General features: G+C 41.6%; 2 protein-coding genes across 2 annotated transcripts; both read right to left on the bottom strand.

The window, feature by feature from the left end:
* Positions 1 to 27532: 27532 nt before the first annotated feature.
* Positions 27533 to 29523, bottom strand: LOC122042177 (protein NRT1/ PTR FAMILY 2.11-like). The gene is made up of 4 exons (XM_042602167.1): positions 29442 to 29523; positions 29148 to 29365; positions 28510 to 29057; positions 27533 to 28430 (listed from the first exon to the last, which is right to left on the bottom strand). Exons 1-4 carry the CDS (start codon positions 29521 to 29523, stop codon positions 27533 to 27535), a joined length of 1746 nt encoding a protein of 581 aa, XP_042458101.1.
* Positions 29524 to 47599: 18076 nt separating this feature from the next.
* LOC122042170 lies at positions 47600 to 47977 on the bottom strand. Its single transcript, XM_042602153.1, has one exon. It carries the CDS (start codon positions 47975 to 47977, stop codon positions 47600 to 47602), a length of 378 nt encoding a protein of 125 aa, XP_042458087.1.
* Between the last annotated feature and the right edge of the window lie 24112 nt (positions 47978 to 72089).

Raw genomic sequence — 72089 nt, 5'->3', positions numbered from 1 at the left:
CCTTTCCAGTTAGAGCCATGGGAGCTGTGGCCCTGCTGTTTTTGAGTGCCTGAGCCTCCTTGACCTTTAGCTTCTGAGAGGACTTGCTTCTGCTGCTTGATGCTATTCTGGTAATGCTCAGTGATTAGAGCACTGCTCACTAATTCTTCCGTGGTTTGTGGCCTATGAACGCCACCAGCCACGTTCATTGCTATTTCCGGCCTCAGCATCTTGAGCATCAACCGGATTCGTTCCCTTTCTATGCTGACTAATTCAGGGCATAGACGAGCCAACCTGTTGAATTTCTTCACGGCTTCCTCAACTGATAGGTTGCCCTGACGAAACTCAGTGAACTCGTTGTAGTGGCGGTTTGTGACCCGCATGTGAAAGAATTCTTCAAAGAACTCCTTCTCGAAGTCTGCCCATGTCATCTGATTTACTGGGCGCTTCGCTCTGATTCTCTCCCACCACATACTGGCGTCCCCTGTCAAGCAGAAGGAGGCACACTTCACTTTTTCCTGTTCTGGCCAGTCCAAAAGCTCAATCGTCCTCTCCAGTGTTTTGAACCATGCTTGAGCATCCCATGGTTCGCTAGTGCCTGAGAAATTCTCGGGCTTGACTCTCTGCCACTGGATCAGATAGGCTTCCCTCTTTGCCTCTGCTACTGGGGCTGCTGGTGCTGTAGGCTGGACTGGTGGAACCTCTATAAATGCTGGGGTTGCTAGGTCAGGTTCAGGGGTGACTGTGGGAGTATTCTGCTGATTAGCCCTAAGAGTGGCTATCTCCTGCTGCTGTTCAGCTAACTGCTGCTATAACTGAGCCACCAATGCTGTCAGGTCTGGAGGAGGCACTGAACTGCCTGCCTCATGCTGGGGCTCAGTAGCTGGTGCCCTTCTAGCTGGGCGTCCTCGTGCCATTTCTAAAGACATAGAGGACATACATAACTAACACAATCATAATGAAGTAACTACTGTTATCATGTTAAATACTATCATACACAAGCATGCTTTAGTTATATGTAAACATGAAAACAAGAAACATAAATACAGTGAGAGATGTTCTTACTTGGAAGCTGCAGGTACAATGCTGATGTGTGTGTAGGAAGTATGGAACACTGCTCTGATACCACTCTGTAACGACCCGCCTCCTACTAACTAGGCTGTGAGGCTGATCGCTACATTATGCTGTGCTAAATTACTATTGCGGAAATCTGGATTAATTAAAATTTTGCTAAACTGATTACTGTAGAATCTGAACTTAATATTCTAAGTGTACCTAGGAGTTGTACACATGATTACTGTACCTAGGATGTCCTGCTAACTGTAATTAGGCATTTCAATCGATCCATGAATCGATTGGGCTGTCGGATCGATCCAGCTTGATACTGGCACGGAGAGAAACCCTGGATCGGTCGGCTGACCGATCCACAAGCCATCTCGCTTCTGTATGCGGCTGGATCGGTCCACCGACCGATCCAGGAGTGCACTGATCGGTCGGTAGACCGATCCAGTGGCTCACTGATCGGTCGGCTGACCGATCAGTGAGTTGCTGCACCTTCTGTTCGCATTTGGATCGGTCGGCTGACCGATCCATAAACTCTCTGTTCGCGACTGGATCGGTCAGCTGACCGATCCAGTGGCACAACCCAACTCTGATCGATCTGTAGATCGATCTGGGTTTCTGATTTCGCACTGAAACTCTGATTTCAGCACTAGTTCGTGCCAAAATCTCATATAAGAGTTCTAAAATCAATTGAAATAAGTTCTAACATCTATTAACTAGCATTCCAACATAATTACTAACAACTTAAACAAATCTTCCATGGTTTAAACATTCTAAGGTCTAAAAGTGCATAAAGGTACTCGAGAAAAGAAACTAAGTTCTTAATTTGCTAAACTCCCTAAGGATCTTCATTCCAGGTTCCTGCCACACACACCATCACTGCATTGACCTTCAGCTTCCTCTGTTAGTCCATTTTCCTTTACCTTTATCTGCAGTATAAGGAAAAAGTATCTGTAAGCTTTAAGCTTAGTAAGAAACCATCTACCTCATAAAAACATGCAACGATGCAATCATGTTTTTAAAGAATGCTATTTAAAAACATGCACTGGATTTGTTAAAGCATGGCATAAACACTGAAACATGGTATGCATAATAAAATCTAAGCATGGAGCTATCTCATGGTATCAACTAGGAGAACTAAACTGAAACTGAAACTAAAACTGAGCTAATACTGAGCTTAAACTATATTCACATAACTAGGTTACGAATTTTGAAAGCTATTATCATAATAAGTGAAAATAGTAATCATGCTGCTGTTTGTGCCCGGCAACTGTACTTGTTGTGCGCGCATCCCTAGCTAGACCCGGGTTTGCAAGTCCCGCATTTAGTAGGGTTTACTAGGTTATCTGAACCTAGGGACCGACTATGGGAGCCCAGCCCAATGGATATCTAATCCTGTACAGTGCCACTAAAAATAAAATACTGAATATAGCTACTAATTGTTTATTTTACTGTTTCTAGGTTATCTGAACCTAGAGCTAGGTTATCTAAACCTAGAGGTGACTGTGGGAGCCCACCCATTGGACCGTAGTCCCATGTAAGCTGGAACTAGACAAATATACTGATTTAAATGCTACTAATGCATTTAACTGAGCTGTTAAAAATATCTGAGGTAGTATTTAGCTACAATAATCATTTTGTCGAACACTTGGTGTGCTCCAACTCTCCCCTCTAATAGGGAGACCACCTCTAGGCACCCGACAATGTCTAGAGCCTCCAACTGAAGGAGAACAACGTGTCTGGCCCATCTAGAGGTGCTCAACTAGATCCCTAATCTGCGAGGAGGGTTTAAACACACCTTGAGTGCCGAAAAATCTGCAAATAGCTAAACTAGAGGCATGCAATCAAACGAAAGCTACTTATACTGCAGGTGAGGGGTTTCTTACCTCCTGTTAGGATTTTCTTACGATTCTAATCGCTGGATTTCCGGAGGAGACGATCCTTTCGACGATCTTCTCGCGTCTATGCGTTCCTCTCGCGGAGGGGAGCGTCCTCGTGTCAAAGTCGTCGCCGGAAAGTGCCCTTGGAGCCCTAGGAGAGGAACCCTAGGCCCTCTTGTGGTTGGCTCCGAGAGAAGGAGGAGGAGAGGGAGTCGGCGTGGCTAGGGTGAGGGTGAGGAAAAATCACGCTAAGGGAAAATAACTCTTCACCCATTAATTCCCTATTTATATTAAGTGGGTATTTCGGCCCAACTTAAACTTAAATATAAATGTTTCCCCTTCCTTTCAGCACGGCCCTGCTGGGTTCACTTGGTTACTAGTATTATCCGTAAACCATAGGTCTCGGGTTCAATTCCCGCTTAGGCCGTTTTCGTTTTCTATTTGTTTTTGCTACCTCCGCTACTCTAAAAATTCCGTAAAAATATCCTAAAATTCCAGAAAAATCATAGAATATTTCTAAAATAGTTTTGAGAATTTTCGGGCGTTACAATAATTTATAAGGAACCAATAACATGATCTTCTGTATGGCACCACACACCATGTTATCTATAATATAAATTAAATGGACAACTGCATTGACATATATATAAAAATGCAAACATTTGACCAAAGTGATTCTCATTTAAAAATATTTCAAAACAGATGTTCATACAAAATCTAGGCTTATAGTATACATCCCAATAATCTCCTACTTATACTAAAAGACTATGCTGCCATAAATGTTGTCATACATCTGATTCCTATCCCCTCAACATGCTTATCAAAAGCTTTCGCTGGAAGGGCCTTAGTGAAAGGATCTGCCAGGTTATCTACTGATGTAATCTTGGCGACAACAACTTCTCCTCGTTTTACGATGTCTTGTATCAGGTGGTACTTGCGCTCAATGTGTTCACTTACCTTATGGGCTCGTGGTTCCTTTGAGTTTCCTACTACACCACTGTTATCACAATAAATTGTGATAACTTTGGACAAACCAGGAATCACATCTAAGTCCATCAAGAAGTTTCTGAGCCATACAACTTCTTTGGCTGCCTCAGAAGCTGCCACATACTCAGCTTCCATGGTGGAGTCTGAAACACATTTCTGCTTAGCACTCCTCCATGTTATGACTCCACCTCCCAAAGTAAACACATACCCTGAGGTTGATTTACTACTGTCCTTATCTGATTAGAAGTTCGAATCCATGTAACCCACAGGGAGCAAATTATCTGTCTGGTAAACCAACATATAATCTCTAGTCCTTTTCAAGCACTTTAATATATACTTTACGATAATCCAATGTCCCGGTCCTAAGTTACTTTGATATTTGCTAACCATGCCCACGGTAAAATAGATATCTGATCTCGTACATAGCATCGCATACATTAGGCTTCCTACAGCCGAAGCATAAGGAACTGCCTTCATCTCCTTTATCTCCTTTGGTGTCTTAGGACACAACTCTTTAGATAAAGTTACTCCATGCCGAAAAGGTAGAAAACCTTTCTTGGAGTTTTGCATGCTAAAACGAGCTAGGATAGTATTGATGTATGAAGCTCGGGATAAGCACAACATCCTATTCTTGCGATCTCTTATTACTTTGATCCCAAGAATATGTCCACATTCTCCTAAGTCCTTCATATCAAATTGTTTGGACATCCATACCCTTACGTCTGACAACACTTTGACATTGTTGTCAATGAGCAAAATGTCATCTACGTATAGTACAAGAAATACCACCACGTTTCTGTCACTTTTCTTGTATACACAAGACTCATCCGGACACTGAATAAATCTATAAGATTGGATCACTTCATCAAATCGGATGTTCCAAGATCTCGAAGCTTGCTTCAGTCCATAAATGGACCGATTGAGCTTACATACAAGATGCTCTTTGCTCTTCGCAATGAATCCCTCTAGTTGCTTCATATAGATATTTTCTTCAAGACTTTCATTAAGGAAAGCTGTCTTGATATTCATTTGCCAAACCTCATAATCCATATGAGCAACAATAGATAAAAGAATCCAGATAGACTTAAGCATGACTACCGACGAAAAAGTTTCCTCATAATCGATTCCCTCTTTCTGAATATACCCCTTCGCAACAAGCCTCGCTTTAAAGGTTTCCACCTTCCCATCTGTTTCTCTTTTCCTTTTGTAGACCCATTTATATCCAATGACTTTTACACTATTTAGTGGTTCTACAAGCTCCCAGATTTGATTAGAATGCATAGATTCTATTTCAGAGTTCATTGCACTTTGCCAAGATGTTGCATCTTTATCTTGAAGTACTTCATCATATGTCCAGGGATCAGCTTCATGTTCACCATGGATCAAGTCCGAAGACTCTCCCAAAAACATGAATCTATTAGGTTGCCTAACAACCCTCCCACTACGACGAGACACTACATGTAATTATGCATTATTTGTGACACGTGTTACAGTTACTTGTGGTATCTCATCTTGTACCATTGGTACTAAAGTAGAAGTGTCCTCTCTTATTTCCTCAAGAACAATTTTACTTATGGGCTTGTGGTTCATTACATAGTCCTCTTCTAAAATCGGGCATTGGTGCTAATAATGACTTTCTGATCTTTAGGACTATAAAACAAACCACCTTTCGTTCCTCTAGGATATCCCACAAACAAGTGAACTTCTGTACGTGATTCCAACTTACCAGCGCCTCCCTTCAGCACATGTGCTGGACTAAAGAATGCTCGCTTGTACAGCTAGTCTCCGATCAGGGTATACATATGAACTCTTTTCCTGATAAACCTGGCCTCTTCCGGATCCGCAAGCAGGACACCCTGCTGAAGATAAATGATCATCGGGGCTCTCCAATCGATTAACTCCTCTATATTGTTCTGCAGGTCTATCTGAGCTATTAGGTAGGTCTGGGCTATCGACTTGTCCAGCACCCAAGTGGTCAAAGAGCTAACCATTTTAGCTAATTCATCAGGTCTTTGATTATCTACTTGGGGAATCTTAGTCGCCATGACCTCTTTGAAATCCTCTTTCATCCTCTCATATGCCTCCCGATATACCTACAGCTTGTCATTGTTAACTTCAAAGTTGCCTGCTACTTGCTGAGCTACAAGCTGAGAGTCTAAATAAACAACTACTTGAGCAGCTCCGACATGCCAAGCTGCTTGCAGTCCTACCAATAATGCTTCGTACTCCGCCTCATTATTCGTGGCTCTGAAACTTAACCTGACAGCCAGCTGAAGGACGTCTTCCTGAGGGGATATCAAGAGGATCCCAACTTCGCTTCCTTGCTGAGTAGATGATCCGTCTACATAGATCTTCCAAGTTTCTACAGAGTCAGGTTGATGAACCTCTGCCAGGAAATCTGCTAAAGCCTGTGCTTTAATCGCTATTCGGGGTGGTACTGTATATCATATTCTCCTAACTCAGTGGTCCATTTGATGAGGCAACCTGCTACTTCCACATTAGTGGGAGTCTCGCCCATGGTACTGTTAGTTGGGACTGTGATAGAGTGTTTTAGGAAATAGGGTCTTAAATGGCAAGCCATGAGTACCAATTCGTAGACTAATTTTTTCAGGGTCGTGTATCGGGACTTGATTCCTTTTAATAAGTGGTTGAAGAAATACACGGACCACTATACATCATCCTGCTCTTTCACCAGTGCCGCCCCCACGTCCTCAGGGGTGGCTGACAGATAAATCCACAGCGGCTCTCCGGTAATAGGTTTGAATAGTGAGGGTAAGGTCTCTAGGTGCTTTTTTAACTCCTCGAAGGCCTGGCTGCATTCTTCGTCCCATTGAAACTTGGTTGTTCTCCTGAGTACTTTGAAGAAGGGTAGGGCTTTTATCTGTAGACCAAGATATGAACTGGGATAGTGCAGTTATTCAATCCATCAACTTCTGAGCTTCTTTTAGATTCTGAGGCGCCTTCATATCTCAAAGTGCCCGGACCTTCTCCGGATTAGCTTCAATTCCTCGTTCAGTGATGAGGTACCCTAAGAACTTTCCCCCTCGAGCTCCAAACAAGTATTTCAAGGGATTTAATTTTAATCCATACTACTGCAGTGTGTCGCAGTTTTCTTCTATGTCAGTGATCAAATTTACAGCCAAAGTGGATTTGATGAGAATGTGATCCACATAGACTTCCACATTTCGCCCTATTTACTCCTAGAAGATCTTGTCCATCATCATTTGGTAGGTAGCTCCGACATTGCTCAGTCCAAAAGGCAAGATGGTATAACAGAAGATACCATTTGTCGTGATGAAGCTAACCTTCTCCTAATCTTCCTGCACCAAAGGGATCTGGTGGTATCCCTGGTAAGCATCGAGCATGCAAATTCTTTCGCATCCTGAGGTCGAGTCCACCATCTGGTCGATCCTGGGTAGCGGGTAGCAGTCTTTAGGGTTGGCGCGATTGAGATCTCGAAAGTCGATGCAGACTCTCCACTTATTGTTGGGTTTAGCTGCTAGGACCACATTAGAGAGCTAGGACGGGAATTGTACCTCTCTAATGTGACCTGCTCTCCTGAGATGATCCGCCTCAGCTCGAATGATCTTATTTTACTCGACCGAGAAGTTCCTCTTCTTCTGTTTGACCGGTCGAGAATTAGGCAGAAGGTGTAATGTGTGCTCAGCCACCTCGGGCTTAACCCCAGGTAGCTCTTCGGGGGACCAAGCGAAGACGTCCCTATTGCGAGTCAAGCATTGGACCAGGTCCATCTTGACTTCGATAGGAAAGTCACTTGATATGCAGGTAAGGCTTTCCGGATGATCAGGATAAAGCTGGGCCTCCTCCCAAGGGATGAGCTCCTCTGCTATAGGCAAAGGCTCCTCTTAAATGACGTGGATCCTTGCAAGCCTCCACCTTCACCATGTCAATGTAACACCTGCAAGAGACCAATTGCTCACCTCTAACTTCCCTGACCTAGTCTCCCACAGGGAATTTTATCTTCTGATGAAAAGTGGAGGCTGCCGCCAAGAACTCGTGCAATGTCGGTCTCCCTAAGATGACATTGTATGAGGATGGCGAATCCACCACTATGAAGGTGCTCCTCCGCGTTCTCACCAAGGGCTCGCTACCCAAAGATATGACTAGCTTGATCTGGCCCATGGGTCATACTTCATTGTCGTAAAACCATACAATGAAGTAGCCATGGGCTGGAGTTCACTAACGTCGATTTGCATGCCCTCGAATGCACTCTTGAACAACATGTTGATAGAGCTTTCGGTGTCAACGAAAACTCTAGCCACGCGACTGTTGGCGATGACAACCTTGATTATTAGGGCATCATCATGAGGAAGCTCTAACCCTTACAGGTCTTGTGGCCCAAAGCTAATGATGGGCCCTGCAGCTTTCTCCCGACTGCATCTTACAATGTGTATCTCTAAGTGCTGCTCGTGAGACTTCTGAGCCCTAGCGGAGTCTCCATCTGTAGGCTCTTTGGAGATCATGTTGATCTTGCAGATGGTCGCGTTTCCCCTGTTCTCCTCTTCCCGGGCTTCCCCTGACATCTGGTTGTGGCTAGGGTGTTGATTTCCTTGTCCCGTATTATTGGGCAGGGGCCTGCTAGACTGACCCATCTCGGGCTGTTGGCTGGCCAGTATCCTCTACTGAATCCTGGGCGTGATCTCGGGTGGAGGGCAGGCCTAACTCAGCTACGCGCCGAGAGTCTCGGGCAAACTGGAAGCAATCACTCGTGGCATGGGTGTGAGACCTATGGAAAGTGCAGTAACACGACCCCCATGGTCCGAGCCTTGGGGCTTGAACAACTGCCACGCGTTGGGCCAGCCTGGGATCCTGACAGGGAGGGAAGGGCAGTTAGGCATCCCGGGTGTGTGGAAGAGGTTGAGCTGGTGGTTGGGGCGACCTCTTCTTTGGCTTGTTGGTGGGAGTAGGCGCCTTGTCTACTTTTCGCCGAGCCGCCTGAGCCTCCTCCACATTGATATAGCTAGCGCCTTCTCGAGCATCTCATCAAAGTTCTTCATGGGGTCTCGGATGAGATCTCGAAAGAACTCCCCCTCTACTAATCTATGAGAGAAGACACTTATCAGTATTTCAGAGGTAGCAGATGGGATGTCCTAGGCCACCTGGTTGAAGTGCTTGATATAACTTCGCAAGGGCTCGGTTGACCCTTGCTTAAGAGCGAAGAGACAGTGGTCTATCTTCTGGTACTTCCTGCTGCTGGCGAAGTGGTGTAGGAAGACAGCCTTGCAATCATGAAAATAGATGATGGACCCGTTCAACAATCCATCAAACCATTTCTGTGCTGAGCCAGATAGAGTATTCAAGAACACTCGACATTTAATAGCATTGTTGTATTGATGCAACAACGCAGCGTTCCAGAACTTGAGGAGATGATCCTTCGGATCTTTACTACCTTCGTATTCTCCAATGGCCAGGGGCTTGTACCCCTTCGGTAGCTTCTCCTCTAGTACCCTTAGAGAGAAGGGCACTTGCTCATCGGGTTCCCCTCGGGGCTCCTCTTTGAAGACTATAGCTTTCCCCTTCTTTGAGTCCCTGGGGAGTTTTCCGCCATAGAGGCCTGCGATTGCTCTTTCTTATTATAGCAGTCCGAGCCGTTATGATAGTAGTCCAGGACGGGTTCCCAATAGAAGGTCGGGGGGAACTCCTCTAGCTGCTTCCTCTTAGATACTTGATCAGAAACATGAGTTGGGTCCTTAGAGACGGCAGACATTTTGTATGGGTGCGAAGCACTGGTCTGTTTTTCGGAAGCCGCTTGCATCTTGGTCTCCTTGAATAGTTCATACTCCCCTACTATCATGGTCACGTTGATTCATCTAGTGTCCTCCATCTTCACGCTCCAGAACAGGTGAAGAAATTTCCCACAGACGACACCAAATTGATCCTGTCTAGAATCTGAGTCAGATAAAGGTCAGATGAGCTGTTGCTAGCGTTGACGGAGGGGCGACTGAGACACCTTTCACGTATGCGCTTCCAAAAATGGACTCCCGCGTGGTGCCTATTAGAGTGTATACTAAAAGTGTACCTTTTTGTATAAACATTTAAGAATCACATTGGTCAAATGTCTACATTTATGCTAAGTGTAGTTGTCCATTTAATTTATATTGTAGATAACATGGTGTGAGGAGACACACAGAAGTTCATGTTATCAGTTCCTTATAAATTATAAACAGTTGCTCACAACCAAGATGGAATGAGACAAACCATTGGAGTGTTGTAGTGTAATTAGGTATTAGTTTATCTTAATTAATAAATTACACTAGTACACTATGAGTGTATTGAGCAGGACCATTTGAGGTAGTTTTTTTTATACTGACTATATAAAAAAATAATATTTCTGTTATTATGGAAGTATGTACTCTTAATAATGATATAATAACAAGCACATATACTTAATATTTATTTCTTTAATTTATCAAAGGGTACGATTTAGCTTGTTAAATCAATAGGTCTGATAAGTTGGGAAATGATATTATTTATATGGTGTGTTGTTGATTATAGAATGAAACTGTGTCCTAGTAATCTAGGTTGATGATGTCCTCTTGAGGAGCTCATAAGGATTGTCATGTAAACCCTGCAGGTGGACTTCGTCCGACATAACAATAAGGTTGAGTGGTACTACTCTTGGAGCTAGATATTAATTATGTGAGTGTTAGTAACTCATTTAATTAATGGGCATTCGATATCTTAAACACAGGGAGACTAACATACTCATGATAAGAAGGAGCCTATATTGTAATATGAGATTGGTGCAGTAGTTCAATAATAACTCTTTAGTGGTATGAGTTATTATTGATGAACTTGAGTTGGGTGTTCGAAGCGAACACGGGAAGCTCAAGTTCATCGGGAGACCAAAACCAATTCCTTCTCTCGGTCCCTGTCGTAGCCTCTTATTTATAAAGTCTTATACCCACCTAAACCTAACTTCTTACCCACCTTAAGGTGGTTGGCCAAGCCTAGCTTGGAGCCCAAGCTAGGGCCAGCCAAACTAAGGCTAGATGGGTTCAAGTGGTGGCCGACCCTAGCTTGGAACCCAAGCTTAGGTGGTCGACCACAATAAATTAAAAGGGGATTTTAATTTTTTAAATCTTTCCTTATGTGGAAGCCTTAGTTTTAAAAGAGAGTTTAAAATTTTAAATCTTTCATTTTATAGCTTTCTACAAAAAATTTAAAGAAAGATTTGATATCTTTCTTTATTTGTAGTTGAAAATGATGATTTTAATTTTGGAGAAAACTTTCCTTTTTTTGTAACCATCCACATGTTTTAAAAGAGAGATTTTAATTTATAAAAGTTTCCTTTTATAGCCAACCATAAAGGGAATTAAAAAAGAGGAATTTTTATTTTAAAAATTTTCGGAAACAAATAAGGAAGTTTTAATTTTGTGTTTAAAATTTTCCTTGTTTGGAGCTCAATGAGGTGGCCGCCCATAGAAAGAATAAAAGGAAATTTTAATTAAAATTTTCTTTTAATTCATCGGCAAGGAAAATAAGGAAGTTTTAATTATGTTTAAAACTTTCCTTATTTGTCATGACCAAGGATTATAAAAGAGAGGGAGGGGTTGCCCCATGAAACAACACATCTATTATTCCTCTCCTCTCTTTTCCTTAGTGGTGGCCGACCATCTTCTCTTGCTCATCCTCTTCTCTTCTTCCTTGGAGGCCGGTGACATCACATCTGTTGGAGCTTTTGGTGGCCGAATCTTGCTTGAGGAAGAAGGAGAGAAAGGAGGCTTTGTTTCCTAGTATCCCTTGGAGCTTGGTGGTGGTGGCCGAAACTTGGAAGGAAGAAGAAGGTTTGGGTGGATTCTCATCTCAGTAGATCGTCGCCCACACGACGTCCGAGATAAGAAGAGGAATACAATAGAAGATCAAGAGATTTATAAGTTACAAGAGGTATAACTAGCTATAAGTTTCCGCATCATAACTAGTGTATTCTTTTGTATAGATCTTGTAAAACCAAAAACAAGAGGTTATCGATTTTAATTATCATTTTGTTATCAATTTTCATTTCGATTTCATGTTTCGATAATGTGTTTCTATTGAGGTCTCTGTTGTTAAACCTTGTTTATTGTGAGAAGTTTAAATATCCGATTTCTTTGAAAGGTTTTGTCTAGGCAGTGGTGGATGATCTCATACCCAAGGAGGCCTAGTGCCTCACCACGTTTGACCTGGAAGCCAATCCTTGAAATAGATATTTGATCAACTTCTGTAATATGGTTTAACATAGGAAGATCACATCGGTTGAACTAGAAGTAAGAATGTTAAGTTTTGTTCCCAATTCAAGTTTAACTTCTAAAGGGAAATTTGGATTAATAATGTTAAGCATCATTTGCAATCCAAATTTAACTTTAGTAGAACACATGGGTAGCTAGAATAGTTCTATGCTTGTACAAATTTTTGTACAGGGGAACTAGGACGATATTCCGAGTAGCAACCAACAATTGGTATAAGAGCTATGTTTTAACCTCTGTGTGTTTGGTTTTAGTTTAATTATGCATATGTCATACATATTTTAGGCAGGATAATAGTAGGATGTGCAAATAGATTAACTCTGTGGTTGCAGGCTCAAACTATTATGACCTATTGTGATTGTGTGTGATTGTACCCTCGGACATGTCGAGGGCATTTTATGTGTGTACATGATTGTACTTATTAAATACAGCAGGAGCTGTATTAGTTTTAGGATTTTACATTTTTGTTCGATCTAGACTTTATGTATATTTCTTTGAGGAATATAGGATCGATATATGTAAAATTCTATTTTGTCGTGGATCGTATCCTTGCAAGGCATGGTGGTATTTGAGGATCAGAGGCGCAGCGGAAAAGGAAGATTGATGGACGTGACGACACAAGTCCAAGGGATGGCGGCTAGTTTTGACGACTATTAGGGCTGGCAGCACACGGAGGACAGTGATGGAAGAGGCCATAATAGTTGAAAAATTATTTTTCCATATTTATCGCTTTTTATTTACTGTAATGTGTGTGTGGGCATGTGATGTGAGCTTGCATGATAAAATCCTCATCTTAAAAAAACTAAGTGGGAGAGGGATTAGTAAATAAATTCCACGGTCTCCATTAATAGTTTGTACGTGATGCAAACAAACTTGCGTGTTAGCTCTGAGTGCCTCCCTCCATAATGGATGAGTTTGTTTGCAGATCACTAGATCAAACTTCCTAAATGGATGATGATCCGGCGGTTAGAATCGGGGACCCCCATTTTGAGGGGTCAACGCCACGTGGGAGTCAAAAGGCTAGGTGGTCAACCGGAGAAGGGCGGACCGGTCGGCCGACCGGAGAAGGATGGGCTTACCTGTCGGCCGGCCGATCGATGAATAGCCGATAGCGAAAGGCGCCCTGACAGGGGTGGGGGCTCCGGCGCTCGATTGAACAATTACGAAGGGCCGAGTGGAAGTCATGCTCGGCCGAAGACATAAGGTAACATATTGCTAGCAGTCCCTACATAACACTTTACCGAAGATCACCCCAAAATATCGATGCAGACGGAAGGCCGGACGTAATGTCGGTGCCGTCCGGCCTGGCGTAAGATGAGGGCCGGCCGGACGGACGCCCCGTCCAGCCGGCCGGCCGGACGCCCGGCATGGGGAAGGGAGAGAAAGACAAGGAATATCTTTTGACAGCTGTCAAGTCCTATGACTAGGCCATACTCCAAGTCTGGCTACGAGGTGTTCTGCTGTCCCATCGAAGACGTGCCTGGACTGTAGCAGTATGGTGTCAGGTAAGCTTTCTGACAAACACATACCGAGGTATGGGCTAAGGACGCGTGTTTGCCTCGGTAGGTGTGCGTGAGCTCTTGCACCGCTCTATATAAGGAGCCTTATACTTCGCCGGAGGTACGCGATATACAACTTTGAGAGCCACTTCTTCATTATTCGCTTGCCTGACTTGAGCGTCGGAGGGTCGCCGCCGGGAACCCCTTCCCGGCCCGACTTCTGTGCAGGTTCGCCGGAGGATCGTACGATCGGTCGGAGATCCACGTCAGCGACTCGGGGAGCGCCGCGTGCCCAGCGTCCGTTGATTCAGCTTTCAGACAGGATCAATTTGGCGCCGTCTGTGGGAACGCACCTGCATCCGATCGGAAACAATGGACGAAGCTGGACGACCGCACACCGTGATGCTCTCCCAGGAGGGGCCCGATGCTCTAATCGAGGCAAGAGTAGCTAAGCTCGTGGAGCAACAGAAACAAAAGGCGCAAGTCGAGCGTTCCGAGCAATAAGCGACGCCAACGTCAAGAGGTCGAGCGGCGTCAGAGTTCCGACCGGAGAGTATCTCAACATGGGGCCAAGATAAAGATCCGGTCGGCATTCAAGGGGAAAGAGGATGGCTGAGTGAACCACCTCCAGCCGTACCGAGCTGGGTGAAAGGTTCGTCGATGTAATTCATTTTATGTATGTCTTGGTCGCCTGTGTCCTTTTAATGCAGGAGGCAAAGAGATAAAACACATTTTGGAATTATTGGCCGAACGGCCGACTACACGAAGACCACGTGCCGCTCGGACCGTGTTGAAATTAGCCTTGAAGGCCGTCGAGCTCCGACGTTAAATATCGAGAGATGAGCCGGCGTCTATAAACCCGTCGAGCAGAAGACCGTCGAGCTCCGACGTTAAATATCGAGAGACGAGCCGGCGTCTATAAACCCGCCGAGCAGAAGACCGTCGAGCTCCGACGTTAAATATCGAGAGACGAGCCGACGTCTATAAACCCGCCGAGCGGAAGACCGTCGAGCTCCGACGCTAAATATCGAGAGACGAGCCGACGTCTATAAACCCGCCGAGCGGAAGACCGTCGAGCTCCGACGCTAAATATCGAGAGACGAGCCGGCGTCTATAAACCCGCCGAGCGGAAGACCGTCGAGCTCCGACGCTAAATATCGAGAGACGAGCCGGCGTCTATAAACCCGCCGAGCGGAAGACCGTCGAGCTCCGACGTTAAATATCGAGAGACGAGCCGGCGTCTATAAACCCGCCGAGCGGAAGGTCATCAGCCGCGGACGCTAAAATTCGACGTTAAAATCCTCCAGACGGATAACTTTCTGCAAGGTCCTGCTCGGTTGTAAAGGCCGACCTTTGTTCGGGCTTGCCGATGAGACAAGAATAAGGAAAACGTGGGGCCGAGCGGCTCCCTTATAAAATATACTTGGCGCAAGAAAATTAGGACCGAGGCAAAAGTTGAAGATTTGATGCTGGTCGAACAAATAAATAACAAAAGAAGAGGATTCGTTTGCGCAGAACAGAGAATCGACAAAATTTATAATATTCGCCCCGAACGACAGGCATACAAAAGATTGCATACTTGGAGAAATTACATAAACCCCTCATTCACTATCATCAAAGTTAAAGAGAGAGTCGGGGATGGAGCCCATCATAGCCGCCAAATCTTCAGGGGGGACGGACAGCTCGGCGGGTATGTGGCCTTTGGTCTTCAGATATTCCACTGCCACTTTGATCGCCTCCTCAAAAGTTAAGGATAGCTTGTCGCTAAACCTTTCGCCAAATTCATCCGAACGGACGAATGCTTTGCACACCTCCGCCGATCGGCCATGTTCCCCGTCCTGATATTCTTTAAAAGTAGCCTTAAAAGCATCGAAGGCAGCTTGAAGATCTTTCAAAGCCCCTTCCGCTCTAGCCTGGTCAGCCGAACGACCCTCCTGTTCGGTGGATAATGAGGTTTCCAATTCTTTAACCCGCTGCTCTAACCCCCGGTTCTCTACCTTCATCATATCCATGTCTTCGATGGCTTTAAGTTTCCGGGTGGTCGCGGTTTTTATTTCCTTGTCCCGCTGTTTGACCAAGGCTTCGAGGCGGGCCACTTCGCTCGTCAAGCCAGAAGACTTACCCCGTTCGGCTTCCAGCAACTTTTTGGCCTTCTCCAGAGCGGTCGTCGATTGTATGCTTTCTCCCGCGGATTTGAGCTTTTTCAGCTCGTCCTCCAGCTCGGCAAGTCGATTGCTGATGGCAATCTGCTCCACCCAGTTCTGCGAACGGATATGAACAAGTTAGAAACTCGATCCAAAATAACCAACAAAGCAAAAGAACATACCCCGGTCGCCTGTTGTAAATTGCTGTCGTCGAGCTGACCAGGAGTCATCATGGCAATTCGGAGTCGAGCATCCTCCCAGGCTTTGGCAAGAGGACCCGTAAGGGTAATCTGCTGCTCGGGGACCACTGGCCGATCAGCATCGGCCATGTATTCCTCCGACGGAAGACGCAGGATAGTCTTTATCAATCTCGGGCCGCTCGGATCACCCTGCGACGCAACGACCTTACCGGACGGCTCACCGGTGGAGGAAGAAGGACGGTCGCCCAAGCGCCTGAGACGCCGCATGGTTCGGGGAGGACTGGATGGCGGCATTTCAGAGGTAGCCCTTGGAGAGCCGCGCGGTGTGGGGGTACTCTCTATAGAGACCGTCCTGGATAGCACTGGAGCTTCTTCGCCCCGCTCTGGCTGCGGTTCATCAGATGGAGTTGGTTCCTCAGATGGAGTTGGTTGAGATGCGGGCTCGGGCCGTCTGCGCTTCCGAGTGGCCAGGGGAACGTCGTCGGCCGAACGACCCTCTACCCTGACTTGAGTAGAAGGCTCTACATTGCCTGCAGCCTCATCGAGAGAGGCAGAAGCGTCTAAGGCTTCGGAGGCACCCTGAGGCCCCTCATCTTCTCCCTCGGTCGGATCAGCTGAGGCCAAGTTCCGTTCGGCGACCTCCTTATTCTTGGCCGCATCTATCTCAGCGGCTCTCAGTTTCAGCCGCTCGGTAGCCTTGGCGCGCCACATGACTTCGGCTGCAGAAACAAAGAATAAATCAGTTAGAACAAAAGAAATGGGAAGATAAGAGAACTTACTCATGCTGCAAGGCAGATCGGCGGGGATAGAAGACAAGCTGAACAGATGCAGTACTCCCGGAAGGAGCAGCTTGTCGATGTGATATCGCTGGCCGACTAGCCGGCCGGCTGCATGAAGGTAGGCCGGATCGCCCCTGAATTTGCCGAGCTTCGGTTGCGCTGGCATTGCCGTTTTCCATTTGATGCGAAAAGCCGGTGGCTCGGGGAAACGCACGTAGAAAAAATGCTCCTTCCAATGTTTGTTGGAGCTCGACATGTTATCAAAAAGGACGAAACCTATCCTAGATTGGAAAAAAAAAGTTCCTCACTCGGCTTGCTTGGGGTAGTAGAAGTAATGGAACAATTTGGGGTCCAACGGGATGTTGTTCAGTTTAAACAGAACTACCACCCCGCTCAGCAGCCTGATGGAATTCGGAACTAACTGGCCGAGCGGGATGCGGAAGTAGTTGCAAACTTGCAGGAAAAACTTATGGGGTGGAAAGCGTAGCCCGACCATGAATTGGTCTCGGAAGAAAAGAACGGTGCCGGGCGGCGGTTCATGAGGCCGATCGGTGGGGGTGGCTAATACTATGTGGTGGTCGGAAGGGATGTCATAAGTCCGAGCGAGGCGCAGCGCGTCCTCCTCGTCAAACCGGCTCTCCATGGTCGTGTACCAAAGACCAGGAGTGCCGGCGGTCGGCTGTGAAGCGCTAGTCATGGTCGAAAGACAAAAGAATGCAGGACCAAAAGGAAAAGTTCGAACAAGGAATGAAGGGAAACCGATTGAATGAAACAATTAACAGAAAGAAGGAAATGTAGGGAGCGAGGAAAAGAGTCTTACGAGCAAAAGGGATGATCGACTGGGGCCTGGGGGTGGCCGAAGAGTAGAGGGGCAAGGTCGCCGGAGAAGAAAAAGAGCAGAGGGGCGCTGGAGGTGGATGAAGCAACAATGCGGCGAGAAAGGAGTCGCGGGCTTTATATCGCCGCCCGCGAGCAGCCTCCACCGTCCGATCCAGGTCGTGAAGAACGAGGCCATCATCCAGCTGTTCATTTCAAACGGCGGCTGTCCCATCGGAAGTAACATCACCGCCATACGCTGACAAAAGCATGACTGCCACGTGTCAGCAGGATACAGCTCGCATTTAATGAGCGCCCCTTACCGTGCGCAGCGCACGTGATGGGCAGTAGGGGAGAGGATTCGACATGGATTCCAAGGGCATACTAGGCAAGGGCAAGACACCGCCAAATGGATGAGCATCCCTAAGCCTGGCCGAGCGGATTAATGTAGCGGTCGTTACTCAGTCAGATCGGCAGTTCAGTCAATCGGACTTTGCCTCCTTCGACTAGACTTGAGGGGGAGGCAAGTGATCCGGCGGTTAAAATCGGGAACCCCTATTTTGAGGGGTCAACGCCACGTGGGAGTCAAAAGGCTAGGTGGTCAACCGGAGAAGGGCGGACCGGTCGGCCGACCGGAGAAGGATGGGCTTACCTGCCGGTCGGCTGATCGATGAATAGCCGATAGCGAAAGGCGCCCTGACAGGGGTCGGGGCTCCGGCGCTCGATTGAACAGTTACGAAGGGCCGAGCGGAAGTCATGCTCGGCCGAAGACATAAGGTAACATATTGCTAGCAGTCCCTACATAACACTTTATCGAAGATCTCCCCAAAATACCGATGCAGACGGAAGGCCGGACGTAATGTCGGTGCCGTCCGGCCTGGCGTAAGATGAGGGCTGGCCAGCCGGACGCCCCGTCCAGCCGGCCGGCCGGACGCCCCGGCATGGGGAAGGGAGAGAAAGACAAGGAATATCTTTTGACAGCTGTCAAGTCCTATGACTAGGCCATACTCCAAGTCTGGCTACGAGGTGTTCTGCTGTCCCATCGAAGACGTGCCTGGACTGTAGCAGTATGGTGTCAGGTAAGCTTTCTGACAAACACATACCGAGGTATGGGCTAAGGACGCGTGTTTGCCTCGGTAGGTGTGCGTGAGCTCTTGCACCGCTCTATATAAGGAGCCTTATGCTTCGCCGGAGGTACGCGATATACAACTTTGAGAGCCACTTCTTCATTATTCGCTTGCCTGACTTGAGCGTCGGAGGGTCGCCGCTGGGAACCCCTTCCCGGTCCGACTTCTGTGCAGGTTCACCGGAGGACCGTACGATCGGTCGGAGATCCACGTCAGCGACTCGGGGAGCGCCGCGTGCCCAGCGTCCGTTGATTCAGCTTTCGGACAGGATCAGATGATTATAGGAAATTATTTAGGAGTGTGTGATCTTCTCCAACTGAAGGGGCACAATCCTATTTAATAGACTATATATCAAGTAATGGTATACACTTAGGCGCATTTAATAGTATCCTCCCTAACGAAGTCACTGCTATTATTTGTGTGACCAAAGGAATACTAACTATTAATTTATCATAAATCTAAGTAAAACCCCCTCTTAGAAATGTCTGAATTTGTATACGTCCACACTAACGTGGCATACAAAATTCACCTCTCAATTTTATTTGTCATAAAGTTAGGTTGACAAAATAAAATGGGTAAAACCTCCTCTTACAAACAATTGAATTTGTATACGTCCACACTAACGTAACATACAAAATTCATGGTGTTTGAGGTAATTTAAGGTTAACAAGATAATTAATGGGTAAGACCCTCCTCTTACAAATGTCTGAATTTGTATACGTCCACACTAATGTGACATACAAAATTCATGGTGTTTGAGGTGTTGGTGAATTTAAATGATATTGTTTTGAGGAATCAATACTATTTTAAATTCTAAAGTTTTGACCAAATATTTGATCGAAGACAAACCAACTATTAATTTTATTTGTCATAAAGATAGGTTGACAAGATAATAAAATTAATGGATAAAATCTCCTCTTATAAATGTTTGAATTTGTACACGTTCACACTAACGTAGCATACAAAATTCACGGGGATTTTGAGGTGTTAGTCTTGACCAAATAATTTTATGATTCTTAGGATTTAAAATGTTTTTCAATCCCCTAGCTAATATACTATAGAATAGACTTAGTAGTCTCAATTATAATGATTGGAAACAAAACTTGGACACTAAGGTGGACTGCCCTCTTAGAACTGAGAACAATCAAGGTGTATTTTATTCATTAGTTGTTGAAACATGTGTAGTGGTGTTATCTACCGGTACCTGATGTGTAGATACAGGAGCCACTGATCATGTCTGCAATTCATTGCAGAGGTTCCAGGAAACCCAACAACTATACGAAGGGGAAATCACCGTCCACATGGGCACTGCTTCAAAAGGAGCAGCTGTTGTAGTGGGAGATGTTTATCATCTGATAGGAATAAAACATGGATTTTGAGAAATTGTCTTTACGTACCAAGTTTTAGAAAGAACTTGATTTCAGTTTCTAAAGTATTTAAGGAACTTGATATTCTATCTCTTTTGATAACAAAGTTGTTATCAAGAAAAATAGGAAAGTTATCTGTTCTGATACGTTGGTTGACAATTTATATAAATCCAATAACTCCCACAATGCAACAAATGGAAATTAATAACACATCTTCTAACTTTAATAAGAGAAAGCAATCTTCGGAAATGAACCAATCATATCTTTGACATCTAAGGTTAGGTCATATTAACTTGAGTAGGATTCAAAGGATAATAGCCGATGAACTTTTGGGTTCATTGGTGGTGGAAAACTTTCCAACCTGCGAGTCTTACTTGGAAGGAAAAATGATCAAGAGGCCTTTTAAGTCAAAGGGGTATAGAGCCAAAGATGTGTTGGAATTGGTTCATTCTGATTTGTGTGGACCTATGACTATCCAAGCAAGAGGTGGTTTAGAATATTTCGTCTCTTTTATAGATGACTATTCAAGATACGGGTACATTTACTTGATGCGCCACAAGTCTAAGTGCTTTGATAAGTTCAAAGAGTACAAGACTGATGTGGAGAAGCATCAAGGTAAAAGTATCAAGATACTACAGTGAGATCGTAATGGCGAGTACCTCTTAGGAGAGTTTATGAGTCACTTATCAGAAGTCGGGATTCAATCCCAATTGATTGCACCTGGTACACCCCAACAGAATGATGTGGTAGAATGAAGGTATAAGACTCTTATAAAAATGATTAGATCGATGATGAGTTATTTAGAATTACCAAATTCATTTTGGGGATATACTCTGGAAACGGCAATGAACATTGTACCTTCTAAAGTTAGAACCCTCTACTTCCATAGAATTACAGAATGGGTGTAAGCCTAGTCTGAAGCATATTCGGATTTGGGGTAGTCCAACACATGTATGTGCTGAAGGGAGACACTGATAAGTTGGACAGGAGTTCACTTGTTTGTGGGTTATCCTGGAGAAACGAAAGGAGGTTTATAGTCCTAAAAATCAGAAGGTCATTGTTGACACTAATGCCCGATTTTTAGAAGAGGACTATGTTATGAACCATAAGCCCATGAGTAAAATTATTCTTAAGGAAATTAGAGAAGACACGTTTAAACTAGTACCAATTGTACAAGATGAGATACCACAAGAAACTGCAACACCTGTCACAAATGATGCACAATTGTAGACAGTGTCTCGTCGTAGTGGGAGGGTTGTTAGGCAACCTGAAAGATTCATATTTTGGAAGTCTTTGGACTTGATCCCTGGTGAACATAAACCTAATCCCCGGACATATGATGAAGTGCTTCAAGATAAAGATACAACATCTTGGCAAAGAGCAATGAATACAGAAATAGAATCTATGTATTCTAATAAAGTCTGGGAGCTTGTAGAACCACCAAATGGTGTAAAAGTCATTGGGTGTAAATAGGTCTACAATAGAAAAAGAAGGACAAACGGGAAGATGAAAACTTTCAAAGCAAGGCTTGTTGAAAAAGGGTATCAATTATGAGGAAACCTTTTCACCGGTAGTCATGCTTAAGTCTATCCAGATTCTTTTATCTTTTGCTGCTCATATGGATTATGAGATTTGGCAAGTGGATGTCAAGACAGCTTTCCTTAATGGAAGTCTTGAAGAAAGCATCCATATGAAGCAACCAGAGGGGTTCATTGCAAAGGGCAAAGAGCATCTTGTATGTAAGCTCAATCGATCTATGGACTGAGGCAAGCTTCAAGGTCTTGGAACATCCGGTTTAATGAAGTAATCCAGTCGTATGGATTTATCCAATGTCCATATGAGCCTTGTGTATACAAGAAGTGTGATGGAAACATAGTGGTATTTCTTGTACTATACGTAGATGACATTTTGTTAGTTGGAAACAATATCAAAGTGTTGTCAGAAGTAAGGGTATGGTTGTCTAAGAAATTCAATATGAAGGACTTGGGAGAATGCGCACATATTCTCGGGATCAAAGCAATAAGGGATGACAAGAAAAGAATGTTGTGCTTATCCCAAGCTTCATATATCGATACAATTCTAGCTCGTTTTAGCATGCAAGACTCCAACAAAGGTTTTCTACCTTTTAGGCATGGAGTATCTTTATCTAAAGAGATGTCTCCGAAGACATCAAAAGAGATAGAAGAAATGAAGGTAGTTCCTTATGCTTCAGCTGTAGGAAGCCTAATGTATGCTATGTTATGCACGAGACCAGATATTTGTTTTACCATGGGCATGGTTAGCAAATATCAAAGTAATTCATGACAGGGATATTAGACTGCCGTAAAGCATATAAGGACTAGAGATTATATGCTGGTTTACCAAGAAATGATTTGCTCCCTGTGGGTTACACGGATTCTGACTTCTAATCAAATAGGGACAATAGTAAGTCGACCTCTGAGTTTTGTGTTTACTTTAGGAGATGAAGCCATAACAATGGAGAAGTGTTAAACATAGATGCTTTTTCGAACTCTACCGTGGAAGCTGAAGTATGTGGCAGCCTCTGAGGCAGCCATAGAAGTTGAATGACTCAGTAACTTCATGATGGACTTAGATGTGATTCCTAGTTTGCCCAAAATTATTATAGTTTATTGTGATAATAAGTGGTGCAGTAGCAAACTCGAAGCAACCACGAGCCCATAAGGCAAGTAAACACATAGAGCACAAGTACCACCCAATACGAGACATCGTATAACGAGGAGAAGTATTAGTTGTTGTCGCCTAGATTGCATCAGCAGATAACCTGGATCCTTTCACTAAGGCCCTTAAGGCAAGAGCTTTTAATGGCCATGATGAAGGGTTGTGAATCAGATGTATGGCAGGGTATATGGTAGCATAGTCTTTTAGTATAAGTGGCAGATTGTTAAAGTGTATACTAAAAGTCTAGCTTTTTGTATAAACATTTAAGAATCACATTGGTCAAATGTCTACATTTATGCTAAGTGTAGTTGTCCATTTAATTTATATTGTAGATAACATGGTGTGAGAAGACACACAGAAGTTCATGTTATTAGTTCCTTATAAATTATAAATAGTTGCTCACAACCAAGATGGAATGGGACAAACCATTAGAGTGGTTGTAGTGTAATTAGGTATTAGTTTATCTTAACTAATAAATTACACTAGTACACTATGAGTGTATTGAGCAGGATCATTTGAGGTAGTTTCTTTTTATACTGACTATATAAAAGAATAATATCTCTGTTATTATGGAAGTGTGCACTCTTAATCATGATATAATAACAAACACATATACTTAATATTTATTTCTTTAATTTATCAAAGGGTGCGATTTAGCTCGTTAAATCAATAGACCCGATAAGTTGGGAAATAATATTATTTATATGGTGTGTTGTTGATTATAGAATGAAACTGTGTCCTAGCAATCTATGTTGATGATGTCCTCTTGAGGAGCTCATAAGGATTGTCATGTAAACCCTGCAGGTGGACTTAGTCCAATATGACAATAAGGTTGAGTGACACTACTCTTGGAGCTAGATATTAATTATGTGAGTGTCAGTAACTCATTTAATTAATAGACATTTGATATCTTAAACATAAGGAGACTAACACACTCATGATAAGAAGGAGTCTATATTGTAATATGAGATTGGTGCAGTAGTTCAATAATAACTTTTTAGTGGTATGAGTTATTATTGATGAACTCGAGTTGGGTGTTCGGGGCGAACACGGGAAGCTCAAGTTCATTGGGAGACCAAAACCAATTCCTCCTCTTGGTCCCTGTCGTAGCCTCTTATTTTTAAAGTCTTATACCCACCTAAACCCAACTTCTTACCCACCTTAAGGTGCCCGGCCAAGCCTAGCTTGGAGCCCAAGCTAGGGCCGGCCAAACCAAGGCTAGATGGGTTCAAGTGGTGGTCGACCCTAGCTTGGAACCCAAGCTTAGGTGGCCGACCACAATAAATTAAAAGGGGATTTTAATTTTTAAAATCTTTCCTTATGTGAAAGTCATGGTTTTAAAAGAGAGTTTAAAAATTTAAGTCTTTCATTTTATTGCTTTCTACAAAAAATTAAAAGAAAGATTTGATATCTTTCTTTATTTGTAGTTGAAAAGGAAGATTTTAATTTTGGAGAAAAATTTCCTTTTTTGTAACCATCCACATGTTTTAAAAGAGAGATTTTAATTTATAAAAGTTTCCTTTTATAACCAACCATGAAGGGAATTAAAAAAGAGGAATTTTTATTTTAAAAATTTTCGGAAACAAATAAGGAAGTTTTAATTTTGTATTTAAAACTTTCCTTGTTTGGAGTTCAATGAGGTGGCCGGCCATAGAAAGAATAAAAGGAAATTTTAATTAAATTTTCCTTTTAATTCATTGATAAGGAAAATAAGGAAGTTTTAATTATGTCTAAAACTTTCCTTATTTGCCATGACCAAGGATTATAAAAGAGAGGAAGGGGTTGCCCCATGAAACGACACATCTATTATTCCTCTCATCTTTTTTCCTTGGTAGTGGTCAGCCCTCTTCTCTTGCTTATCCTCTTCTCTTCTTCCTTGGAGGCCAGCGGCATCACATCTCTTGGAACTTTTAGTGGTTGGATCTTGCTTGAGGAAGAAGGAGAGAAAGGAGGCTTTGTTTCCTAGCATCCCTTGGAGCTTGGTGGTGGTGGCCGAAACTTGGAAGGAAGAAGAAGGCTTGGGTGGATTCTCATCTTGGTAGATCGTCGCCCACACAACATCCGAGATAAGAAGAGGAATACGACAGAAGATCAAGAGGTCTATAAGTTACAAGAGGTATAACTAGCTATAAGTTTCCGCATCATAACTAGTGCATTCTTTTGTATAGATCTTGTAAAACCAAACACAAGAGGTTATCGATTTTAATTATCATTTTTATTATCAATTTTTGTTTCGATTTCATGTTTCAATAATGTGTTTCTATTGAGGTCTCTGTTGTTAAACCTTGTTTATTGTGAGAAGTTTAAATATCTGATTTCTTTGAAAGGCTTTATCTAGGCAGTGGTGGATGATCCCATACCCAAGGAGGCCTAGTGCCTCACCACGTTTGACCTGGAAGCCGATACTTGAAATAGATATTTGATCAACTTTTGTAATATGGTTTAACTTAGGAAGATCACATCGGTTGAACTTGAAGTAAGAATGTTAAGTTTCATTCCCAATTCAAGTTTAACTTATAAAGGAAAATTTGGATTAATAATGTTAAGCATCGTTTGCAATCCAAATTTAATTTTAGTAGAACACATGGGTAGCTAGGATAGTTCTATGCTTGTACAAATTTTTGTATAGGGGAACTAGGACGGTATTTCGAGTAGCAACCAACAGTGCCGACGGACGACGACGACTAAGCCAACGGTATCTGAGCTTTGCACACTCAGACAAGCCAACGGGTATTAGAGGTTAGAAAGCAGGGAAAAAGTCCCCGGATCAGACCCTCCGATGCTTTAGTCAGGTACTTTTTCCCTACAAGAACAGTGTACGAAGGAGAAAGAAAGTAGAAGACAAGTGTGAATGTGCGAGAGAGCGTAACTGCACAAGGGAGAGGATCTCCCTTTTTATATGTCAGTGCGTACTTTTGGAAGCTGACCAATGTCAGAGAATGTTGGGTGTTAGGTCTTGTCGAGTGATGGAAGACACGTGACATCCTCCGATAGGCTGAAGGAAGCTTTCATTTGTAGATGACCGCAAACCATTGAAATATTCTCTGACACGTAATAGTTATTCTCTGATAGGCAATTATGATTCCCTGACCCTGTTGTCATGTATCACATTCTGTCCCAATCAGGTATGAATTGGGCAGCTCAGGATGATCAGTCGGGTATACCATCAGACTTATACCATCATGATGACCGAGAATTATATTGCTGACGTCGTCACACGATCCTACCTCTTCTTTTCATACCTGTTGACTGCCCCATTCTCTTGACTTCTGATTACCACGTCCCCTTGACTTTTGACTGCCACGTTCTCTTGACTTCTAACTATCACGTCCCCTTGACTTCTGACTGTCACGTCCCCTTGATTTCTGATTGCCCAACCTTATCGGACCCCACCATTATACACCGTATCATATATTATTAGCATTGGAGAGCTTATTTCAAGTATTTCGTTGTAAATCATCATCATCGAAGGGCGAGAAACTATTCACCCTCCCTTCTAGCTTTGAAGTGACCCAACATCACATGTGGTAAAAGGCTATTCACTTGTCTCAGTATCCTCGCTAATTCATCTTTAGATCAATACGAATGAGATAAATTTTCAATATGCAAGTGGGTTATGCAAAAAAGTTATTAATTGACGAAGTGGATGTGTAGAACAGCGTGCAGTTGAATTATACAATTAACAAACATATACAACTCTATGACATATAGTTTGATTACACAATTAACAAGTAAGCATATATGCAAATCTAAAATGGGGAGGTTATGGAGACCTTTTACTTAATAAATAGTCGGGTTTGTACTGAATACCTAGATTAATAAAAAATAATAATAGCAATAATTGAAAGGTCAGAGTCATCATTGGCTTATGTAAGGATTTAGAATTTAGACCATCTAAACATGCTTGTTTAGATGGAACAGCTTAGTTGTTCCATGAAGTCTTGGAGTTAAAATTTGATGTGTCCGAGTATATTTTTTTTTATCACTTGATCACTTATATTAATGGTTAGTAGTCATTCATAATTTGTTTCTTTCATATTGACCTAGAAAATAATTGACGGGACACTAAAGATGAGCGAATCATTTTTTACCAAATGAGATAGGACAATTGTGAGACCACTAATACGGTGAAAACATATTTTTATAGAGACTATGTCTCTTCATTGTACTATGGGGAGACAATGATCTTTTGTTCCGTTAAATAAAACTTTTAAGCTACGTTTGATAAGAGATAATTAACCTTATAATATAATCAGGATTATACTAATTACTTTATTTGATATAATTTTAAACCTGTAATATAATATAATCTAAATTACAAAAGATAATAAATTTTTATAATCTGGAATACAAAACTAATAGCATGTAATCTAGATTATATTCCAATCTTGAAATTTAATATGCTAAATATACCCTTAGTCTATTTCTTGTACCAATGCCAATCGGCCGCTACCGTCGCCGACCACAGTAGCCGTCACCGCTCATTGTCGTCGTCGTTGCTTGCCATCGCCCGCCACTGTCGTCGTTATCGGCAAATATTATAGGATATTTTTATAATTTTATAATAATATGAATTATATTTTTTATAAAAATAATTTACAATAAATAATAAATATAATCACTATTATAATGAAAGATTACTTTATATAACTCTTTCATCAAATATATTAATATAATATTAATTATATTATATTATAAATTTTATTACATTACAAACTTATAATATTAATTATATTACATCACATTCCAAATTTTATTACAGTAATTTCAGATTACATTATCTTTAACCGCCTTAGTTTCCTCGGTGCAGTGCAAGGCTAGCTCATGGTCTTTCTCCGAGCTCTTGTACCTGTACCACTTCGCGCAGACAACGAAGATAACGAAATTGAACCCTCCCAACGCAGCAATCAAGAAGTAGTACAGGTCCAATCTCCCCTCGTTAAGATCCGACGCCAGCCAGTTGTTATTCTCATGTTCACCAGTGACTCGGTGGATGACCGTAATCAGCAAGCTGCTGCTGTAACTCGCGCAGGCCTGCGTCAGAAACATCATGCTGCCAGCGAGACTCCTCATGTTCTCCGGGAACTGGCTGTAGCAGAAGTCGATTTGCCCGATCAGGGCGAATACCTCCCCCAGCCCCATCAGAACCATCTGCGGGGCCAACCAGAAGCTCGACATGGGCGAGACGGCGTCGGTGGCTCCCGGAGCAATCGAACTGCGAAGCGCGATTCTCCGTCGTCTCTCTTCCACCAGACCGGCGACGAGCATTGATGCCACGCCGAGGATGAGGCCGACGCCCATTCTTTGGAGCAAGGTGATACCTCCCTCTCTGCCTGTGATGCGCTGGAGCTGGGGGATGACGAAGCGGTCGTAGATGGGGATCCATATGGTGATGGCGACCATGGAGAAGACGTAGAAGGAGGCGGCGGGGACGTAGAAGTTGCCGAGCCGGCGGTCGGATTGCACGGCCTGAAAGACACCGTAGGTGGATTGCTGCGCGAGAGCGATTTGGAAGGCGATGATGGTGAAACAAATCGGCATGATCCTCACCAAGCACTTAACTTGCTCGACTTGTTGAACGCTGCCGAGTCTCCACCCGTTTGCAGCAGAACCATTTTGGTTGATTTCGTCAGTTGGAGTCAAAATCGCAGCTTTGTCAAGAAATCTGTGGTTGTAGTCCTTTTTAAGTCGATTCGTCATCAAATCGAACGAATTGATGATGTGTGGGGGGGGCAAGAAATTACCGAAATTGACCAGTGTGAGGGAGTTTTGAGACGAGTGAACTAAGATGGGGAGGATTGAACAGAGAGCTCGATTCCGGCAGCGGCAGGGATCGCTTCCGGAAGGCGGCTACGAGGACTTGCGCGACGCCTGTCAAGGGGCTGCCCTCGGGACGCACCTTGACGTACATGCGGGAGCCGAGGAAGAAGAAGGCGCAGGCGAAGGCCATGAGCAGGGTGGGGATGGCGAGGCCGAGCGCCCAGTTCACGTTGCTCTGCACGTAGACGATGACGGTGGAGGAGATCACCATTGCGACGGTTAACGTGAAGTAGTACCAGTTGAAGAAGCTTTTGATGTTTCGCTTGCCGGGCTCCGTTCCGGAGTCGAACTGGTCGGCGCCGAAGGCCAAGTTGCAGGGCCGGACGCCGCCGGCGCCCATCACCAGGAACATGAAACTCGCGAAGAGAACGGCGAGTTGCCCCGCCGTCGGGTCGTTGCATGCCTTGCCATCGTGGCAGTGGCCAGGGTGCAACTTGGGCACGGCGGCGCTGAGCGTCAGAACGAACAAGCCCTGACCGAAATTCAAAGATTAAAATTAACCAAAAACAATTTCTGTTTTTCTTGATTTTGTTAGAAAACAACAGAAAATTCGTCTTGGCACCAGAAGAGTGGATAAGCATGCGAAGCCCAAGGTAGCATAGCGCCCACAGACACTGTCGGAGATGAATGCTCCGGCGAGAGGTGCTAGGTTGGTGGAGCCATTGAACGCGGTGATGACGACGGCGGCGGTTACGCTCTTCATGTGGAAGACGGTGGTTAGATAGACCAGCAAGTTCGACGACGTACCGGACGTTCCCAGATTCTCGAACGCCCCATTTCCTTCATGAATTATTAAGCGATTGATTCTGAGGTCCTCATCGTCTCAAATGATTACATACATGAGCACAGCGCTTACCTAAAATGTAAGGCATGGTTGCCCAGCCTCTGTGGTTGATCTTCACTTCTGCAACTGCACTGTCCTTCTCCTTCCTCTCCATTGATTACTACGATCTCCTTCCTGCCAATCCTCTCTGTTTAGACTACACAAACAGTTGTGGATATCTATATATATATAGATACGCAATTGATATGCCGTCCACCGCTGCTGCTGTAAGACCGTGTTCAGACGCGGAATTAAAATCGTTTTTAATCTCTCTCATCATCTACGTCACATAATAAATTAAAAAAAGAAATAAATAAGTTTTCTCTTTTTTTTTCTTCTTAAATTAAAATAAATAATTTTCTCTCATTTTTAAATTAAAATAAATTTTTTTATTTTTCTCTCTATGATTTATGATTGTATATAACCGTATTTCTCTTTCCTATGATTTATAATTGTATGTAATAATTATTATGATAATGATTTTTAAAAATGATATAACTATTATAACATTATAGTAATTACTATATCATTATAATAGCTATTATAACAGTTACTATATCATTATAATAACTATTATATTATTGTAGCATCTATTATATCATTATAATAGTTACAATGATACAGTAACCGTTATAATCATGCAGCGGTGATTTAATTATGACTAAAACACGATTGAAAATTTAGGTTCCGACAATTCTATTTAAAAATTTAGATTAATTTAATTTTCAATTTCATTGAGAGATATAATATATTTGAAATTCAGTCAGCGATGGATTTATGATTTAAATTAACAAGTAATTTAATTTGACATAAATTATTAATATAAAAATTATAAGTGATTTAAATTTTAATGTTATTTATGGTACCTATTAATCATCCCATCACTAATTCAGCACTAATTTATTCCATTAATTTTAATAGTAACCATAAATTAAATATCTTGGAAATAAATAAAATCTTTTGTAAGAATAAAATCTAATTATAAAATCTTAATGGGCGACCTTTATTTTTATTTATATAAAACATGTTATTAAAAAAAAATTAAAAGGGCATTTCATCTTAATTTTTTATTACTCATAATTGTTAAATCCTAAAACAAAATTATTCTAAATTAATCAAGATGACTACTTATAGAAGGTTAATATAATAAAATATTATTTTTTAACTCATAAAAATTACTTAAAATTGATTAAAATCGGTTAAATTTAATCAAAATTACTTCAATAATATTATAACACCTATCATCATACCTACTACAATTTGTAGTAGCTTTAGTCATAATTAAAGCGTGATCATACATACTACAATAGTAGTGTGCACTGTTATACCTATTATATTTTTCTCTCTCTCTATATATAATGAAATGATATGTTGTCCAACGTTTTCTCTACAAATGAGTGATTTGACGTGACCAAAACTTAAGTTTTTTTAATCTCTTTCTTATTTGCATACAATAACTTTTCTCTCTTTTCTTTTAAATGAAAATAAAATGTTGTCTTCTCTCTCGTATTATTACATGCAACAATCACAATTGCACTAATGCTATAATATTGTAGCAGTTACTATATAATAGTTACTACAACGTTGTAACAACTACGGTACAGTAGTTGTAACGGTGCAGTAGCTGCTGTAACGGTGTATTAGTTGCTAGCTACTGTAATGGTGCAGTAGTTGCTGTAACGGTGTAGTAGCCGCTACAATTGTGTAGTAGCTGTTATACAACGTGTAACAGTTATTATGTAGTAGTTACTATAATGTTGCAGCAGCTACTCTATAATAGTTACTACAACGTTGTAGCTGCTATAATAAATGCAATCATAGGAGAGAGAAATGAGAATTTTATTTTAATTTAAGAGGAAAATTGTGAAAACAAGCTAGAACATTGTGCTGGTTTGTAAAAACCAGCATAGCATGTGTTGATTTTTCTTAATCATAGAAACATTATTTTTACATATATACATTTGTTTATTTATGTTAATATTTGATATTTTGCTAAGGGATTCTAGTCATCAGTTGATGTTGATCATAAACTCTAATGGATGAGTGTTTTAGGTCACTTTAATAGTTCTTTTGGCCATCCAACAATGAAAGAACAAGATCATGGTTCTGTTCATTCATATGATCAACACAAAATGATCATTAAATATTCCCCTTTTACTATTTTTTTTGTACATACATGATATTCAGTAAATTTGTGGTCTACTCATGAATATATTTCAATGTTGAGATTTAGCATCTCAAACCTTTATATTTTCAAGTATATTTTCTAGTTTGAAAGTTAGAAGTGCATAATAGAAAACTAATCAATTTAAATTTTTAGGTGTTTCAGTAACTTTCACTAGAAGAGATGTATCTCTATTGATTGGTATTTCAGATAGAGGTGCTTATATTCCTACAACTAATGTATCGGGTGACAAATTTGTTGCTCACTTCTCTCATAAAAAAGAACATATTAGATCAAGAATTGAGGAGTTGTTTAAATTCTATTCTCATAAAGTTGAAGTAGATGTCAATGTTTTAGTATTTTGTAAATTATACATTTTGTATATATATTTGTTTGTGTTTTATTTTCGTCCAGTACATATAAGGTTCCATTAGGTCTTGTATATATTGTAGATGATTTTAAAAATCTAAATAGATTCAATTGGGTTGAAGTGATTCATCAATTTATTGCTCTCCAATTACCTACCATCAGAGATATTTTTGCATCAAGTCTCACATCCTATATGACTACTTCAGTTCCATACCTCAAGGTATTTGTCGATCTTTTAGCTATACTTTTTTTTTAAAATGGTAAATGTGATTTATTATATGGACATTATTATGTATGTAAAATTGCGTCTAATGTTGTAGCCATGATTTTTTGAGCATGCCCCTATTGGATCGAGACGCATGTGTGTGTGTGTGTGTGTGGGGGTGAATCATGTGGTTTTCTAAAAACTTATCTTTTTTGCTTTTTGGAATAAGTATACAGTGGAAAAACTAAATACGAAAGCAAACTAGAAAACTTAAACTCAGTCGATTTTACTTGGTTCAAAGTCTTCGGCGACTCCTACTTCAAGACCCAGGTCTCGTGGACCTATCGACGGGTAATCGACTAAAAACTTCTTCTGAAACCGCCGAAAGAGGGGATCGAGTACAAAGAGAATCAGAAGAGTGTAACAAGATAGACTTTCCATTTGAAGTAATTAAGTACAAAAATTAACACTTCATTACCAAACACTTTTTGTAGATAGTCAGCTCAAGCTCGGTATTTAGATGGCTTCTTGGCGATAGTCGACTGTAGCAGGGAAGCTGCAGGAAATCGGAGTAGTCGAAATGGCAATCAGATGCATAGAAGCTTGAATGAGAGATGATCTTGAATGCTTGGTTGAGATACCCTATTATGGAGAGTGAAAGACACCTTCCATAGCCTTGAAGGCGCCTTCCATCGGTTAAAGTTTATCCCATTTTCATTGCACCTTATCGCCAATGAGGTTTGAATTTTATCCATTAAAAGGAGGCTTCAATAGCACTGAAGGCGCCTTCCATGAATAGTACTGAAGGTGTCTTCCAATGCTTGAAGGCGCATCGGGTACTGTTCACTCGTGACCATTTTGGTCCTTTTACCATGTAAGTTAGGTTAGTCCAACCGACAATATCTAACCTGCAAAATAAATTTAGCACAATAAAAATATGATTAATTTGTAACTTAGATCCTGTCCTCCCTAATAGAATCTAGTCAAAGTCTCAATTGAGATTTTTGAAATGGAACCAAATTGGACTGACACCTACTATCCTCTTAACCAGGATGCGTCCTTACTTAGTCACTCTCTTCCAGTGACTTACCTTTACTTATCGTGTGCCAAGTTACCTTCTTAACGTCAATCTGACTCACCAGGTCTTCTTGTCGAATCACACATCCAGACTTCGCCACTCGAGAATCGTATATCTCGATCTCCTGCAGAAATTGCACATCCAGACTTCGCCACTCGAAAATCACACATCCTGAATGGACTTTCTACTTGGCATCAGGTCATCTTGACTCGTCAAGTTAGTCAACCCTGCACACTCAGTAACAAGGTTAGATCATGATAACACCTAACTTAACTCACTTATCATTTTCAAAATCTAAGTTAGACTATTAGTGCAAATTACACCAATAATCTACCCTTTTTGATGCAATGACAACTTGGGTTAAAGTTAGGAAAAGATATACAAGAATAGAAAAGTAATGACATGATTCAAGATAACTTAAAATTAAGTAATTTAAATTTTTATTTTATTCTCTTGATCATTTTAGTGTTAAGATTAGTTGTCTTTTTCTTACTTAACCTTTACCCTTCCCCTTCCCATTTAACATTTATAAAAAATAATGCATATAAACATAGCAAATTAAAAATTATACCGAAACTTTAGTAAGTATAAAACGTAAAAAAAAATTTGTAGGTTTTATGGGAGGGAGAAGTTAATATAATTCTATAGAAATTTTCAAATGTAGAAAATTTCTAAAACAAATCATTTAGACATTTGTTCTAGAAAGAACTATGAAAGAAGTGTAGAAATTATTTTGCAAGATAGTTTTTATAACACTTTTTTTTTGAAAAAATACACAAAAATTTTAAAACAATTTAAAGTGTTTCCAAAGAAATTTTGCTAAGTAAAATAAGTTTAAAAGTATTAGAACCCACTTAAAATTTCTAATTTTTCAAAAATTTTCAACATTTTGAAAATTAACTTTGCAAAACAAACTATTTTTGTAAGATTTATATAAAATAGATTTCAAAAATATTTTTTTAAAACAAATGTGTTTGAAAAGTATGTTTTAAAATTTCAATTGTTCAAACTTCCTTTTGAAAAGTTTTGCAAAAAATTTGTCAGTAAAATAGTTTTGGAAGTATTTTCAAAAACATATTTTTCAAAGTGAAAGAACACAAAAATATGACTATTTGTAGAGTAAGTACCTTAAAAGTATTTTTGAAAGTATTTTGACTAAAAAATTGAAAGCAATTTTAAAAGTGATTTTTGCAACAAGTATTAGGAAAGGAAATAAATTATATTGAAAATTATTTTCAATTATCCTCCCTCTGAACCTGATATATTTTATCAAATATTCATAAAATGCAGCATTAAATGTCTAACCGTTAGTTACTAACTAACTATTAGAAGATAACAATATTCACTTGGTTAGTCAAGTTAAGTAAATGTATCTATATAGTATTTGACTAAAATAGATTACTTAATCTGATCACTATAATTTTGATATTTTTCATCCAAACTTGTGTTGGTGCATTGATATAAGCATCTAAAGTCCAGACAATAGGTCTGTACATCTCATGTCGCTCTAAGTTTTTGAATACACAATCAAGGTAGACCTAGTGTGTTTGTGAGATGCTCGATACCTAGATTTATAGGAACATGCTTTCTATGGATTTGATCTAGTCTAAGGCCAAAATTAATTTTGAAATATTAAGGAAATGAGAATTTTTAGAAAATATAAGTTGTAACACCCCAAATTTCCTCAATTAGAGTCCTAAAATTAATTTAAAAATATTTAAAAATGCTATAGAAATATTCTAGGGATTTTTATAAATTTTTAGAGTATTTTTATGTAATTTTTGGAGGTCGTTTGGTATTTTTACTAAATGAAGGAAGTTCCGACAAAAAAATGTCCAAGCCGAGAATTGAACCCACGACCTTTGACTCGGTCAAAACCCAACTAACCAGGTGGTCAAACGAATTTTTCTATTTAAAAAAGGTAGCGAATTTATTTAAGATAGTTAACAGAATATTGGATTATAAAAGGGATAAGTTGATGTTGGATTTATTTGTTTAGAAAAGGTAGCGAATTTATTTAAGATAGTTAACAGAATATTATAAAAGGGATAAGATGATGTTGGATTTGTCTGTTTAGAAAAGGTAGCGAATTTATTTAAGATAGTTAACAGAATATTATAAAAGGGATAAGTTGATGTTAGATTTGTCTGTTTAGAAAAAGTAGCGAATTTATTTAAGGAGTTAACAGAAATATTAAGTTATAAAAAGGGATAAGTTGATGCTCTGTTTTCCGGTGACTTAAACCATTCTCTCCTTCTCTTCTGCGTACGATGGCGGAGCTCGGGCAGAAAATGAAAGGGAGTTAGGGCATTATCTCCGGCGGTCGGCCAAGGTCCTAGAAGCCCTTTTTGTTCGGTTGTGAGTCCAAGAAGCAAGGTAAGTGCTTCTCACCTACAGTAGGAGTAGTTTCGGACTTTTGTTCTTCTTGAATTCGAAGCATGAGAAGCGCTTATAGTACAGATTTTTAATTAAGCCTATAGTGCATATTTTTAATTAAGCTTATAGTGTAGATTTTTATATAGGCTTATAGTGCAGATTTTAATTAAGCTTATAATGTAGATTTTTATGTAAGCTTATAGTGCAGATTTTAATTAAGCTTATAGTGCAAATTTTAATTAAGCTTATAGTGCAGATTTTAATTAAGCCTATAGTGTAGATTTTAATTAAGCTTATAGTGTAGATTTTTAATTAAGCTTATAGCGCAGATTTTTATCTAAGCTTATAGTGCAGATTTTAATTAAGCCTATAGTGTAGATTTTAATTAATCTTATAGTGCAGATTTTTATGTAAGCTTATATTGCAGATTTTAATTAAGTGCTTATAGTGCAGATTTTTAATTAAGCCTATAGTGCAGATTTTAATTAAGCTTATAATGCAGATTTTTATGTAGAGCTTATATTGCAGATTTTAATTAAGCGCTTATAGTGCAGATTTTTAATTAAGTCTATAGTACATATTTTAATTAAGCTTATAGTGCAGATTTTTATGTAGGCTTATAGTGCAGATTTTAATTAAGCTTATAGTGCAGATTTTATGTTTGCATAGTATGCAGAAATAGTGTAGCATAGAATGCAGAATCTTGATTAGAATAGTATGCAGAATTTTGATTAGCATAGTATGCAGATTTTTGTTTATGCATTTCAAAGTTAGAATTTGTTTAAACATTTCAATTTTTAAAGAAGCATTTTTTATTAGAGGTATTAACAAGTATAAGAAAGATAAAGAAAAGAAAGAAAAAGGCCAAGGCCTTAAGTAGATCCCAAAGTCAAGACTTTAGGGATTTTGGCACACAAGGTGCTCGTTAAAATGGCGAGGCATTATATATTAGAAGTATTAAAAGATAACAAGTATTTTACTTTTAGCAGTGGCACTGTACTGGACTCTCAGTTGTCCTTGGGTTGGGCTCCCATAGTCGTCCCTAGGTTTAGATAACCTAGTATGCAGGACTCTCAGTTGTCCTTGGGCTGGGCTCCCATAGTCGTCCCTAGGTTTAGATAACCTAGTAAACCCTACTAGATTCGGGATCAGCTATCTCGGGTCTAGTTAGGGATGCACGCATAGCAAGTACAGTTGTCAGGCCCAAGAAGAAAGTTGATTATTATTTTGAAGTATTAAAGTATAAGTTTTCAAACAAAAGAAATAAGCTTCACATAAGTTTAAAATTCAGCAAGTTTAGCTTTCTTATATACTGACATGTTGTTTAGATTTGCTTACATGTTTAGTATTTCAGTATGCTATGTTTCGTTTGCTATTAGATGAGCATTCAGTTTCTAGATTTCTTTCAGCTTACATGCATACTCGAGTTTTGTGAGTTAGATAGCGCTTACTAAGCAATTTTGCTTATAGATGCATTTCCTCTTACTGTAGATAAAGGAAAGGAAAAGCTATAGTAAAGGAAGGCGACAAGGAGGTGCGGATGGATGTGTGATGCCTGGACTATAGAAGCCTTGGGATTTAGCATAAAAATTTATTAACAAAGAGTTGAGTAGAATGTATTAGATGAGTCATTTAGTCTTCCGCTGCTAGTTAATTGTATGTTTTGAGTTCTTCGAGAGTTTTAGGAATTACTATCAACATGTGAACAAGGATAGTTAAGCAAAGTTAGTAGTCCAGTAGCGCTCCGCCCTAACAGTCCAGTAGTGAGGAGGGTGGGGTGTTACATAAGTGAAGAATCTTTCCTAGAATTTATAAATCATTTGAAAATTGTTTTGAAAATAGAAATCCTAGTTCATTGTACACATTCCTAATTTTCGTTGTAAGTTGCTAAATTTGAATTCTGATAATAGTTTAGAAAATATGCCAGCCAAATTCGATTTTGACTCAACATAATTGAGTTCAATATCGCCTTTGACTACATGATCTCTTGCAAAATGGTGTTTAACCTCTATATGTTTGGTTCTTGAATGATATACTAGATTTTTGGTTAAGTTTATTGAACTTATGTTATCAATAAAGTCTTTTGCATTTTTATAATTTAAGTTAAACTTGCAATGTGTGTATCATCCATAATAATTGTGCTACACATTCACCCATAATTATATATTTTGTCTCAGTTGTAGATCAAGCAATACAATGTTATTTTCTACTAAACCAACTAACAAGTGATGGTCCAAGTAATTGGTATCCACCACTTATACTTTTTCTATCTAATTTAGAGCCAGCATAGCCTGAGTCAGAATATCCTAAAAGGTCAAAGTTAGTTATTCTATGGTACCACATTCCTATATTTTGTTTACCTTTTAGATATCTGAAAATTTGTTTAACAAGTTTGAGATAAGACTCCTTAGCACAGGTTTGATATTTAACACACATACTAGCTATAAATAATATGTCAGGTCAGCTTATAGTTAGGTATAACAGATTATCTATGATACTTCTATAATACTTTAGGTCTACTAGTGTTTCATTATGATCACTATCTAAATTTACTGCCATTGGTATTTTTATTTCTTTAGCATTATCCATTCTAAATTTTGTTAAGTAATTCCTTTGTACATTTTTCTTGATAGATGTAATTACCTTCATTAGTTTATTTAATTTGTAAGCCTAAAAGAATGTTAACTTACCTACTAGACTCATTTTAAATTCTTGCTCCATTAGGTCAATAAATTCTTGTAGAAAGTCTAAGTTTGTAGATCCAAAGATTATATTATCGACGTAAACTTGGGTAACAAAAATATTAGATTTAAAGGTTTTTATAAACAAGGTTGGATCAATTTAACCTTGTTTAAATTCTTTTGAAATCAAATAGGTGGATAATCGTTCATACCAAGCCCTAAATTCTTATTTTAGACCATATAACAACTTTTTTTAATTTGAAAATATAATCAGGGTGTTCTAGGTTTTCAAATCTAAGTGGTTTACCTACATATACTTCTTCTCTTATTAGTCCATTTAAGAAGGCTGATTTAGCGTCCATTTGGTAGAGCTTAAATCCTTTATGAGCTACATAGCTTAATAGTATTCTAATGAAGTCAAGTCTGGCTACTGGGATATATGTTTCATCATAATCAAGTCTCTCTACTTGACTAAACCCTTTTAGCTACTAGTCTAGCTTTAATCCTGATAATTTCCCCCTTTTCATTTAACTTATTCCTAAATACCCACTTAGTCTCTATGAATTTCTTATTCTTGGGTAGAGGAACTAAGTCCCATACTTAGTTTCTTTTAAATTGGGCTAGTTTTTCCTACATGACAATAATCCAGTCTGGATCAACTAAGGATTTTTCTACTATTTTGGGGTCAATCTTAGAAATTAAGGATATTTGACTTGGGTTTCTAAATGAGGATTTAGTTTGAACCCTTAGTTTCGGATCACCTATTATTTAGTCAATTGGGTGGTCTAAACTTACTCTTATTATTCTAGACTCAGTTTGTGTTTGTTCATTTTCTTGTGGTTGATTTTGTTCATCTTCATATTCGTCTATTGGGTTTTTACTTGCTCTTGTTGGTGCAATATCCCTTGGGTCAGGTTGACTAAGTTTGAGTTGGCTCAAGCTTGAGTCTTGATGTTTGAGTTTCGATGTTTGACAATATATGAAGATTGCAGGAGCAATCATTTGATTGGGGAGATTGTTGGAGCAATTCTCCTTTAGTCAAGGTTTAACCAGTCTGATGTCAAGAAGAGTCAAGTAGGTCAAAGGGTTGACCGAATACTTGACTAGAAAAGTCCTAACTGGAGGTTAGACAAGGGGAAGTTCTAGTGAGTGAAGCTAGGCAATTGGAAAATCCTGGTGAGTGAAGCCAGGTGAAAGACCTAGTGAGTGAAGCTAGGTAGTTGGAAAATCATGGTGAGTGAAGCTAGGTGAAAGACCTAGTGAGTGAAGCTATGCAGGTGAAAGTCCCAGTGCGTGAAGCCGGGCAGATGGAAAATCATAGTGAGTGAAGTTAGGTGAAAATCCTAGTGAATAAAACTAGGTGAAAGCCCTAGTGAGTGAAGCTAGGCAGATGGAAATACCTGGTGAGTGAAGCCAGACATCTGGAGATCCAGGTGGGTCAAGGTTCACAAGACACCTGGTGTTAGGAAGCCCAAGTAAGTCAAAGGATTGACCAGATATTTGGCATGAGAAAATCTAGATGGGTCAAGGGTGACTGGACATTTGGTGGAAGTCTAAGTGGGTCATGGAGGACCGAACACTCGACGCGAGATGACAAATCCAAGTGGGTCAAGGTTGACTGGACGCTTTGCACGAGGAGAAAAGTCCAAGTAGGTCAAAGGATTGACCAGGCACTTGGTGAAGAAGTCCCAACAGGTCAAAATTGATCGGATGCTAGGCATGAGGAGTTCCAACAGGTCACGGTTGACCGAATGTTGGATTTGGGGACCTTGAGCTTGAGTTAAGCAAGTCAAGAGTGATCAATCGATCAATCGATTGATTGAACCAAAGCCTAATCAATCACCCGATCGATTGGGAGAATACTGTGATAAACAGTAGCCCAATCGATCGATCAATTGATTGGGGGTGTTTATCGCGTAAATAGAAGTCTTCCCAATCGATCAGCCGATTGATTAGGCACCACCAATCAATCAGCTGATAGATTGAGCGTTGATTTTCTTGGGTGATCAGGAGAAAGCCTGAATCGATCGGTCGATCAATTCAGGCAGTTTCTAGCGAGCACAGAGGTACTCTGAATCAATCAGTCGATCGATTCAAGCCTCCCTAATCGATCGGTCAATCAATTGGGATGTGACCACTGCGAAGGAAGCGTCGAGTTTAAAGCCATCTTCCTCGCAGCGACTTTGCACTTCTTTGCTAGCTCCATTCCGATCTTTACGCGAGTTTCTCCACAACTATCCGCTAGTTCTTGAAACTTCTTGGAGCAAAGTGTTGTTTCACTTCCAAGGTCAAGAGACGTTCCACACAGGGAGAAGAAGAGAGCTAGGTTTTTATTTGTATAAATCTTGTAAGAGATTCTTTGTATTCACTTCTTTTCTTCTTGTTCTATTGAGAGTTTGTACAAGGTTTCTCTGCCTTCGGTAGTTACTGTGAAGGGGTATTTTTCATAGTGGAGTGTATACTGCATGTGGATCCTTAGATTAGTCACCTCTTCTTGAGGTGGATACCAAGTAAATCTCTTGTGTTAGCATTGTGAGAGCTGCTTGAGTGTTTTCCGTTGCAACAACATCATCAAAGCAAGCAACCGAAGTGTGATGGGCTATTCATCCCCTCTAGCATCAATCGACCCTAACAAGTGGTATCAGAGTGAGGTCGCTCTTCACCGGAATCACCACTGGAAAGGGCAATGAGCGAGAGGGAGAAGAAGTTGAAGCAAGTTCATCAAAGTCAAAGGCTTAAAAAGAGCTCACCTTCAAATGAAATTCTGAGATGGACTCGGATTTGACACAAGGGTGCTTCCACCATTCACATCAATGACAAGCTTCAATTCTTAGAAATCAAGAATAAAAAATTTCTTTATGATGGAGATAGAGCAATGATTTGCTCTAATGGAAGGCTTTGAAGCTCCAAGAGACTCAAAAGACAAAATTTGTAAGAATAGCAAATGAAGCAAAGAGCAAATTCAAAGAAGCGAGGCCAATGACAAAGTGGCCAAAGTATTGTTCAACATATTACCGAGCAACATTTTGAAGCAAATAGGAGAATTTGAAGATGCCAAGGGAGCTATGGAGTAAATTAGCTAAACTCCATGAGGTCCCCTCCACTGTACCAAACCAAGATGAATCTAAAGAGGGTGACTCATTGGATTAAGATCAAGAGGAAGAGAACTCTGAAATTGAGAGATGCTTAACTTCCAAAGAAGAAGTCCAAGAAGCTTCATCCTCAAAGGAGTGCAACCAAAAGAGCAAAGAGGGAGCATATTCTTTGTTTCATGTGCAAGAGGATGAAGATGAAGAGGCATCCACCTCTAGGATTGAGAGGGAGCATCATTCAATGACACCGGAGCACAAGGAGGCTTCCACCTCCGGGTCAAATGAAGAAGAAGAAGATGGTACCACCTCCATAAATCAAGAAAAATCAAATGAAAGATCATGTGCCACCCTTACAAGCATAGATATAACAATTTCAATTGTTAATAATAAAAATCATATCATTTGCTTTGAGTGTAGGGAAAGAGGGCATTACAAAAGCAAGTGGTCTAAGTTGACCAAGAAAAAGGGTCAAGTGGCACCAAAGGCTAAGGAGAAGCCCAAAGAGACCACCCCCATGACAAAGTAGAGCAAAGAGCACATAGTGCACTTCTTGTGCAATCAAAGAGGACATTACCAGAGTCAATGTCCAAAGGGGAAGAAACCGGTCAAAGTAAAGGAAGAAAGCTCAAGTCAAGGAGGAGCTCTCAAGAGCAAACCTAAGGTATCATTTATTGAGCCTATCCCTTTAAGTAATGATAAAAGCATGCTATTTTAAATTTATATCATTTTAATGCTATAGGCCTAAAACAAAAAATGCTCATAGGAATCAAGAAAAATCAAAAATCTAAGGATTTAAGGTTGGAAAATCAAGCCTTGAGGTCAAAGCTTGATAAATTAGAAAAGACCCTAAATAAAATGGAAAATATTTTTAAGGGTCAAAATGAGCATAACCTAGGTTTAGGAAAACAAGAGCCATTCTATGGCCATAGAGGTTTGGGATACAAACCTAAGGCCAAGAAGAATGTGGCTTCATATCATAGGGTTCCATATAGTTATGGAACCAACCCTAGGTCTAGTGGTCAAGTCAAAAATATAAGGAAAGTTATCCCTAGAAGTATTTTTGGAAAAACTAATGTGACTAAGACTTCTAAGAAGTCAAATAAAGTCACTAAGAAGGTCACAAGGGAAGCAATCCCTAGAGTTAACCTAGAGGAAGTGACCAAGACTTCTAAGAAGCCTAGAAACGTCATTAGGAAGGTATCTAAGGAAATTATCCCTAGTAAGTACCTAGAGCATCCAAGGAGCACCAATAGATTTTGGGTTCCGAGGAGCATATTATCTACACCCTAGATGGGTTTAGAGAGTGCCAACTCCAAATGGGAAGGGTGGTTAACCTAACCTTGATAAAGTTGACACTTGGAGGTATTTCAAGGTTTTTGTTAACCTTTGAAAATGAGAAGGATAAATCGATTACTTTTTGGAAGAGTAAAATGTGCCAAAATTTGAGGAATTGAACTTAATTTTAATTGGCACAAATAGAGAAAGGCAAAAGAAATGCCAAGTTGGGTTTTGATATTTTCTTGAGAAAATATGGGCAATCTAGGATTAGATTTTAATTTAGCAATGATTAAGGATACTTAGATAAGTTATCTAGGTATATTTTATTTATGCTAATTGCCATGATTGTTTGCTCATCATATGCCATGACATCATATGTTGCATTCATGTTTATTATGAAAAATAAACAAAAATACCATGTCATGTCATACATACATTATGTAACATTAGTATATTTTCTTTTAAAAATTATTTCTTTTTGATGTATGTCATAAGTCATCATGCATCATTTTAGTTTCCTTGTAAATAAGGACAATGACATTTACTAACAAGTGACATCCTAGGTGAATGTTCAAAATTTCTAAAATGTCTAGATAGATATGCATGATTCCTAGTTTAAGGCAAAACCAAAATCTACATCTCACAAAAACTATAAGGTGACTTGTATGTGTTTTAATGCACATTAGATACAAGTGAGATGTTAGGATGATGAGCAAAACTCAAGATGTTGATTTAGTGCATATATTTGAGTTTTGATTTTATCAAAACATATAGTTGTGTACTCCAATCATTGGGAAAGCTAATGTATAAGTATGTGCATTGAGCCCAAAGAACATGGTTGGAATTGATTTTAAAAATCATTTTAAATATACTTTGGAAAATCTTGGTGAAGACTATCTTTTGATAGTGATAATCATTAAAAAGTTAAACACAAACTAGAAGAAAATATTGAAGTTTTCAAGAGTTTTCAAGTTTGTGTCAATATTTGAAAATAGGAAATATTTTTTTAGAAAACTATTTTTCCATGATAGTATATACCTTAAATAATGTCTACAAGAAGTTTCTGTTGGATCATGAAAGTTGATAGAGGGGGGGATGGATATCGATCGAAAGATGAGTACGCAGTGGGAAAAAAATACAACGCTAACACGAACTGTTTTACTTGGTTCGAAGCCTTTGTCGACTCCTACTCCAAGGCCCACACTTGTCGAGTGCTTTCGTTGGGAAATCCACTAGTAATTCAAAATAGTTATTACAAAGTAACAGTATAGGAATGCTAAAGCAATGAAGTATCGACGAATTCAGAAAAAGAAGAAACAACGCGTTGTTGGAGAAGCTTCAGTGTCACAGGAGCACAGCACGGCAGAGCAAGCAATAGATGGAGTTGTAGTGAATTATCTTTAGCTCCAAGGCTCACCCTCCTTATATAGGAGGCTCCGGGTGCCCAGATCCCTTCCGGGCGCCTGGACACTAACGTAACCCAACCAACCAGAGTACTCCATGTGGCGATGTACGATGGGGATAAAATTTACATTCCGGGAGCCTGGATCCCTTCTGGGTGCCCAGATCGTCCGGGCACCCGGATCACTTTCGGGTGCCCGGACCTCTATTTTCCAGCTACCTACAAGAAAACATTAGTCCGAGTCGGAATGCAAATTATACAACCTTGCAAAACAAAGTGTTAGCACAATTTATATAAGGAACAAGTAGTAATTAGATTCCGTCTCACCGAGATCGGAATCTAGTTAAGATCTCAACTTAGAGTTTTGAAATGGTTCTAAGTTGGATTGGCGCCTAAGTTCCCTTCCCGAGAATGCGTCTTCACAGTCACTCCCCTCCAACGACTTAACTTAACTTATCTGCCAGACGTCCGGTCAGTCCTTCGCCCGTTTGGACTTCATGTTAGCTATCAGGTCAGCCCGTCGACCTAGCTGGACTTCGTGCCAGATATCTGGTCAGCCCGTCGACCTGTCTGGACTTCGTGCTAGCTATCCGGTCGGCCCGTTGACCTAGCTGGGCTTCGTTCCAGACATTCGGTCGGCCCGTCGACCTGTCTAGACTTTGTGCCAACTATCCGGTCGGCCCGTCGACCTAGCTGAGTTTCTCCTGCACACTTGGTCACAACATTAGATCATAATGAAACTAACTTAACCTACTTTATCATTTATCAAAACTTGAATTAGATCGTTAGTGCCAACCACACCAATAATCTCCCCCTTTTTGATGCAATGACAACCTAGTTAAGTTAATAAAAAATATGTAATAAATAAGCACTTACAAGCAATGATGTTAAGTTAGTCTTGTTTTATTTTTGGTAATTTTTCATTGCTAACTAACTTAAACCACCTAACCCTCCCCCTTTGACATTCATCAAAAAAGAATGTAGGAAAAAAAAATAAGCAGTTAAGGAAAATAATGCAATTTTGAATCTGAATTAAAATCAGATTGATTTGGGGGAGTTTAAAGTAGAAAATTTTGAAAATTTTTGTTTAAAATTTTCTTTTAAGTTTTTCAAATAACTAAGTTTTGAAAAATAGCTAACTTAGGTTGAAAAATAACTTAACTTTCAAAATAAGCTTGCAAACGGAAGGCAAATTTAAAAACAATTTTCAAATATAAGTTGTATAGAAGCTAATTTTCAAATATACCTACTTTACAAACGTAAGATTAAGAAAGCCAAGTTTATAAAATCCAAGTTACAAATCTAATTTTCAAATCTAAGTTTCGAAAATCGTATTTTCAAAACTAGGTTTGTATATAAGTTTTAAAAAGTCAACTAGATTATAAAATCCAATTTTCAAAGACTTAGTTTTATAAAAACTAATTTTCAAAAATAGATTTATCAAATTAGATTTGCAAAAATAAGTTTATAAGGTCAGATTTAAAAAATAATTTTAATGAAATATTTTTTAGAAATATTATCAAGGTGGAGAAAATAATTTTGGTACTAAGTATGAAAATAATTAATTCTCCCCCTAAACCTGACAGTATTTAAAAAAACTATTGAAAATATTTGCAAAAAAAATTTAAAGTAAGATTTCCAAAGTATATATATATATATACTAGAAAGAGGATCAGAAGTTTGAATTCTTGACCAAAATCAACCGCTTACCTCCAAGATCAAGGCTAGGGTAACGCCCTGTTCTTACCGACGAACAGAGAAGATGATCGGGAAAGGATAATGATTGTTACCTTACCCAATCGGTCGACGCTGGCCAGATCCAACACCGGTGCCCTCGATTCCCTTCCAACAGCAGGCAAAATCAACAGATCGGAGATCTGTCGCTGCTGTTTACCGAGACCAAAGAGGAGAGAAAGGCCGGGGAGAAAGAGGGTTTGGCTGTAGCTAACCCCTTCCTCTTAATGCTCCAAGATCCACTCCTTACTCGCGACACCGAGAGAAGAAGAAGAGAATCGCCGATTGTCATGGCAGGCGTCCTATTAATAAGTGAGAAAGAGGAAGAGAAAGGAAAAGGGATCGGGTCGGGTTTTTGGGTTCGGGTGAGGGAGATGTGAGCCCTATTAATAAGTAACTTAGGGTTAAGGGAATTAAACCCTAAGTAACTCCTCAATTAAATTCTGAAATGTGTATTCCTAAACAGGCCCTTACTCCTATTCCCGCAAAACTAGTCATATGATCTCCGTAAAAATCTACAAAAAGTTTTAAAAATTTCGAAAAAAATCCAATAAGGCTATTTCTCACATTACCTTATTATTAAATTTGCGATATCTTACATTCTCTCCCACTAACAAAAATTTGGTCTCCAAATTTGCTGCATAACCATGTTAATCGACGAATGACATGTTCAATGGCCAGCTAATCTATTCCCAGGATAATGTCAAATTTCGCCATTCCCAACACATGTAGATCCTTCACCAGTGTCTGACCTTCGAAATCCAAAGAACATCCTTTGACTTCTTGACTAATAATGAGTACCTCTCTAAATGCTAAAAAATACTGCTAACTCATGTGTTTGGCATGTAGGTAACACCCCTATTTTATCCAAAGATACCTAAGGGGTGTACGAATAAAACTACTAGTATCTATCAATAGGTCTACAATAAATGTATAAAATGAAATAATACCCCGGAAGACCGATCCCTCGGCCCGCTGCGCCTCCTCCCGTGTGACGGCATAAACACGTCCTACCTCTGAGCTCGATGGTGGCATCCCTGAAATAGTCTGAGGTGGAATCGGAGGAGCAACAACCGGCTACTGATACAGGTACTGAGGCTGAGACTGCGGCTGAAATGATATATAAGACTGAGATGGAAAGGAAGGGCCCTACTGCATATGATATGTCTGATGAGAAGATGCTACGGCAGAGTACTGCGTGGTCGCTGGCATCACTGGATATTCTTGACTCTAGATATGATATACCTGCCCCTGATCCCTCGGCGATCGCTGTTGACGTGAAGCACTCTGAGTCCTTTGAGATCCTCCCTGCTGCCATGGCTGGGTGGATCGACCTCCTTCAGAGGTACCCTTAATAGTCTCCAACTGAGCCTTCAGAGCACAATCTCGACTCTCATGGCCCGGAAGCTTACAATAGAAGCATATAGAGTGGTCCAATGGACAATTGGATTTGAGGTGACCTTTCGAGCCGCACTGGAAACATCTAGTTCCACTAATGTTCTTCTTCTGATCTCGTTGAGAAGGACAAGAAGATCCATCTGAAGTTTGCCATGACTTTTGAGGTCGAGGAGATCCTCCAGAGATAACAGGAAAGTCTTGACCCTTATTCCCTCTCTTCAGCAACGACTTCTTATCATTACCTTTCTCCTGGGTCACCTGCTGTTGAGTTATCTCAATGAATAATGCCCGATCTAATACCTCTCGATAAGAACTGCCTGGAAATCCTGACATCCTAATCCGTATATATGCCACAAGGCCCTGAGTAAACTGATGCATCCGATCATAATCCTGAGCCGCCAAGTGAGGGAAGAATTAAGCCAATTTACTAAATTCTGCATTGTACTCCATCACAGAATGATCACCCTGCTTGAGGTTTAGAAATTCTTGGCGACGAGCTACGTAAAATGTAGCGGGGAAATACAACCTCTCAAAAGCATCCTGAAACAACGACCAAGTAATGTGTTGCTCCCCAAAGATCATCTTCTGTATATCCCACCAAGTGACAGCCTGATCCCGGAGATGATATGCAGCCAATTCCACTTTCTCATCATCCGTATAGTTCATATATCCGTACGTGCCCTCCAAATTCTTCAACCAACTACGAGCAACCCAAGGATCAACATCACCCCAAAACAAAGTAAAGTGATCCTTTACAGACCTCGCCAGCAATGGTATACGAGCTCTGTCCATCACCCACCTGGTAATAGTAGTAGTAGTAGGTGCCGACCAGTACTACAGATGGTATCGTAGAAGGAATCCTCTAGGGCTAAAGTCCCTGATCCACCATCGGTGGTGCAATAGGAGGAATCCCCTGAGGCTGTCGTACTTGATCTCTGTTGGAAGTTTGATGAGTCTGCTCCCGGCTAATAGTCTCAACGTCAGTAGGATCCTTAGAAGAATCCGCCTCCTGAACAAGCGGTTCAGGTTCCTCTATCTCAATAGGTCATTTCCATGGTCGTCTCGGACCGCGGTGGTAGCCAGCAGCTGATCGACCACATCTCATACCTAATGTAAATAACTAGATAAGAACTAACAATAATATGTGGTTATAATTATAAAACTTACATCGTATAGCTTGGAGGTGTCCTGTCACAACCTGGTCCCAAAATCTAGAAAAGTCACATCGAAAAAACACATATCAAAAATCTAAAAATATGGGAAAAACCAACTCATGAAAATGCAAAACACAGAAAATATGTCTCATAAACTTGTAGCTCTAATACCAATAAATTGTCACGCCCCTAAAGGAGTCCCTACCAAAAAATTTTGGCAGCATCTCCCCTGTACCGGTGACAATCTAAGGCATACATGCATAAAAAATACATCAGCCACATACGACTGAAATATACACACAACCATGCAGTTAATAATGCAGCCTGCATGGCTAAAACATAGCATAACCACGTAGTTAATAATGTAGCCCACTCGGCTGAAACATAAGAACCATGGAAATCACAAAACAACCATTCCGAAACCATAAAATAACTACATGCGAGCCGACCCGACTTGAACACAAGACCAACGAACTAAAATGCACACAACCACAAGACTATGTTTCAAGTCCACATCAAGATTATTACGGAATCAAGTTCATGAAATTAAAGAAAAAAAACCTCAACAAAACCCGAAAGTCTATACTCAAATGAGATGTGGGGCTGGCAGTCAGGATCCTCCAAGAGCTCTTATGTCATTTACCTGCTACCTGACGAAATAAATCATTTTACGGGTGGTGAGTACTAAGACTCAGTGGGTAATAGAAAGATAGTGCATGAACATAATAAATAACTAAAGATACAAAAGTATACAGTCTCATAGGGAAAATAGCATATACTAAAGTGATATCATAATAATGTCTATACCTGAAACCATATCCTAGGCTAGTAAAATTAGGAGTAGAACAACTCTGCTACAGAGCTACTCATAACTACAAGAGTAACATGTGAGGTATATGCACATTACCAATAAGTAAGTCAGTCTAAACATATACAATAGATATATATATATATATCTCAACATATGTAAGCATATCAGTATAAATAAGCAACAATAGCATAAGTAAGCAACAACATTAGTGGATATAATAATAACAACGTATGCACGGATAGTCACCCCACCCACCTCCCTGCACCACGACCCTTATATGGTCGAGAGGTCGGATCGATGACAATTTTACCACTCAAAGGCTGCCACTACTCTCGAGTGACCGAATGGATAGGTGCTGAGTAGCTATCTAGCTACAAAGCGAAGAGGGTCCCTGCTGCTCGCAACTCCAGCTACCACTACCCATGAGTGGCTGAGTGCAACACGATAGGACAAGCGACATCTCCTCCAGCTACCACTACCCATGAGTGGCTGAGTGTGCGGCGCAGCCCAACAACTCACTCACCCACAAGGGTGATATGGTCGCCTGCATGCATGTAATGACATGATGTGTAAGATGTAGCAGTCATAACATATATAAACAGAAATCAGGTACGCTACATGAAGCCAATATACTCAATAAGGTATATAAACATACAACATTCAACACAAGTAAACATGGTATCCAGTTTCCATATATTCAATATTTAATATCTAGCATCTAGTATTTAGTATTTGCTATATATATATATATATATATATATATATATATATATATATATATATATATATATATATATTGATCCGGCGGTAAGAATGGGGGATCCACTTCCTGAAGGGTCTCAGCTTAAGAACAGATGAAAGGCTGACTAAGCGGTTAATGGCCGCGCCGAGCAGCTGAGTAGGTCTGAGCGGATCTAGAGATAATCCATCCAGGGGCTTGGGTTTCCGACGCCAAGGCAGGAGGATCGAAGGGCCGAGCGGGAGTCCGCTCGGCTGGGGCCAAAGGGCCGAGCGGGTTGTCCGTTCGGCCAAGATAAGGGCGAGGGTACAAAGGTGGCCGAGCGGCCTATGCTCTCGGCTCGAGATATGAGATATCAGTAGAGGCATGTCTGATGATTAGACTGTACACAAGATCGCACGATGGAGGATCTTGCCGTCACATCATGGAAAGGTTGATACAGTAGCAGTATGGCCTCATGGACGTCTTCCTGCCAGATCCATATCTGGGCATGGCCCTTCTGACAGACCCATGCCTGGGCATGGCCAAAGGCAGGTGGTTGCTTTGATTGGCGCGCCCAGGCTTCTTCGAGAGGCCTATATAAGGCCTCCATTTCTTCACCGGAGGTATGCAAATCTTCATCTTGAGGCCACCTATTCGTTATTCCTCGCCTGACTTGAGCGTCGGAGGGCCGTCGCCGGGACACCCCTCCCGGCTCGGTTTTGCTGCAGGTTCGCCGGAGCGCTCGAGGATCCAGCAGGGAGCGCCACGTGCCCAGTGTCCGTTGACTCCTGGTTCGGACAGGATCAAATTGGCGCCGTCTGTGGGAACGCTCCTGCATCCGACTGGAAACAATGGATGAGGCTGGACGACAACACACGGTGGCGCTTTTGACGGAAGAACTCGAAGCTCTGGTCGAGATAAGGGCCGCCAAACTTGTGGAACAAAAATAGAAAGCAGCGGCCGAACGGCCTGAGCAACAAGCAACATCTGCGTCAGGTGGCCGAGCGGAAGCACCTCCAGCCACCGTCGCATTCCATCGGGCCTTATTTCGCACCCCTGAAGCCGCACCAACTCGAAGAGATAGAGGCTCTTCTTCAGACGAAATGCCAAGGCGGGATGACAGAAAAGGGAAAGCTCCCCGGGCGGACTCATCTCCCGAGCGGATCAATCGCCAGTTCTCGGAGGCTATTCTACGAGACCCTCTACCCAAGCACTACATGCCTCCGACGATCGGCGAGTACAACGGAACAACGGACCCGGATGATCATCTGGGTAAGTTTGATAACACAGCTACACTCCATCAATATACAGATGGAGTAAAGTGCCGCGTCTTCCTTACAACTCTCTCGGGATCGGCTCAACGGTGGTTTCGGAGGCTGCCGGACGGATCCATCACTAGCTTCAAGGACTTCCGAACGGCCTTCCTCCACCACTTCGCTAGCAGTCGGCGTTATCAGAAGACAAGTGTCAGCTTGTTTGCCATCAAGCAAGAGTCGAGAGAATCGCTTCGAGCCTACATCCAGCGATTCAACCAAGTGGCGATGGATATCCCAACGGCCACATCGGAGACGATGATGAATGCCTTCACGCAGGGCCTTGTGGATGGGGACTTCTTCCGGTCGCTCATCCGAAAGCCGCCCCGAGATTATGATCATATGCTACATCGGGCCAACGAATACATAAACGTGGAAGAAGCACAAGCCGCCCGGAAAAAGGAAACTCCTACCGAGCGGGCACCTATTCATGCCGAGCGGAAACAACACGCCGCTCAGCAGCCACCTAAAGGACCGAGAGCCGAAGCGATCCGATCCCCCCACGCCAGGTCGCACATACAAGAAGTGGCTGCCGCTCGGCCCAAGCCAAAGAAGAGGTGAACCCCTATGTTCTGCTCCTTCCACCGGACGGATACGCACAACACGAAGGATTGTCGAAGTCTTCCCTTCGTGGCCAATCCCGTTCCCAGGAATGCCGAACGACGGTCACCTCCCATCAACAGGAGACAAAGGACTCATGAAGCTGATCGGACCCGCACCGAGAGGCGACATCAACAGACACCCGATCGGCACCGATCTCCGAGACAGGAGAATCGCCGGGCGTCCAGAGAACGGTCCCGACCGTCCACTCGAGAAGAGGAAAATAGGAGCAATACTCCCCGGGGCGAGATCAACGTTATTGCTGGCGGGCCGACCGGAGGAGACTCCAACCGAGCCAGAAAGGCGGGCGTCCGGCAGCTGCAGATCCACGCAGTCGGCTGTAGCCAAGAGCGGGCAAGTGGGCCGGAAATCACTTTCGGGCCCGGAGACTTAGAAGGAGTTGAAGTGCCCCACGACGACGCTCTGCTCATTAAAGCGGTAATAGCAAATTACACTATTCACCACGTATTTGTTGACACAGGGAGCTCGGTCAACATCATATTCAAGAAGGCGTTCGATCAGCTGCAAATTGATCGAGCCGAGCTGCAGCCCATGTCGACCCCCCTCTACGGGTTTACGGGCAACGAAGTTCAGCCGGTTGGCTACCTCGCTGGGAGAGGAGCCGCTCAGGAGGACCAGGACAATAAATTTCGTGGTGGTTGACTCTCCCTCGTCCTACAACGTCATTTTGGGACGACCGGCGCTCGGCGAATTCCGAGCGAGATGAAGTTCCCCGTCGAAGACAAAGTGGGAGAAGTACGGGAGATCGGTTAGCAACTCGGCGATGCTATATCGAGATGGTCCGAGCAGAATCCAACTCGCTCGGAAGGCACCTCGAATCGAGGTAAACGCCATCACCGAGAAACCTCCTGCTTTAATTTATGATGAAAAGGAGGAGGTTCAGATCCATCCGACCCGATCGGAGGCCACGACTTTATCGCCTCGATCCGGAGGAGAAGAAGGAGGAACTGATCCAATGCCTCCAATGAAATCATGATGTCTTCGCGGTCGACGCATGAGTTGCGGAATTTCGTCAAGCTGGCGCGGCATGAATTGCATGTCCGACCGGACGCCTCGGCGATGAAGCGGAGGAAAAGGATTTCGGTGCGGCAGCAATGCCATCATCCGGTGGAAGTAGAAACTTGGAGGCCGGCCACATACGAAAAGTGCACCCAAGCTGGTGGCTAACGTAGTATTAGTCTCAAAGCCGGGCAAGTGGAGAGTCTGCATCAACTTCGGGACTTAAACAAAGCATGCCCCAAGGACTTCTATCCTCTACCCCGGATAGATCAGCTAGTGGACTCTACGGCCGGCTGTGAATTTCAAGTGCCGCTCACCCAGGAAGATCAAGAAAAAGTAAGCTTCGTAACGGCCGACGGCACATATTGCTATAATGTGATGCCGTTCGGATTGAAGAATGCCGGGGCCACCTATCAACGCTTGATGAACAAGGTGTTCAAGGAGCAGATCGGGCGTAATCTGGAAGTCTATGTGGACGACATTCTTATCAAATCCGTCCGAGCGGCCGATCTTTTCCAGGATATGGAAGAAACCTTCCGCTGCGCAAATATGGAGTCAAGCTAAATCCCCAGAAGTGCCTGTTCGGAGCAAAAGGAGGGCGTTTCTTGGGGTACATAGTGACCGAGCGGGGAATCGAAGCAAATCCCAGCAAGGTGAAAGCTCTGCAAGACATGCCGCCCCCAAGAAATACAAGAGAAGTGCAGAGGTTGACCGGTCGGATAACTGCTTTCATCTCCAAAACCGCCGACCGGAGCCTTCCATTCTTCAAGATCCTGCGCAAGGCTACTAAGTTCCAGTGGGATGAAAAATGTGACCGAGCGTTCGAAGAATTGAAGGCATATCTTAATTCTCTGCCAGTGTTAGCCAAGCCGATCGGGGGTGAGTCACTTTATATTTATTTGTCATCGACTGAGCATGCTATAGGCTCAGCACTTGTGAGGGCAAGCGACGAAGAGCAGCCGGTGTATTTTCTAAGCCACATCTTAAAAGATGCTGAATCTCGTTACACCGGGCTCGAGAAGTTGGCCTTTGCTTTGGTTCTAGCCGCTCGGCGCCTTCGACCGTATTTCTTGGCTCACACCATCATTGTCCGGACGAACAGTCCACTCGGAAGAGTACTGTTGAATCCAGAAGCGTCCGGACGGCTCATCAAGTGGACGACAGAATTAAGTGAATTTGACATCCAATATCAGCCCCGCTCGGCGATCAAAGCCCAATCCTTGGCTGATTTTGTGACCGAAGTGCAAAGGCCAGAGCCGGAAGCTATGTGGAGAATATATGTGGATGGGTCCTCCACTCGGCTCGGAAGTGGGATTGGAATATTGCTGCTCTCACCTCAAGAAGAAAAGATGCACCTATCCGTCCGGCTGGATTACAAAGCTACCAACAACGAAGCAGAGTATGAGGCCCTCATAGCCGGATTGCAGGCAGCCCGGCATGTGGGTGCCGGTCGGGTGACTCTCTATTCGGATTCACAGTTGGCCGCTCAACAACTTTCTGGCACCTTTGAAATCAATAGTGTTCGGCTTAAACTCTACGTTGAGGCCTTTGAAAAACTCAAAGCTACTTTCCGAGAGGTTCTTATACAGAAGATCCCCCGAACGGAGAACCAGGCAGCAATAACACCAGTTGCCGTTCAGCAACCAATTGAAAAAGTACTGCTGGTGGCGCACGTTGATCGGATGCAAGGCCTCGCGTTTCCGAGCGACTGGAGGACGCCTATTATAGAATTTCTCCGTTCGGGCACCACACCCTCCGATGAATATGCAGCCCGGCTCCTCAGAAGAAGAGTCGGTCGGTTTACACTCATCGGAGATCAGCTTTACAAGAAAGCTTTCTCGCGCCCGTTGCTGAAGTGTGTAAACTCGGAGGACTCAGCTTACATCCTCCAGGAAGTACATCAAGGATCATGCGGGGGTCATCCGGGCGGGCGCTCGTTGGCCAAAAAGATCCTCTTGGCCAGATACTTTTGGCCAACTTTACAAACAGATGCCGCTCGGACAGTATCTACTTGCCTTTCATGCCAGAAGTATCACAATTTCTCCCACCGATCGGCCGAAGAAATGAAGGCGTCAAGTGTTTCATGCCCGTTCGACCAATGGGGAATGGATATTGTTGGTCCATTTCCGATGGCAGCCGGGCAGAGGAAATTCTTACTAGTGGCGGTAGACTATTTCTCCAAGTGGGTGGAGGCCGAGCCGTTAGCAAAGATCACTGAACAAATGGTTAAAAAATTCATCTGGCAACACATCATTTGTCGGTTCGGCATCCCTCGCCGACTAGTGTCCGACAACGGGCGGCAGTTCACAGGGAAGATGTTAGAGGATTGGTGCAAAAGCTACGGCATTGAGCAACATTTCACGTCCGTGGCCTATCCTCAGAGCAACGGTCAAGCTGAAGGCGCCAACCGACCATTTGGGAGGAAGTTGGCGGATGAAGTGCCAAGCGTCTTGTGGGCCATCCGAACGACGCCAAAAGAAGGGACAGGAGTCACACCGCTCCATTTGGTATATGGCGGCGAGGTCATTCCGGTTGAAGTCGGCGTAGAATCCGATCCGGATACGATAACGCCGAACGGAGAAACATGGAGCTGGATTTGGTAGAAGAGGAGAGGGCAAAGGCGTCCGTTCGGTTGATGCCGTCAACGAATGAAGCAAAACTATAACCGTCGCGTCATTCCCGATCATTCCGTTCGCGACCTTGTCTGGAAGAAAGTCAAGCCGGTCAAGTCGGCAAGCTTGAAGCTCAGTGGGCGTCCTTTAAAATCATCGAAGCTCGCTCGGTGCGTATTATTTGGAGGATGAGGAAGGTCAGCTAGATAGGCCGTGGAGCGAACCACCTCCAGCCTTAGGCGGGGTGAAAGGTGTGCCTATGTAAATCATCTTGTGTGCTTTTTTCGACTGAATATTTGAAATGCAGAAACGAAAAATCAAAAGAACAAATAAGGCACCGCCAACAAAAAAACGAAGGCCCCGAGCCGCTCGGCCGGAGGTAAATGGGTCGAGCCAAGCGCTCGAAAATTGAAGGCCCCGTACCATTCGGACGGAGGTATATTATCCTAGCCAAAATGCTCGATGAAGCAGACCCTGAGTCGTTCGGCCAGGAGTACGTTCTCCGAGCTAGGGAGCAAAAAGATGAAAACACATGGAGCATTCTCCGCTGAACGGCGTATGCATTTAGATTCGTAAGCAAATGACCCGTGCCGGTCGGATGGGCATAAAATTTGTTCGAGCACGGGATAAGCTATGAAGGCCAAGGCCGCTTGACCTGGTAAGGAGTTAGCCTTGAAGGCCGTCTAGCCCAGACGTTATACCGTAGAGCCGCGCCGATCGGCTATAAACATCCGCGCCGACGAGCACCGTCGTTAAAAATCGAGAGCCGCGCCGATCGGCTATAAACATCCGCGCCGACGAGCACCGTCGTTAAAAATCGAGAGCCGCGCCGATCGGCTATAAACATCCGCGCCGACGAGCACCGTCGTTAAAAATCAAGTCGGTCCGGCGACTATAAATACCCCGAGCGGACGAACGAATATCAGAGTAAGAAACCACGGAAACTACAAATATTAAAACCGCCGATCGGCTATAAACATCCGCGCCGACGAGCACCGTCGTTAAAAATCGAGAGCCGCGCCGATCGGCTATAAACATCCGCGCCGACGAGCACCGTCGTTAAAAATCGAGTCGGTCCGGCGAATATAAATACCCCGAGCGGACGAACGAATATCAGAGTAAGAAACCGCGGAAACTACAAATATTAAAACATTCAGGCCCGATTGAGGGTTGGTCCTTCGATACTCGGCGTTTGTTGACTTCACGCAGGCAAGATACGTGCAGAGCGAGTGGGCCTCCCCGCTCGGACTTTATGCAATGGGCCAAGCCGATCGGACGCGTGAGGGAGAACGCTTAAGAGCATGACTGACTCTAAGCATCAACGTTAAGCAAATAGAAGAATATTATGGATACTGAGTAGGAATACAAGCAAAGGGGCATCGTTTCATTAGAAGAAAAATTATGCCGAACGGCACGTACAAAAATTTTACATCCGCCGAGCGGATGAAATACAGAAAGTACTTGAAATAACCCGCATCACTCCGGATCCTCAAAATTAAAAAAGGCGTCCTGAATGTCACCAATCATGGCCGCCAGTTCAGGAGGGGGAATGCTCAGGTCAGCAGGAAGGTGCCCCCCTTCTTAAAGTATGCCGTGGTGACCTTGACCGCCTCGATGAAGGTTGAGGAGACGTTGCCACCGAACTTTTCGCCGAACCGTTCCGAGCGGAGGTATTCTTGGCGCGCTGCTGCCAGGCGACTCGGCTCTCCCTCCTTATATTTTTTGAGTGCCGCTCGGGAAGCGGTTAAGGTATCTTGGACTGCCTTCAAGTCCACCTCGGCCTTTGTGCGTTCTGCCGAACGGTCTTCCGCTGGGCGTCCAGCTCCTTGGATTGCTGATCTAGGGCCCGGACTTCAACCTTCATCTTATCCAGATCCGCGATCGCCCGCTTCTTCCGGCTACTGGCCCGCTTCACGTCTGCGTCGCGTATCTTCACCAAGCCTTCAAGTCGAGCCACCTCTGTAGCTAGGTCTGCGGCCTTCTTCTGTTCGACCTCGAGGGCTTGTTTCTCCCGCTCGGCGGATGGACCTCCCGACACTTGAAGTTTTTCCATGAGGTCCTCCAGCTCGGCTAGCCGATGGCTAGTGGCGATTTGCTCGACCAGTAAAGGAAATAATAAAATCGAGAACCAAAGCAGTAGCATGGCACGGAAGAAAGATGAATTTACAGGTGGCTGCTTGCATGTTGTTGTCGCTTGGGCGTCATGAGGGCCACTTGAATATGCGCGTCCTCAAAAGCTTGGCGGGCGGACCCGTCAAGGTTATTTCGTGAACGGGCTCGATGGCCGATCGGCGGACAATAAATATTCCTCCGATGGGAATCGGAGGTAGTCTTGATGGTTGGATGACCGGACGGCGCTTCTTGATGATCGAGGACTCCTATAGTGGAAGTTTCACCAACCGACGTGGCGACGAGTCCGGGAGGAGAGCCGAGGGTCATCGGTGGCGAAGCCACGGGGTCCCGATCTGTGATGGCGTGCGGCGGTTACGCCGATCGGACTGTGTTTCCCCTCTTGGGTCGGTGGAGTCTCTTGACGCTTCCGAACCTCAATGGTGGATCTCCACCGGGGATGCCCCTCGGGGCCGAGGAAAGCAGGATCCGCCTCAACCTCCGTTGAAGTGGATGGGCGGACTGTGTCCCCCCCTCTCCTACATCCGCCGGGCGGCTAGGGATAAGACCCCGCTCGGCGAGTTCCTTCTTTGTGACGGCCTCAATCTCCACGGCCTTCAACTTCAGATGATCAGTAGCCTTGGAGCGCCACATGACTTTAGCTGTAGGGAAAGAAATTAAAATCAGTTAGATAAAAAAGGCGTAGAGAGTAAAGAATCCTTACTCATGCGGAAGGGGAGATTTGCCCGAACGGGAGACAATCCGAAAATATACAACACCCCCTTGAGCAGCAACTGGTCGATCTTGTATCGCTGACCGGACAACCAGTTCGCCGCATGAAGATAGGCTCGATTGCTTCTGAACTTGCCGAGCTCCGGATGGGTCGGCACAGCGGTCTGCCATTTGGTTCGGAATGCTGGCCGCTCGGGAAGTCGGATATAGAAGAAAAACTCCTTCCAGTGTTTGTTGGAGGTCGGCATATTATCAAAAAATTTAAAGCCTATTCTACTTTGGAAAATAAAAGTGCCCGGCTCGGATTGTTTGGGGTAGAAGAAGAAGTGGAATATTTTGGGGTCAAGAGGGATACTGTGCAGCTTGAAGAGGACGACCACCCCGCTCAGCAGCCTAAAGGAATTCGGCACAAGTTGGCCGAGCGGGATGCGAAAATAGTTACAAACCTCTAAAATAAAGGGATGGGTAGGAAATCTAAGGCCGCCCTGGAATTGGTTTAGAAAAAAACAAATGGTGCCGATCGGGGGGTCATGGGGCCGGTCAGTCGGGTCGGCTATAACTATTTCATAGTTATCAGGAATCCCATACGTCCGAACAAGGCGCCGAGCACCCTCCTCATCAAATCGACTCTCCATGGTCAGGTACCAAGGGCCATGAACACCAACAGCGGGTTCGGAGGAGCTTGCCATCTCGGAGAGGCGAAAGAATAGCAAGAAATCGAAGGAAGGGGAACGAAAGGGGCGAAATGAGCAGAGAAGACCTAGTAAGTGAAGGAAGAAGACTCATTGGGAAGGAAACGGGCGGAAAGAATCACCGATGAGATGATCGCCGCCTAAAAACAGACACTGGATCGCCGGAGGTCGCAGCAACAGAACGAAACAGAAAGACAAAGCGCGAGCAAGTGGCCGGCCAAAAAAGGGGACGGAGGCTTTATATGGCCGAGGCCGGTCAGCCTCCGCCGTCCGATCTAGGTCACGAGAAACGAGGACGCCATCGGGCCGTCCATTTCAAACGGGGGCGTCCCATCGTAAGTGACGCCGCCGCTACACAATGGTCGACACGTGGCGCCCTGTCACCGAGCGCAATTAATGCGCCCATACCGCGCATGCTTCGACTTAATGGAGAGGATTTGCGTGATTTTCAAGAAGATCTAGACAAGCAAATATCCACATTAAGCGACAAGACAACCAAAATGAAGAGCCGAACGGCTGAATTTGGCAGAAGAGCCGAACGGCCCAAAGAATATTATAAGCTACTGAAAGACGGCGACCGCCCGCTCGGACACATAGTCTAGTCAGTCGGACTCACTGCCTCCTTCGACTAGACTTGAAGGGAAGGCAAGTGATCCGGCGGTAAGAATGGGGGATCCACTTCCTGAAGGGTCTCAGCTTAAGAACAGATGGAAGGCTGACTAAGCGGTTAATGGCCGCGCCGAGCAGCTGAGTAGGTCTGAGCGGATCTAGAGATAACCCATCCAGGGGCTTGGGTTTCCGACGCCAAGGCAGGAGGATCGAAGGGCCGAGCGGGAGTCCGCTCGGCTGGGGCCAAAGGGCCGAGCGGGTTGTCCGTTCGGCCAAGATAAGGGCGAGGGTACAAAGGTGGCCGAGCGGCCTATGCTCTCGGCTCGAGATATGGGATATCAGTAGAGGCATGTTTGATGATTAGGCTGTACACAAGATCGCACGATGGAGGATCTTGCCGTCACATCATGGAAAGGTTGATACAGTAGCAGTATGGCCTCATGGACGTCTTCCTGCCAGATCCATATCTGGGCATGGCCCTTCTGACAGACCCATGCCTGGGCATGGCCAAAGGCAGGTGGTTGCTTTGATTGGCGCACCCAGGCTTCTTCGAGAGGCCTATATAAGGCCTCCATTTCTTCACCGGAGGTATGCAAATCTTCATCTTGAGGCCACCTATTCGTTATTCCTCGCCTGACTTGAGCGTCGGAGGGCCGTCGCCGGGACACCCCTCCCGGCTCGGTTTTGCTGCAGGTTCGCCGGAGCGCTCGAGGATCCAGCAGGGAGCGCCACGTGCCCAGTGTCCGTTGACTTCTGGTTCGGACAGGATTATATATATATATATATATATATATATATATATATATATATATATATATATGAATAACAATGAGAGACTGTATATATATATATATATATATGAATTTGATTATCACAAAGAGCAAGTGGATAAGTATCAAGCACAAGAAAAATATGAATGAAGTCAAGATAAATACAGCAACTATCCAAGAATATAGCTCATGCACTAAGGTCAAACTACTAAAGAATCAAGGTAAGAAGTACCTGCCTCTAAATGTCTCATGTCTAACAAAACCCCCACACATCACACAACTCGCCAACGATCAAGGTCCCGTGTCACATATACAATTTTATATAATTATATGTATACACTACAAATAGATAAATCTCCTACAAATAAATAACCAACTCTAAAGTAATAGCTTACCATGGTTACTACTCCCTTCCATGGTAAGACTAGATTAAACTTCAAAATAGCTTAACCCATCCAAGAACTAAATTCCCATTAATTCCTTAATCATCATCCAACCTCCCCTTATTACCTAAAACAATGCAACACTAAACACCCATAATCACCTTTGATTAGGTTTATTCACACCTAAAGCCTCCAATTACCCAACACAGCATCTCTTATCATTGTCAACTAATCTTGATCAAAACAAACCACAGAAATTCTAGTAAAAACAACACACTCATAACCAGTAACACCTAAACAGAATTGATCTAGATTCAAGCAATACACGTGACTCACTGAATAACACCTACTGCAGCTAATGATCGGTCAAGAGAAAAGAATAAGAATTAAACCTCACATCTATTCCCTAAAAATAGAAACTACTTACTGTATCTAAACCGGCCAGATCAAGAAGAAAGGACAATAAAGATTAGAGGATCTATTCACTACTATGAACTAGTAATAATAGTTGCTCTCGTTACCTCTTCCCCCTTCAATCGCCGGAGACGATCACAGATCCGATGAAGAAGGCAATTCAATAGTGCTGTGGTGGCTAAAACCTAAAACTCAAATCCCTGATTCCTAGAAAACCACCCAAATCAACACTAGAAAGAGGATCAGAAGTTCGAATTCATGACCAAAATCAACCGCTTACCTCCAAGATCAAGGCTAGGGTAACACCCTGTTCTTGCCGACGAACAAAGAAGATGATCGGGAAAGGATAATGATTGTTACCTCACCTAATCGATCGATGCTGGCCAGATCCAACGCCGGTGCCCTTGATTTCCTTCCAACAGTAGGCAAAATCAACATATCGAAGATCTGTCGTTGCTGTTTGCAGAGACTAAAGAGGAGAGAAAGGCCAGGGAGAAAGAGGGTTCGACTGTAGCTAACCCCTTCCTCTTAATGCTCCAAGATCCACTCCTCGCCGACGACATCGAGAGAAGAAGAAGAGAATCACCGATCGTCGGGGGCAGGCGTCGGCATCAGGGCGTTCGCGCAAGAGAGAAAGAGGAAGAGAAAGGAAAAGGGATCAGGTCGGGGTTTTGGGTTCGAGTGAGGGAGATGTGAGCCCTATTAATAAGTAACCTAGGGTTAAGGGAATTAAACCCTACGTAACTCCTCAATTAAATTCTCAAAATGTGTATTCCTAAACAAGCCCTACTCCTATCCCCGCGAAACTAGTCATACAACCTCTGTAAAAATCTAGGAAAATTTCTAAAAATTTTGGAAAAATCCAATAAGGCTATTTCTCAAATTACCTTATTATTAAATTTGTGATATCTTACAGAGTTTTTATAAGGCTTCTCTATCTTCGGTAGTTACTGTGAAGGAGTATTTTTTTCATAGTGGAGTGTGTGTCGCGTGTGGATCATTGGATTAATCTCCTCTTCTTGAGGTGGATAACAAGTAAATCCCTTGTGTTAGCATTGTGAGAGTTGCTTGAGTGTTTTCTGCTGCAACAACATCATCAAAGCAAGCGACCGAAGCGTGACAAGCTATTCACCCCCTCCCCCTTCCTCTAGCATCAATCAACCCTAACAGCTCCCTTTAGATCAGTGCTAGCTCTAACGAAATCAATTGGTTGATATTGAGGTTGAGTTGAATTAGATTCTTTAGTAATTTCATCAAATTTTATATTAATTATTTCCTCAATTCTTAAAGTAGTTTTATTTTAAAGTAGTTGAATACCCTATAAAGATTTCATTTTCTACTTTTGATAAAAATTTACCTAAGTATTCTCTTGTGTTTAATATGTACATAGGACATCCAAATATCTTAAAGTATTTAATATTTGGTAATTTATTACAGTAAATTTTAAATGGGTTTTTATTCTTTTATTAATTGTTGTTTTATTTGTACATAGCAGGCTGTACTAACAACATACGCTCAAAAATATTTTGGCAGTTGGTATTCATTAAGCATTATCCTAGTAGCTTCTTAGAGAGTTCTATTTTTCCTTTTGACTATTCCATTTTATTGAGGTGTGTCAGGGCATGAGAATTCTTGATGGTAACCATTTTCTAAGCATAATTTAGTAAACCTATAATTTTTAAACTCCTCACCGTTATCACTTTAATTATTTTAATTTTAAAATTGTTTTCATTTTTAATTTATTTACAAAAATTACTAAATATTTCAAATGTTTCATCTTTATTTTTTAAAAAATTTACCCAAATAAATCTTGAGTAATCATCAATTATTATAAGACAGTATAAATTTCTATTTATAGATTTAATCCCATGTGAGTCAAATAAATCTAAGTGTAATAATTCAAGTGTTGAATTTGTTTGAGTTTGATTAGTTGGTTTGTGGGTTGATTTGGTCTATTTTCCTTATTGACAAGCATTACAAATTGTTGAGTCTAAGTTAGGTAGTTTTAGTATTCCTCTAACAAATCCGTTTAGTTTAGTGAGGTTTCCAAAGTTAATGTGGGACATTCTCCTATGCCACAACCAAGTTTCCTCTTTTTGTGTCAGATGACTAGGTTAATTGTATAAATGTTATTATTCTTAAGTCTTTTTAATTTTATTGTAGGGTCTTTCATATATTTAATTAAACATTCAGTGGATGTAAACCTAATCTTATACTTTGAATCACATAATTGACTGACACTAAGTAGGTTAAATTTGAAAATTTTAATAAGTAGTACTTTATGAATAATAAAATTAGATTCTAGTTCAATATTACCTATTCCAATTACCTTCAGTTTTCCATTATTTCCAAAGGCAACTAATTATTTCTAGTCTTTTAAAGGTTAATTTTGTGAATATTGCTTGATCCCCAGTCATATGTCGGGAGTAACCACTATCCAATATCCATCTAGATTCCTATAAAGAGTAGAAATTTTTTTTTAGCTTAAGTGTGGACTTAGTTTAACTCAATTTGAATTTGTTTTTAATTTAAATTTAAATAATTTGATTTTAATTTTAATTTAATTAATTTAAATTTTATTTGAATCTTATTTATCTTACCCAATCTATATTTTCAATTAGGAAATCCTATAATTTTGTGAGATGAGTTAAATTGAATTTCAGGATTTGGTTTGATTTGTGTTAGATTGAAGTTTAGTTTTACATTCAACAAACATGCATTCTTTGGATAAACTTTTAAGTTGTGGTGAGTCACCTATACATCATTAGAGTAACCACGCATTCAAAAATTTTCAAATAGTCCTATGCACTAAACTTAATAAAAAACTTTGGTCTAACTATCTAGGATTAGTAAGGGTAGCTTCAGTTAGTTTTACTAAGCCAACATCAGGTCAAAGTCATATCTTCTTAGACATGCATAGGTAGAGTTTTCCTAATCTACTATCATCCAAAACTTCTCTAGTACCGTTTATCAATTTAAGCTTTTGTCACTATTTATACTAGTCCTAATTACCCAGTTGGGTAACTTATTATTTTTGGAGGTGCCAACTAATTTGGAGCCTTCCCCTGTATTACTGAACTTTTAGATTTTAGGTTTGTATCGATTTACTTTATAGTTATAATAAACTTGGTTATAGTTTAAGTTTAGATTGATTTTATTTTTGTTTAATTTAGGTGTATTTGATTTGATTTTATTATTTAGGTTTATTTTTGGAGATTTAATTTTTGAGGTTGAGAGTGACTTATTTGATTTATTTTAATTTGTATAGTGAATTTTATTTTTTCATACATAGTATTGATTGAGTCCTACTTGCGTGGTTGGGCACGCTTTCGAAACCCAAGCTTTAATTAATTTTAAATTTTGAGTTAGAGTTAAAAATGATTTAAATGTAGAGTTAGACTTGTATCCAAGTCCTATTTTATTGTACACAGCTCATTGGGATCGAAGTATCATATTTAGATACTTGAATCATGAGGTAAACTTTTCCAACTGTTCCTTTAACTCTTTAACTTGATTTTTTAAGATAGAATTTTCTTCCTCAAGATTTGTAGCTTGAGTAGAATTTCTGTCTTGAACTTGGTCAGTTAAGGAGATCAAGCTCAGTTGTTCCTTAAGGATGTTATTTTCCTTAAGAAGGAGTTTAATGTGTTCCTCAGTTTTTGTTAATTTTTTGTTTAAGCATGAAATAATTTTAAAAAAATTTTACAGTATAATTAAAAGTTACTCTAGTTGGTTTGTCTGAATTGGATGCGGATCCATTGCTCGACTCATATTCTAACTCTTCTTCTAGATTTGAATTGCCTCCGGTTGCCATCAGCGTGAGGTAGCTAGTTTGCTTTGGTTAGTTAGCTTCCGATTCGTCCACGAAAGACTCGTCCTAAGTCGCCTTTAGTACTTTCTTTTGCTTTATCTTCTTGATCTTGTCTTCGTTCGGGCATTCATGTTTGAAGTGCCCCTTCTTGTTGCAGCTGTAGCATGTGATATTTGCCTTTGAGTTGTTGGATGCAGATTTCGACATCTTTTTCATGTCACGTTTGGTGAAGTTTTTCTTGCATCTAGTGAATATCTTCCTTACCATGTTCACTAGTTGCTCTTCTTCATCTGATTCTGGTTTGGATTCAGTTTCTACTTTGGATTTAGCTCACTTCGAAATGCTTACAAGAAATATAATTCCTTTCTCGACCTTTGGGCCATTAGTTTGTTTGTGCAACTCCAATTTATAAAATAATTCATTTAACTTTAATTTTGAGAGATTCCTTGAAACCTTATAGGCATCTACGATTGATGCCCATAGTGAGTTTTGAGGGAATGAGTTCAGAGCGTACCTGATAACATCGTGATTCTTGAGTTGATGTCCAATCATGGGCAAGCCATTGAGAATATCCTTGATCCTCGCGTGTAGTTGACTTGTGGTTTCTCCGTCCTGCATTTTAATATTAAATAATGAATTCAATAGTAGATCATGCTTTGTTACCCTTGAGTCGGTGGTTCCTTTGTGTAGTTCAATAAGCTTATCCCATAGCTCCTTTGAATTCTTGTGTGGGCCGACTTGATTGAGTTCTTCTTTTGTGAGTCCGTACTGGATCATGTTCAACGCTTTTGAGTCGATCTAGGGTTTCTTCTTATCTTTTAGACTCCATCTTTTAGGATTGAGTGGTACTTTTATTGCTTCGTCTATAGGCGCCGGTACCCTCGTCAGATGGTGAACCATTGCTCGATTTCCATCTTCAAGTAAACTTCCATCTTCTTCTTCCAATATGAAAAATCATTTCTGTTGAATAGAGGAGGATGAGCGGTGCTGAATCCCTTAAGTTAGGCCATTGATTATTGAAAATAGAAAACTAGAAGGAGGTACCAAGACTTGGTCTCGGATTAGTAGCGCTTGAGAGAAAAATATGTCTACGACTTGAGTGGTGTTGCACTAATTTCGAGTAAAAATCGAACGAGAAATAATTATCTAAAGATTTAAATTTTACCACTTCAAATAAGACACAAAAAATCAAAATCCAAAAAAAAATGGTTCCCCGACTTGATTGGTGGTTGCACCAATTCAGAGTAGAAGATGCTCTGATACCACTTGTTGGATCGAGGTGCATGTAAGGGGGAGGGGGGGGGGGGGGAGTGAATCACGTGGTTTTCTAAAAACTTATCTTTTTTGCTTTTTGAAATAAGTACGTAGCAAAAAACTAAATACGAAAGCAAAATAGAAAACTCAAACTTGGTTGATTTTACTTGGTTCGGAGCATTCGACTACTCCTATTTCAAGGCCCAGGTCCTGCAGACCTATCGACAGATAATCCACTAAAAGCCTCTTCTGAAATTGTCAGAAGAGAGAATCGAATACAAAGAGAATCAGAAGAGTGTAACAAGCTACACTTTCCATTTGTAGTAATTAAGTACAGAAATTAACACTTCGTTAGCAAACGCTTTTGTAGATAGTCAGCTCAAGCTCAATGTTTAGACAGCTTCTCGGTGGTAGTTGAGCATAGCAGAGTCGTAGCAAGGCAACAGCAGGAAACCAGAGTAGTTATAATGTCAATCAGATGCTTAGAAGCTTGAATGAGAGATGATCTTGAATGCTTGGTTGAGATACCCTTTTATGGATGGTGGAAGATGCCTTCCATAGCCTTGAAGGCACCATCCATCGTCTAAAGTTTATCCCAATTTCATTGCACCTTATTGCCGATGAAGTCTGAATTTTGTCCATTGGAAGGTGTCTTCCATAGCACCGAAGGCGTCTTCCATGAACAGTACTGAAGCCGCCTTCCAATGCTTGAAGGCGCCTTGGGTATTGTTCACCCGAGACTGTTTTGCTCCTTTTTGCCCAACAACTTAGGTTAGTCCAACACGATAATATCTAATGTAAAATATGATACCCAAATAATAATAAAATAATAAGGTTATTTGAGGAATAACGTTAACATAATTTTCAAAAAATTTTAGAAATTTTCTGGGAATTTTTCGGAGCTCGTATGATGGGTTTTAAGGGGATGCATTTATAGACTTGGTAAAAGCCTGTTTGGAATACCTAATGTAACGACCACCCTTCTTACTATAATATACTACTCTCTAAGGATGACCGTTACTTAACTACTAACTCTACTTACTAGTGTTACTTATGCTATAATTAGCAACACTTAGATTTATCACGGCCCCAGAGAAGTTCCTACCGAAAAATTTTGGCAGAATCTCCCCTGTACCGGTGACCATAAACTGAGATACAAAAATATATACTTCAGCCACAGGCGGCTGGAACATGTATCAAACACTCATGCAGTTTAATAAGTGTCAAACACTAAAATAACTACTTATTACACAGAGACTCATCACAGCATGCAATCTAAGACACGAATAAACTCAATAAAAACAAGGAATAAAAATACAATCTCAAATGACACAAACCACAAAGTACAACTCAACTATTTCTTATATACTAAACATGAAAACTCATAGCTTCCCAGATCTCTCCATAGTCCTGGCATCACACACATCCATCACGCATCCTCCCTGTCGCCTTCCTCTTTACACTTTAACTTTTCCTTTATCTGCAGTAGGAGGAAAATAATTCTATAAGCGAAACGCTTAGTAAGTACTAAACTATCTCACAAAAACTCGAAAATGTATAAGATGCAAAGGATGCTAAAACTGAAATGCTAAAAAGAAAAACTACACATGCTCATCTAACAACAAAGCACTAAATAATATGCATACTCATGATATACAAGAATAATCTGCATGCTGGAAATAAAGCTAATCATGCTCAATAATCTCATAAGGAAAGCAAATGAAAACTAATATGGTATGCTTAGAATTAAAAGAGCTAAACTTTGCTAGTTCTAAACATAGGTGATACTTGATTCATTTACTTATAGCCTTATACTTGAAATTAATATTTAACTTTCTTCTTCTCTTTCTTGGGCCCAGGCTTAGTACCAAATACACGCTCTCTAATAGAGACTGAGGTAGCGAGCCTTCAGTCCTATGAGGGTAAAGACCTTGGTCTTACCAGGGCCAAGACCTTGGAATTGGTCACCTGGATTTGTTTAACGACAACCTCAGAAGTCGGGTACTAGCCTCTTATTTTAAATTACTTGTTATCTTTTCTAACTAGACCTTGGTCTTTTCTCTACTCATAACTTCTCATAATCCCCTAATAGAGCTTACTAGAACACTGTAAGTATATCTAACAAGTAGAGAATTGCAACTAACTGAGCATGCCATAAAAATAAAGCAAAGTCAATCAAACTACAAAATAAACTTAATAGCTGTTCATGATCAAGAAAACCAAGAAACTAACACTACATAATTTCCTCTCACAATAGATCTAACTCAAACAATGAATTAGCTTGTTTGTAATGGTCATATGCAGAATTATAGAAAGACAGAAGCATGTTGCGGTTTAGCTATACAAGTATGCTATTTATAGCAACTGAATTTATCACTACAGCAGAAAGAGTCAAAATGAACATGCGGCAGATTCTCATTGAAACAAAGCTCACTACACAGTACTCGAATAAAAATTTCCAATAACAATGAAAAGAAACAAGTTCCCAGCATGCTATTAAATCCAATGACAGTATTATGTTATAACTTCAGAACAATCCATTTCCGTAGTAAAGAAATACTTAATTCATCAACTAATTCCCTAGTATCAAGGAATAGAAATAAACATCATAGTACCAACGTTCTAACTGGCGCAAGGAACGATAAGTAACATCCAGCACTAATGACTTTACTGTACATATTTTAGCATGCAATTTAAACAATTCCAGAAATCACTAGAGGAAACCAAGTTCTGATGAGGGTATTTCCAGCAAAACAGAAAGCAATACCAGCAGTGCTATAAACAAAAAATCTCTATGTTCCATTAACACTTTAAATAAGAAACCTAACTAAATTCTTAACAAATTCTCATGCAAATAGGTATGACTGTTCGGCTTGACAACCAGAGCAAGGAAAGAACCCAAAACCAATTAAATCCCTAGCAATATAATCTCTGTTCGACAGGTTCTGTAAGCAAGGAAAGAAAACCCGAATACTCAAAGACAACCGAAACTTCCTGCTTAAATACAAGTTGTCTCTGCCACTTGGGAAATTAGCTACAAAGTCCAACCGAAAACTTAGAATACATGGCAAAATATCTAAGCAGCATCTGAAGGAAAGAATGAACAGCAAACCCTAGCATCCTCTATTCGACACTGCAAATTCCATGAGAAAGGAAACGAAAACCTAAAACTCGGAGCTACTCCTACCACAGGTGAGTAGTACTTACAAGGCTTTCTTGGACTTACAACCGAAGGGAAAACTCTAGGGTTTCGGTTAGCTCGGATCTTCAAATCTCGGCGGCTTCCTCGTGTTTCCGAGCTCCCCTCGTCGAGGTGGTCACGTATGGGTGAAGACCGGCCGAAAAAAGCCCTTCGCTGGCCACCGGAGACGCCTAGACGCTCGCAGCGTTTTCGCCCGTGAAGAGCTACGTCGTCGGGAGAGAAGGGGAAGACGGGATTTTTGGGTTCGGGGAAAAAAAGAAAACCTAAACCTTTTCTTATAACTAGGGGTTTTATTAATTATTATACCTTAAATATTTGTCGCTCTTTCCTTATTCAGCAACAACTGCGTGAACACTTGGTGGGCTGCGTTCTGCTTAAAGCTCGACTCGTGGGTTCAAATCTCGGCTACAACTCTTTTCTTCCTATTATTTCCTGTTATTAACTTCTACTGCTTATATAAATTTTGTTCTCTATATGTTAACAAAAAGGTCGCAGAACAGTTGGCTGGCTGGATTCGGTTAAGGTCGGGTTCGGTTCGAGGTCCACGGTTCGAATCTCGGCTCGGATATTTTTTTGTCAAAATTTTTTCGTTTAGTAAAAATACCAAACGATCTCCAAAAATTACATAAAAATACTCTAAAAATTTCTAAAAATCTCTAGAATATTTTAAAAGTATTTCCAAATATTTTTAAGGACATTTAGAACTCGAATTAGGGAAAATTGAGTCATTACAATCCCCCATAACTTATAAAAAGTTTGTCCTCGAACTTAGAATAGTTCTGAATATTTCTGTCTCATACTATCCTCACATTCCCAAGTGACTTCCTCGTGCTTTTGGTTCTGCCAGATGACCTTCACTAGTGGTACTTCTTTATTCCTCAGTCTCTTGACTGCTCTGTCCACTATATGTGTAGGTCTGCTCTCATAGCTAAGATCCTCCTGAATTTGCACTGACTGAGGCTCAATCACTTGGCTAGGGTCATGGAGACACTTCTTTAACATAGAGACATGAAATACATTATGCATTGTTGACATGTCTTATGGTAAGTCCAGCTTGTAAGCTACTTTCCCAATCCTCTCTATGATCAGGTAAGGTCCTACGTAGTGAGGACTTAATTTGCCCTTCTTGCCAAATCTCATCACTCCCTTCATAGGAGCGACTTTGAGAAAAACTGAATCCCCTACTTAGCTTGGAATTCCAGTGGCCTACGACGTGTGTCAGCATAGCTCTTCTGTCTACTCTGGGTAGTTTTGATTCTCTGTCTGATCTTCTGGATAACCTGAGTAGTCTCATCTATCATCTCTGTCTGGATGCCCAGCTCTACTTCTATTTCTTTTCTCTCACCTGCTTCTTGCCAGCAAATAGGTGATCTGCACTTTCTACCATACAACGCCTCATAAGGTGTCATCTTGATGGTGGCCTGATAGCTATTGTTGTAGGCAAACTCAGCTAAGCATAGATACTTGCACCAACTTCCCTTGAAATCTAGTGTACAAGCTCTGAGCATATCTTCTAGAATCTGATTTACTCGCTCTGTCTGTCCATCAGTCTGAGGATGGAAGGCTGTGCTGAACTTGAGTTTGGTGCCTAGTGCATTCTGAACACACTCCCAAAAGTGTGAGGTAAAGCACCCATCTCTATCAGAAACAATAGATTTAGGAACTCCGTGAAGTCTGATCACCTCCTTAACATATAACTGTACCAACTGCTCTATAGAGTGGGACACCTTGATGGCTAGAAAATGAGCAGACTTGGTCAATCTGTCCACTATCATAGTCCTTGACCAACTCTAGCTACCTACGCTGTCTCATGTTTAAGTCATTCTGGGTAAGAAATACTTTAAACTCTGATGGTCTGTGAAGATTCTGCACTGAACGCCATACAAATAATGTCGCCAGAGTTTTAGTGCAAAGACCACAGCTGCCAGCTCAAGATCATGAGTGGGGTAGTTCTTTTCATAATCTTTGAGTTGTCTGGAAGCATAAGCTATAACTTTTCCTTCTTGCATGAGAACAGCTCCTAGACCCATCTTGGAGGCATCACTGTAGATGTCAAAACTCTTGTCACTAGCTGTAACAGTTAGAATGGGAGCACTGGTCAGTCTCTTCTTCAGCTCTTGGAAACTCTTCTCACATTTGTCTGACCACTCAAACTTTTTGTTCTTTCTGGTCAGGGCTGTAAGTGGAGAGGCTATTCTGGAAAAGTCCTCCATGATTTTTCTGTAGTACCCAGCTAAACCAAGGAAGCTTCTGATCTCCCTGGCGTTTTGTGTTAGCTAGAGCCCTAGAGCCAATCATTTGATGATTGTATTTTGGACTTATTGTATCATATTCTATATAAATAAAGGCATTTGGATTTTGGTTATTATACTTACTTGTATTGGTGCTAAATAAACTAAGTATAATAATGTCCTTGAGTAGATGGTTCTCACCTATATCAATCGGTTAGTTGAACCGATAGTGAGATGATATAGGGAACACTACTCTTAATCATTCCTAGTCGAGTATTAACATTCAGGGACAATGTTAATGCAATAAGACTAGCATGTAGGTCAACTCGATGACTTGATTTCACAAGTCGTGGATATAGATATCGAGTTGACACGTGGGTATCGATGGAGAATGTATCGAATGATCCGTCGTGAGAAATATCGTGGATCATTATACGAGTGTTATATACTTTCTGTGGCTATTAAT

Source organism: Zingiber officinale, chromosome 1B (genome assembly GCF_018446385.1).
Source record: "Zingiber officinale cultivar Zhangliang chromosome 1B, Zo_v1.1, whole genome shotgun sequence".
NCBI classification, from domain to species: domain Eukaryota; kingdom Viridiplantae; phylum Streptophyta; class Magnoliopsida; order Zingiberales; family Zingiberaceae; genus Zingiber; species Zingiber officinale.
Note: the sequence above shows the minus strand (reverse complement) of the source record. Positions and strands in the feature narration are given on the sequence as shown.

What these genes read in the sequence shown, in the direction of transcription:
- LOC122042170 (XM_042602153.1), bottom strand. Translation starts at nt 47,977, where the DNA reads ATGGACAGAGCTCGTATACCATTGCTGGCGAGGTCTGTAAAGGATCAC.
- LOC122042177 (XM_042602167.1), bottom strand. Translation starts at nt 29,523, where the DNA reads ATGGAGAGGAAGGAGAAGGACAGTGCAGTTGCAGAAGTGAAGATCAAC. An exon ending in AACCATGCCTTACATTTTAG is followed by an intron (nt 29,366 to 29,441) that starts GTAAGCGCTGTG and finishes TAATTCATGAAG; the next exon opens with GAAATGGGGCGTTCGAGAAT. An exon ending in CATGCTTATCCACTCTTCTG is followed by an intron (nt 29,058 to 29,147) that starts GTGCCAAGACGA and finishes AATTTCGGTCAG; the next exon opens with GGCTTGTTCGTTCTGACGCT.